The 72,089-nt window shown below is 38.0% G+C and overlaps 2 protein-coding genes and 1 pseudogene across 2 annotated transcripts; all 3 read left to right on the top strand.

Moving 5' to 3' along the window:
- The first annotated feature begins 21,309 nt into the window (after positions 1-21,309).
- LOC103065600 (vomeronasal type-2 receptor 26-like) lies at positions 21,310-35,156 on the top strand (annotated as a pseudogene).
- An 8,236-nt stretch (positions 35,157-43,392) lies between these two features.
- LOC103060822 (vomeronasal type-2 receptor 26-like) lies at positions 43,393-52,291 on the top strand. Its single transcript, XM_088143991.1, has 6 exons — positions 43,393-43,610; positions 46,346-46,637; positions 47,145-47,999; positions 48,592-48,825; positions 49,280-49,406; positions 51,393-52,291. Exons 1-6 carry the CDS (start codon positions 43,393-43,395, stop codon positions 52,289-52,291), a joined length of 2,625 nt encoding a protein of 874 aa, XP_088000117.1.
- A 4,425-nt stretch (positions 52,292-56,716) lies between these two features.
- Positions 56,717-68,490, top strand: LOC103060574 (vomeronasal type-2 receptor 26-like). The gene is made up of 6 exons (XM_088143990.1): positions 56,717-56,934; positions 60,242-60,533; positions 61,108-61,968; positions 63,051-63,278; positions 64,742-64,868; positions 67,592-68,490. The coding sequence occupies exons 1-6, from the start codon at positions 56,717-56,719 to the stop codon at positions 68,488-68,490; spliced, it is 2,625 nt and encodes an 874-aa protein (XP_088000116.1).
- The last annotated feature ends 3,599 nt before the right edge of the window (positions 68,491-72,089 follow it).

Genomic DNA, 72,089 nt, shown 5'->3' with positions numbered 1-72,089 from the left:
GACCTGGGATAGGCAGAAGTTGTTGTTTGATGATATCAAAGGTATTGTCATGGGATCTAAGCTGTTCCAAGTAAAGCTGCCTTTTGCAATTCACTGATGGTGATTTGGTCAATGCTGATGGTGTTCAGGTGGTGCTCCAGATGTTTTGGGATTGCACCTAAGGCACCTATAACTATTGGTACTATCTTTGTTTTCTTTTGCCATAGTTGTTCTACTTCTATTTGCAGGTCTTTGTATTTTGTGATTTTCTCCAGTTCCTTCTCTTCTATTCTGCTGTCTCCAGGTATTGCAATGTCCACTATCCAGATTTTTTTGTCTTTCTTATCAACAATTGTTAAGTCTGGGGTGTTGTGTGACAGGTGCTTGTGTGTTTGAATTCTAAAGTCCCAGAGCACTTTAGCTTCTTCATTTTCAGCTACTTGTCTGTTTTGTGGTCCCACCAGTTCTCACTTGCAGGCAAATTGTATTTGTTGCAGATATTCCAATGCACCATTGTTGCTACTTTGTCATGTTATTGTTTGTACTCAGTCTGTGCGAACTTCTTGCAGCAGCTGACTAGGTGGTCCACTGTTTCTTCAGCTTCTTTGCAGAGGTGGCATTTGCTGTCTTCTCAATTCTGGCTTTATATGCATTTGTTCTTAAAGCTTGGTCACAAAGCTTGGTCTTACAGCCAAATTTAGCCCCTCTGACTCTTTCTTCAACTTTCCTACTCTTAGCCATTGCCAGGTCTTGTTGTTATCAGCTTTGCCTGCTAGTTTTTTTGTGTATTGGCCATGTAATACTTTGCCTTCCCATGTCTCTTTTCTGTTCTTCATTTCGTCTTTCTTATAGGCCAGTTTGGTTTCTTTGGTATTCAGGAAGCCTTCACAGTGTATTAGCTTCAGTGCATCTTCTTCATTGTCCTTCAGATATTCTTCCAATGCCCTTTTTTCTTCTTCAAGCATCTGGTGTGCTTGTATCATTCCACGCCCAACTATGCTCCTTGGTAAGTAGAGTCTGTCAACATCGCTGCATGGATGAAGGGTGTGATTCATTGTCATTATTTTCCTGGTTTCCTATTCAGGGCTTTTAGTTCAGCTTGAGTCCAGTCCACTGTTCAACTGTATGTCTAATGACTGGAATGGCTGAGATGTTAATCACCTTGATGGTATTTCCTCCACTGAGTTTGGACTTTAAGATCTTCTTCACTCTTCTGAAGTATTCACTACTAACGTTCTTCTTGGCTTCGGTGTCCTTGGTGTTGTCAGCCTGAAGGATGCCCAGGTATTTATAGTGATCTTCTTCATACAGACTCTTGATGTTATTTCCATTGGGCATCTTGAGTTTTCACTATTTTTCCCTGGCTGATGGTCAGGATGGCTCATTTGTCCAGTCCAAACTCCATTGCAATATCTTGGCTGTATATTTGGACAATACTGAGCAGCGATTCCATTTCAGATGTTGTTTTTCCATACAGCTTCAGATTGTCCATGTGAAGGAGGTAGGATAACCTGGCATATGTTTTTGATCTTTGATAGCCATGGCCTGACTTGTTCAGTATTGTTGACAGAGGAATCAATGCAATGACAAACAGTAGTGGTGATAGTGAGTCTCCTTGAAAGATTCCTCTCTTGATATTAACCTCTCCCAGTCTGTCACCATTGACCAGCAACTGTGTCTTCCATTGTGCCTTTGATCTTCGCACAAAGCTTCTGATGTTTCTACTGATTCCTGTTATTTCTCGGCACTTGACTATCCAGTCATGTGACAGGGGGTCAGATGCCTTCTTGTAATCATTCCAAGCTACGTTCAAGTTGGTCTTCCTTCTCTTAAAGTTTTCCAAAATCATCTTGTGAATTAGGAGCTGATCGTTTGTCCTTCTGTTGTTGTTGTTTACTAAAATGGGATATATGAACAATATCATTGCATGGTTTCACAACCTGGCATAGTTTTAACTATCCTTTGGAAGGGAAACAACCAATAATTCATCTGCATGTAGATAAAGTAAATATCAAGATCTTAAATAAGTTCACTGCTTTTGTTACTGCTTCCTTTGTGGGTCGCTAATGTCAACTTCTTGAGCTACATAGAGGGAACTTACTGTTGTGTATATGATAAAATAATCTAATAATCTGTCCTACACACAGTTGCCAGGTTCCTGCATTTGAAGTGCCATCACATTAATAAAATGGATATGGGAGAATAAATACTTCTGTTTCATAAATACTCCCAGAAATCACAAAGTGAAATCTTGATTGGATCTTTCATGAAGGGGGGGGGCAGTTGAGGATTTGACTGGAGGGACTTTGCTCAACTACGTGTTGTGCGCCAGTTATGCTTTTCCTGGATCAGGAAGCCCTCCAGTCAGTCACTCATGCCCTAGTCATCTCCCATATATTGCAATGTGCTCTACATGAGGTTACCCTTGAAGAGTATACAAAATTTACAGCTGGTTCAAAACGCAGCCACATGGGCAATTTTGGGTGCCCTAAAGATAGCACATGTCACACCTTTGCTGTGCGAGCTACGTTGGGTCCCAGTTTGCTTCCGGGTCCAATTCAAGGTGTTAGTTATCACCTTTAAAGCCCTGCATGGCATGGGACTGGGTTACCGGAGGGACCGTCTCACCCCCATTATATCAACCCGTCCCACCCGGTCAAGCAGAGAGGGTATGCTGTGGACCCCATCAATGAAATAATGTCGACTGGTGGGGCCCAGAAAGAGAGCCTTCTCTGCCGTGGCCACTGTCCTATGGAATACCCTTTCCCCAGAGATGAGGCAGGCTGCTACTCTCTTGACCTTCCGGAAAGCAGTCAAGACCTGGCTCTGCCAACTTGTATGGGGCGAGAAAAGGGGCAACCAACCCTGGGGGTGGCTAGCACCTTGAAGATGCTCCTGTATGTTAATACCTTTTTGATCACCAACACCTTGGAAGATATTATGTATGAATGTATTTGGCTTTATTGTATTTTATACTATTTTTATTGTATTTTAATTAATATTTGTTGTTTTTATTGTAAACTGCCCAGAGTCACTTCTGTGTGAGATGAGCGGTGTCCAAATTTGAAATATAAATAAATAAATAAAATTTAACAGGATATTGTTAAATATTTTAACAGCATTAAAAGGTATTTTTTAAAAGAAGTCTCTCCCTCTCTTATATTATTAGCTCGTATATGGCTCAGCTCCAGTGATAAATCAGAGAAAGTCACAGAGTTTCTTCCATAAGATGTTTCCTAATCCAAATCTACAATATATGGGGATGATCCATTTGTTGCTGTTTTTTGGGTGGAAATGGATTGGGGTGCTTTTTTTAGCAGATGATAATGGAGAGAGTTTTGCACAGAATATCCTTCCAATGTTTTATGACAGTGGTATCTGCTCTGATTTCAAAGAACAATTTCCAAAAGCAACTTTTTCCAGTGATATTGCAAATAATGTGGCTGAATGGTTTGGAACATCCAAGGTTCTCATGAGAAGTACAGCCACAGCTGTGATCATACATGGTGAAATTCACACTATGATTTTTCTGCAAATATTGCTTCATATTTCAGAGTATGAACATGAGGCAGTGAAAACACCAAGGAAAGTCTGGATCTTGACAGCTCAAATGGATTTCACATCTCTCCCTTTTCAAAGAAGCTGGGACATAAACTTCATCCATGGTTCTCTATCTTTTGTGGTCCACTCCAAGGAGGTCTCAGGATTCCAGAAGTTCCTTCAGATGGAAAAGCTGATTTCAGAAAAAGAAGATGGGTTTATCAAGGAGGTCTGGCAAGAAGCATTTGAATGTTCTTTCCATAACTCCATTGTGGATGAAGAGATGCAGAAATCCTGCACTGGAGAGGAGAAGTTGGAGACTCTTCCTAGATCAATGTTTGAAATAAACATTTCTGCCCTCAGCTATTGCATCTACAATAGTGTGCATGCAGTGGCTCATGCTTTAGCATCTCTCCGTTCATCCCATTTGAGGGACAGAAGAGTACAGAATAATGGGAGATGGAAGCCTTTGGCATTCTCAGCATGGCAGGTAAATATCTGGGTTTTCTTCTGGCAGGGAAAAAATGGGTAAATCCTATCCTTCTTTGCCTGCTCTGATTCATCATAAAGTGCATGTTCAATACAACTGGCTTAAAAAAAAACAAACTCATTTTATGCTACTTTTCCAAAACATGCACTTTTTTTTTCTTAATAATGCTAGTAGTGTAGTAATAAGAGTAATAATAATACTGGATGTGGGAATTACAGTCCAGATCCTTTGACATCTGGGAATAGGCTTTTTAATAATAATTCAAAAAGATATCAAAAATAAGTGTAAAGATATAAAAATAAGATATTAGATATAAAAATAAAATATTAGATATAAAAAATAAGCATAAAGTAATAGAATGTGAAATTAAAGACAAGAAAGAAGAAAAAGTAGAATGAAAAAGTGAGAAAAGGATAAGAAAAGCAAATAGAAACAAGTAAGGAAAAGTACATAAAGAAACAACTCCTGATCTCCTCTACAGCAGTTACAAGCAAACAAATCTTTGCACCTCCGTCTTTAAAATTACATCATATTTTCCTTCTTCCCATTAGTCAGATTTTTTAAATCAGCAAATCCAGAAATCACCAAATCATTTTTTTCTATTCTCAGCGAAAAGTCCATAAAAGGTTTCCAGTCTTTAATAAAAGTGCTTGTTTCTCTTGTCCCTCATCAAACTGGGACATCTGGGCACTAGATTAGATATGACTAACCTAAATCTTCTTGTTCTCAGTCACTTTCCTCTGAATGTGACTTTTTTTTCCTTTTTAATAACTGTATTTTTTTTAAAAAACGACAACAGTAAAAACTAACAAGATCTAATATTAATAAAAGGAAGAAGAAAAGAGAAATAGAAAAAAAGGATAGTAAAGATCAAGAGTGCAAAAAAAAAGAAGAAACAAAAGAAAAAAAATTGACTTCCGACCCTCCTCACAACAGATATAAGTAACAATATACTCTTGCTCTAAATTTACAACATACATTCCATTATTTTTATTAACCCATATTATTTCTAATCATCACATTTATACAATATAATTTCATTTTTTTCTGTTTCCTGCAAAAAGTCCAAAACTCTGAATATGACTTTGAAATTGAATCCAATCAATAATATTAATGTCATTAAAGAAAATAAACTAGGATTTTATTTGTCCTCTATGAAGCTTCAGTTTCAAGATTCAATTCAAAGATGGATGAACCAAAGCCCATTTTTGAAAATCATTTCAGAAATTGAATTGAACTCAATAAAAAAAAAAAAAGCTGAAACGATTAAGACAGTCTGAATCACAAGATGGGTTTGATAATCTAAAACACAGTTTTGAATTGAACCAGAGAAAATTTACTTGTACAGTATATCCTAACCTACCGTTTTTAAAGATCCTATTTTTGTCTTCCTTGAGCTCCACGGCTACCTGAGAAGTGTCTCATTTAACAACAGTGCTGGAGAAGAGATTTCATTTGACCAAAATGGGGAACTAGAAGCTGGATTTGACATCATCAATTGGATCACCTTCCCAAATCAATCCTTTGTTAGAGTCAAACTTGGAGGAATTCAGCCACAGTTGCCTGCAGCCAAAGCATTCACTATTAATGAAGATGCCATTGTTTGGCCCAGGGAGTTTAACCAGGTACAGCCAAATGACATTCAATAAGTGAAATTATAGTATGCTTTTTCCATCTTAGAATGTTTCAAAACATGAATTTGAGTGTATTTATTGAGCTTATTGATGTCTTATAAATAACCCCAATGAGCTGAATGTGCAGAAGACTTAATATCATACTGTTATGAAACCATTTATACATTTGGGTAAATAATTCTGGGAATAATATCTTCAAGCCTTTTGAAGTTTAGACCCATCTGTGGACATAGTGCTGCATAGTGCTCGGTCACTTTCTGATGACCTCTGGAACCTCCTCCAATCAAAATTCCCTGAAATTCAAAGTTTACTTTATTGTCATTTAAAATTGTAGGGCAAACTATAAAATACTTTCAAAAACTAAGGGAAAACTGAACAGTCCTCCTACTTTCAATAAGGAGGAGGAAAAAGCACATAAAACCATAGAAATATTCCCACACATTTTCAAATACCACCTCGGTAATTTCATCCTCACTGAGCCCAAATAATGTTTTGTGCAGTCTTCCATCAAGCAATTCCCAAACCTGATCCATCACCCACCAAGTATGCCCTGGAAACTTTTTTTTTTTTTTTAATATAGGAACAGCAATCTAGTGATTCTTGTGCAGTGAAATAAAACATTCTTCAGTATGCATACTCCTAATATGTTACAATATTATCTGTTTTCAACTGTTGACAGTCACAACCCCTCTCTCTGTGTAATGACAATTGTCATCCAGGATACAGTAAAAGTAAAATCGAAGGGAAGCCCTTTTGCTGCTATGATTGTGTTGCATGCCCAGATGGGAAGATTTCAAAAGGAATTGGTAAGTGACATTCTACATGGCAGCTCTTTTTAATAATAATAATTTAATAATCATATAATTATTGGATTATAGTTTTAACTGTTCTGAGCCACTCAGAGTCACTTAGCTAGAAGTCACTTAGCTTAGACAGAACTAGAAGGAAGTAAATAATACAATTAAAGAATACTCAGATCTGACTTACTAATACAGAAGCAAAATATTTTAACATTAGAAATATTGAAGGATATTTTTGAACAATGGACCCAGAAGTTAATTTTAAGTTTCTGCCTGTATAGATAGACTATGTTTAAAAGAAGTTATGAAAGAGGAGCAAGTTTTAGCTGACAAGATTGAGACTGATCTGAAAGTGGATTTAAAAATGACAGGCTACCAGAATGATATGTAAAATATATTATACTGGACATACAAAAGAAATTGCCTGATGTCTTAATAATTAAAAGGGATATACAAATAACAAACCAAGAGTGACCTGAATAATATTGAATTTTGTGAGAAGGGACAAAGAAAAAATGAAAAGAAATCAAGTTCTAGGACATTATTTGAGGGGACTAAAGAACAAGATTGTTAGAAGTAAAAGAAAAGAATATAAAGTTGGTTTAACAGAAGAGACTATATGTAGCTCAGGGTTGAACTGTGGAGTCCTTGGGGTTCTCTGAGCTTGGTTGTTTTCTTGCAAATGTTTTATTACCCAGCTAGGTAACATCTTCAGTGCTAGAATGGAGTGGAGTTTGCTCTCTGTTTATATACAGTGTCTTGCCCTGCCTGTGTTGGTGGGTTTTTTTTCCCCCCCGTTAGTTCCTTGATTAGGGTATTGTTTACTGCTTGATTGTATTTCTGGTGATAATCTTGGTGTTAATCTCTGCTTATCTGGGTGATGATTGCTGGTAAGATGATGTTCTGGTTTTTCATTTCCTTTTTATTGTCTCTTTTGAATAATGTGTAGATGTTGTTTATCTCTATGTGCTTGTTGATGTCTGCCTTGTCTAAGTACCAAGCTTCCAGGAATTCCCTCGCATTTTTGGATTTAGCTTGGTCTAAGATGCTGACAGTTTCCCAGTTGAAACTATGGTTAAGTCTGTCCATGTGTTTTGAGATCAAGGAGTTTTCATCATGTCTTCTGACTGCTAGTTGGTGTTCATGGATGCGCTATGGAAGCCTTCTGCCTATGTGTCCTACATAGTGATTGTTACAGTCCTTACACTATATGTTGTAGATGACTCCTGTTTTTTCTTCTTGGGCTACTGGGTCTTTTGGTTTGCTTAAGATGTTTTGGAGGGCTTTAGTTGGTTTGTGTGCTACAGAGATGCCATGTGTTTGTAATAGTCTGTTGGTAGTTTCTGAGACATTTCTGATGTATTGCAGTGTTATCCTTTTCATGGCTTGCGTTGGTTGTGTTGTAATAGGTTGAGTGGTCAGGCCCTTTTTGATAAAGTTGCATGGATATCCATTTTATTTGAAGATGTTATATAGGTGGTCTGTTTCCTTTTTCAGCTGTTCTGGGTTCAGAAATGTGTCACAGTATGCCACAGTATATAAACAGAGAGCAAACCCCATTCCATTCTAGCACTGAAGATATTGCCTAGCTGGGTAACGAAATGTAAGTGACCCAAAGATATTGAGACGAGGGAGGGAGGGAGGGCGGGCAGGAGGAAACTGACCTGAATGATATACTGTATCTTTGAGATAATGATACTGACCTTTGTAACATTAATGGTTATTACAAACCATTACAATGGTTGTTACAAACAAAACAAACCATGTACTGAAAACTTACTTTACTTTCAGATTCAGATTACTGTTTTCAATGTTCAGAAGATGAACATCCAAGTAAGGGCAAGGATGATTGTGTTCTAAAAAGCAGAAGCTTCTTGTCTTTCGAAGAACCATTGGGCATCGGTCTGACTGTTTCTTCTTTAATTTCTTCTTTCATCACTCTTGTAGTATTTGGGATTTTCCTTAAGCACAGGGACACACCCATTGTCAAAGCCAACAACCGTGATCTTACCTATACTCTTCTTATCATTATTGCACTTTCCTTCCTTTGTGCTTTGATTTTCATTGGTCATCCCAAAAGATTGACATGTCTTCTTCGGCAAACAACCTTTGGCATCATCTTTACCATGGCAATTTCATGTATATTAGCGAAAACCATTATTGTGGTTCTTGCTTTCATGGCCACCAAGCCAGGATCCAGAATGAGGAAGTGGGTGGGGAAAAGACTGACCATTTCCATTGTTCTTTTCTGTTCTCTTGGTCAAGTGATCATTTGTTTTGTATGGCTAGCAACTTCTCCATCATTTCCAGATGTTGACAATCACTCTGTGGCTGGAGAAATTATATTAGAATGCAATGAAGGGTCCACAACCATGTTCTACAGTGTGCTGGGCTTTATGGGGTTCTTGGCTGTTGTGAGCTTCACTGTGGCTTTCCTAGCCAGGAAGTTGCCTGATAGTTTTAATGAAGCCAAATTCATCACCTTCAGCATGCTGGTTTTTTGCAGTGTTTGGCTCTCCTTTGTTCCAACTTACTTGAGTACCAAGGGGAAATACATGGTGGCTGTGGAAATTTTCTCCATCTTGGCCTCAAGCTTTGGATTACTGGGATGCATCTTTCTTCCAAAAGTATATATTATTTTGTTGAAACCTGAGATGAACTGCAGAAAGCACCTAATACGAAGAAAACAATAATGAATTTAATATCATGTTAGTTCAGTACAAGTTACCCATGTGTATAGCTTTCTACAAGACATTGTAACAGCTGGACTACTTTAAGTGGTTTTAGTGGGACATGTTAATGGTGACTTTAGCTCTCTGACAGCCCAGTGTTCTGTTATTAAAATAAAAAAGAAGAATCATTGCTGTCTGTTACTGCTTTGTTGGAGAAGTATGCCATTTTGACAAAGGGCCTTTGGACCAACATTGTCTTTGCTAAAGCTATGTATGATCCTGCACTATAGATGAGCCTCTGTTAAGCTGCTCATTATATATTTATACATATAAAGAAATAAGGGTGAAAGGGATGTAACTGTAATTGGCCAAATTTTAGCTCCTTATAGAGAATTAGGGCTTTTTAAATATTTGTTTTCCTGGATCAAACATAGGAAATGCTACAGCATGAACTGACAGGGAAAGCAACATTTCACAAGAATTCAAAGTGAAGGGAAGAATATTCTCACTGAAGAACAGTGGTGGTTAAAAACAAGAAATATAAAATATAATGCTATGGTGCTCAAAGTATAAAGCTACTTTTCAAAATTGCATGAAATAATAAAATTATTTATCTATTTTCATTCATTCTGTGTTTGGGTCGCATCTTAAGTTCAAAAGTAATGTCATATACACCCAGTATGACAAGTCTTCAAATGTACAAAAGAGGGAAAGAAAGAGGGATCATCAAACTTTTTTTTTTTTTTCCCGTTTAGCATTTCACAGAAGTGAAGTGTTTCCAATTCATCAGTTTGCTATGTTAGCTTGGGCTGGCCTGGTAACTTCTCAAGTGGCCCAATAGCCCTGAACATTCAGTAGGCTGTTCTGCTGGATTACCTGAGCCAACCACGTGCAACAAAATTTGGAGCTATACTTCATCTTTTGGTTCATTCCCAATTTTTAAAAAGTGGTTTTGGGAAAAGAACACTTTATGCACATTTTTCCTCTAGCAACCAAATCCAAAGACTCAGGATAGCAAGTGTTCTGTGCACCAAATCAAAAGATCAGCATGATTTGACCATGTTCTAAGCCAGTCTAATACAACTAAATGGTATCCAAGAATGATGATGCCAGAATGATGAATTGTGTTTCGTGACATCATGGTGCAAGTTTCCCTCTTTTGTACTTGTGTTGTGAGACTGAACATTAATATGTAAGGGGTGGAGTCTGCATTGTGACATGAAGGTGTCATTTCTTCTTTATCATAGCAAAATTATTATTATTTAATTTATATGGCTGCCCGTCTTAGCAAATACAATCTAGAACAATAGCAAATACAATCTAGAACAATAACAAACCAGCACAAATACAACTGCATAATAAACATCTGATACAAAACACAAAATATAAAAGCTGAGGCTCCTTACAAATAATCCTCAGTCAACAACATTCACCAATATCTAGCTCCACTAATGACCTGGCCATAATGCCTGTGGGAAAAGCCAAGTTTTTATAGCTTTCTGAAAGTCCAGCATGGTCAGGGCAGTCTGGATTTTTGGGGAGAGGCTGCTCAATAGGGCAGGTGTTGCAACTGAGAAGGCAATTTGATGTGTACTAGTGAAGTCATCTAAGCCTGGAACCAGAAGGTCGAAATGGATGGGGAAAAGCTTGAGCATGTCTATCTCCTTTTCTGTTCTCTTGTTCAAGGGACCATTTGTGTTGCATGATTCACAACCTCTCCACCATTTCCAGTTGCTGACTGTCACAGGCTGGCAAAATTGTATTAGAATGCAGTGAAGGGTCAACAACCCTGTTTTACAGTGCTCTCGGCTTTATGGGGTTCTCGGTTGTTGTGAGGTTGACTGTGGCTTTCCTAGCCAGGAAGTTACCTGACATTTTTAAGGAAGCCAAGTTCATCCCTTTCAGCATGTTGGTCCTTTGCACTGTGTCTATATCATTCCAACTTAATTGGAGAAATATATGGAAATTTTATCCATCTAGACCTAAACATTTGGACTACTGGATAGCTTGCTTTTCCTCAACATGAAAATTACAACTCAGCTTGTTTAAGTGGACAGCAGAGGACTACAATAGGTCCACTGTTGTATCAATTTCAGTTTTATTTCTGAGACAATCTTTCAAAAGAGATGTTTTTCCTTAGGAAATAAGCAAGACTCATTGATTTCATGGTTTTCTGATGGATGGGATAGACTGGCTATCTAAGCTGGCATTTGTGTAGGCCTCTTTAGCTTCCATCTTGGGTCAGGGATTGAGGATACCTTGAAGGAGCCTCTTCTCCATGAGAAATGATTTGGTCTTTTAAGGCAAGGCCTGAACTATTTTTAATAGATTCAATGCAAAGCCGTTCAATCATCGCATCATCTATAAGGAACAAATATGAATAAAATACAGTGAGCCAACTCTCTTTATCTGCATCTAAAATTTTTTAATCATTTTCCATTATCCATTTTCTATGGACATTTTCCACTTTCTCTGAACTTTCTCCTAGAATTTCCACAAATGCAAAATGTACTTCAGATTCATGATGTCTGAGTGGTACTAAGCAAATGTATTGGAATTACTTTCTATACCCCTTCTCAGTTTTTTACATGGGAGAGATTTCAACAAACAATTCTAGAGGAATTAAGACCGACTGGTTTTCTATGCATATGTACCTGCACTTGACATTTTCTATTGATTTTACTTTTTCAATGTGGCTTCAAAAAAAACAGCAGCACCTTAGCCCATGGAGTCTGCTTATAAATTGACTAATCTGGAGGGCAAATATGGCCCAGTTGTGAAATGTTGTAACCCCATCCAAGACAACTCTTTGGGATTTCATTTAACACCCTTCCTATTATTTTTTGTCTTGCGTCCAGTATCTACAGTATCTTCAAATAGCCTTTGCATTATTCTACATGTTAGATTTATTTTCCCCAAAGCCTAAAGGACCTCACTGAAGTTTCCAATCATTGCCCCAGAAGAAAAATTCTTGAGGGGAAAAAAAAAACTGATGTGAAGACTACCTCAACAAAATGTTGGGCAGCTATCTTTTAAAGATGAACTAGCATTAGAATAGTGAGGAGTAGTTAGGACTGTATGGTTTACAATATAAATTGAGCTGAAATGTATAAGATGACATATAATAAGCAGATACACTGTGACACAAAATAGATCTCTCTTTGTAGGGTATTGATTCAGAACTACCAGCATATCTTGGCCTTCCTGTCTGCCATAAAGGAGATAAATGAAAACTCTGCCCTTAACCAACATCACCCTGGGCTTCTGCATCTACAAGAGTTATTTTCTTGGAAGATGGATGTATCTTGCCTCTCTTCAACTTCTCTCCACACCCAAGAGATGCTAATTACACGTATAATGTCCAGAAAAACCCAATAGCTGCCATTGGTAGACCAAACTCTGATGTCTTGGTGTTCATGGAAAGCATTCTGAGCACTTACAAAATGCTCCAGCTATGGCCTGTGAGATTTAGCAAATTGCTTATATATGCTATAATGCTTGGATAAATTTTATGAAAATTTTATGGAAGCCTTGTTCTGCAGATATTTTTTAAAGAGGAATTCCTTTGCCACTGAAAACTGTACTCTATTTTAATTATGATGAATTTTAAATTCTGGACATAGAAGTCAGTATACAATAAATTTTAAAACTCTGATACATATATAAAAGCTAAGTTTTTCTTTATTGGGAACAACTCTGTTTTGTCCAATGCCAACTGTATACTCTTTAAGTACTTTTGAAGTTTTCAGGACTACTCCATATTATTGGCATTTTAATATCCGTATATGGGCTATTTAAAGAGAGGAAAACTCAGATCAAGCAATGAATCTGGATATTTATAGGCCGACAAGCAGTTCCATGATGGGTACTACAACTTCAGTGTAGAAATGATTCTTCCATAATTTCAGATACACACACATATATCACTTTCCCTAAATTTTCAAACTTGCTACTTAAACAGTTATGCATGTTGTATGTCTGTGAGCTGAAGTCATCTGATCTGGAAATGCAAGAGGGAGGGAGGGAGGGAGGAAGACTGTTTACTCTGTGTAATATGTACTTTGCATTTGGATTTATTCCAGTCTGTTTATGATTCCCCAAACTTGACAAATGCAACAATATAATTTATTTGTACTTGTTTTCTTCAGTAAAATTATAGTGCTCTATAATTCTCCATAGATAATTATGTCATCTGTAATTATTAACCAAACACAGACTTATTGATCTCATTTTCCCCCAACTCACCCCCCCCCCCCCAATCACAGCCATGCAGTGAGTACTGCAGTGGTTACTTAAAAAAAGAAAAACAAAATGGTTAAATCCTATTTATATCACCCACAGTCTTAAGAATTGGAAGAAGAGGAAGATTTTCATGGATCTGATTGCTGCTTTGGAGTTAGGTTCAAGTCTTAGCTTCAAGAAGTTGACTGAATGACTTCTAAAATCAAGATGTGCTGGTTGGAGAAGATGTTCTGAGTAACAATGAAAGAACTAATTGATTTGTGCCTCAGAACAAGACCTTCATACAAGGCTATCCTACTTTTGGCAACTGTATTAGCAGCGCTACCCCTTATGGTGGGCAGTGCTGCTGCCAATAGTAATTGTATTTTGGATAGACTTTTCCAGCTTCCTTTACAGAATTATCAGTCTGGGGACCTTGTCATTGCAGGAATTATTTCTCAGAGCTTCATCATTGCTAATCCTGTAACCTTCACAACACATCCCACTCTTGAAGTGTTTGAAGATTACCTGTAAGGAAGTGTTTGTTTTATTATGATCATTACTGATATCAGCCTTTTGTACACATCTTCTCATGCAGCAGGATCTAGAGGGTGTTAGGTTCAGAGAAGTGGACAATGCCATCATCAGGTTTTCTCAAGGAAGCTTCCCCCCACCCCCTTGCTATCTGGCTGATACGATTCCCTGCAAAAGTTTGCTAAAAATACTACTAAGGTTAGGGGATTGCAGTGAACAAAAATTGACTTGAGGCTTCATTTCTGCAGAAGTGGTAGAGATGCGTAATCAAAACTTCTGTGCTTACTCTAGTTCTAATTCATAATACCTTCCTTTACTGGAACCAGACTGTTGTGTAACGTTGTTGCACGATATTCACAGTATGATACAGTGGTGCACTAACACCTTGGCTCATAGAGTTACTATTCATAGCCATTCCACTCTTGAGTTGTGCCTTGTTTGGGAAGAGGTCCAAATATTGTTTTGAATTGGCAGACTGTTTCCTGACTGATGCTGGCTGAACCTCCAACCTTCAAATTTATACTGAAAACCTTCTCCTAGTGACAGCATCTCCTTCCAGAATGTTCTAGGAAGACACTAGCAGATGTACTATTCTCATATTCTGTACCACTGTCATAATCTTTTTTTTAATTTCACTATAAGACACACAGGCTTATTTAAAAGCTGGGAAGTATGCACTGAATTTAGCATTTATTTTTCTCTAGTAGCAGGATAGTGAGTTAGAGAAAAATAATTATCATTGCAGGATATTTGTTCAAATCTACCAACACATCCTAGCCTTGGAATTTGCTATAAAGGAGATCAACGAAAATGCTCAGATCTTACCAAATATTACCCTGGGTTTTCATATCATAGATAGCAACTTCATTCCAAGGGGGACCTCTCTGGCTTCAATGGCCATTCTCTTCAGTAAGGACAGACTGATTCCTAATTTCAAGTGTGATGGGGAAATGAATCCAGTGGCAGTTATTGGTGGACCAATTCCTGATGTCTCTATTTTGATGGCCAGAATTCTGAGCACTTTCAAGATTCCTCAGGTAAGGGGGGGGTGACATGATGTATGAGCATTCAGTTACTATGCACATTATTCTTACCTGTTCAGTGACACAATAAATTCTTTCAAAGAAATTGAGAGAAATTTTCACCAATAATAAGCTCCGGGTAAATACACCTAGTGTGATCTTGAGTAAGGATTGGCGGGGGGGTAGCAGAAGGGTTATCTCAATCAGCCATTGGGCAGGGAGGAAGAAGCTTGCAGACCTCCCATTTGAAGTGTATGTGTGTGTGTGTGGGGGGGTAATCTTGGTACATTTATTAAAATCCAGCAGAAGTCAGAAATAATCACCTGCAATTAAAAATAAAACAAAAATATTGACTTTACCAGGTAAAATTTATCAGACACAGTGACTGAACCTTACAAGAAACCTTAATATTTGAGGATATTTATAGAGGCCTTGGTTTTGTGATCTATCAGGTGCTTGACCAAAACAGTTTATTTCAACAGGAAAATCAGATTAGGACAAGACTTTAGTAGCTTTTGGTAGTTTGTACTGGGTCACATCCTTTTGATTGGTGGCATGGTCTAGCAAGTAATTAGAGACAGACTATCATGGAGAAAATCTTTATACGTGGTCTATAATAGGCGAAAATGACTTGATGGCACATAATCAATGTATTTGAGGGTATGTAAAGAGTCCACTTTTCCACTTGAAATCATCAGTGAGCCATTCCACTTTTCATGACAGAACTCTGATCACATGACAATTTTGTCACGCTTTTTAAATGTTATGAGGAAAATTTTTATTTATACATACATACAAATAAATTGTTGGGTACTTGACTCCCAACAGCTCTCAGAGTCTGGCTTCCAATCATGATTAGAAAATGTTATATGTGATATTAAGTTATGTGTTTTATTGGAAATCTAGAGGGAGGAAAGATGGTATGGCCATGGTGTCGCAATGATAAGAAGGACTGGTCAGAAATTGAAATTGGGCATTAAACTCTCTTTAAATGAATCTCTCTGTGTCTCTGTCTCTACCGAGAGAGAAGAAAATTTGTTCTTTTACTTTAACCATCTCTCCTCATCTTTTTATTATATTTTTTATATGATTCTAAATCTCTCCAGCTTGCATATGGCTCGTCTCCAGTGCTAAACGACCAAACTGAAGAAGCTTTCTTCCACCAAATGTTTCCAAATGGGAATTACCAGTATAAAGGGATTGTGCAATTGCTATTGCATTTTGGGTGGACATGGATTGGCGTGATATTTCTAAATTACAAAAATGGAGAAAGATTATTATGGAACGTGCTCCCTATGTTTTCCCAGAATGGGATTTGCTTTGAGTTCATACTAGAATTGCCTGCAGTAGATTTCACAAGTGGCTTTGAAAGAATTATAGAACGATTTTTTGAAATATACAAAGTTGTTATCAACAGTACAGTAAATGTTGTCTTCTTTCATGGAGAGATTCAGAGCATTCTGATGTTGAGATTGTTCCCATGGGTTGCAGATTTTGCTAGGTTGCCAGAACAGGAAAAAGGGATAGTCTGGATCATGGTAGCCCAGGTGGAGTTCACTTTTCTCCACTTCCAAAGAGATATGCAGATCAATATCCTTCACGGGGCTTTCTCTCTTGCAATTCACTCCAAGGTGGTGATGGGCTTCCAGAGATTTCTTCAGATGAGACAACCTATCTCAGAAATAGCAGATGGGTTTATCAGAGGATTCTGGAAGGAGGTATTTCTTTGCTCCTTCCCTGACTCCTTCTCACATGGGACAGCTGAGAAGAACTGCACTGGGGAAGAGAAACTGGAGTCTCTTCCTGGTTCTGTGTTTGAAATGAGCATGACAGGCCATAGCTACAGTGTCTACAATGCTGTCTATGCTGTGGCACATGCATTGCATGAAATGCAGTCCTTGGAACGGAATGGTCCAAATCAGAAGCTTCAGAATGACCAACTGTGGCAGGTAATGTCCTAATATCACTATACATAATAGGTCATTGTATCTGCGTGGTCAACCTTAGTTCTCTTCATAGTAGAATGGAAAGGAAAATAACTTTCTGTTCCCAGGTAGTGGTCTTTAGATGCAATGAACTCAAATTCCAGTTTGAGAGAATTCAGACCTCATCAGGAGTTTAAATCCCAGTAAAAAGTTGGAACATACAATATATAAGACATAACCAGTGAAGGCTATCTATGCCTTCATACTGGTTGGTTACATAGTACATCCTAGTGATCAGTAGTGATAACCAGTGTAGTAGTGGGTTTCTGGTGTCACTTGATGAGCAGGTGCCCATTGGAACACAAGATTTTTTTTTTTTAAATGAGCAAAAAAAACTGTTAAAGCATTTAATATGAGCTCTGCCCCTGAAGTACTGTGTATAACATAATGATGCAAGTACAAAAGGGCCTGAGATTGTATCACTGTTCATCAATTGAATCTCCTTGCCCTCCTTTACAGACACTCATGTCCTAAATCTCCATGGATACTTTTCTATCTCTGCCCTATCTTTTCATTCATATTTGAAGTGCAACCATTGGCCCAGTTTAGGGTCAGATTCCATGTGAGCAATTCTGAACACTTCATGGCCAACATGTATGTTTCTTTCTGCAACTACCAAGATGGGGAACAGAAAAATTAGGGAATAATTGAACTATGTAGATGATAATATTTGGAGTGGATTAATATGTAGACAGGCCTGGTATGACAAACAGAAATAAGGAATAGGTGATATAGTTTTAGAGAAAACGAACTATATTTTGATATACCATCTAAGTGTTGGGATGGGGTGAGGGGTCAAAAAAGATCATCCAAGGGACATAAAATGGTCCCATGGTTAGGATACTGTGACTATCTACTCCCCCTGCGGGAATAAGTTACTTGAACCAAATAAGATAAATTCATACTTTACATCAGTTTTACAGAACAATTAATAAACTCATTCATTTATCCAGCTGTTGAACAACAAATATTCTTTACAATTGACTATTCTGTCTGAGTGTAATGCTTAATTATTAATACTAGCATGCATAACATTTTTAAAACATGCATGAAAGTACCTTGTAAATTATCAACCCTGTATTAGTCATCAGTACCAATAACCAGCCTGTTTATTATTAATTATTAATTATATTATTATTATTATTATTATTATTATTTCAATTTAGCTCCATCGTTATCTAAGAAGCCTCTCATTCAACAATAGTGCTGGAGATGAAATTTCTTTTGATTCAAATGGAGAATTAGTAGCTGGATTTGATGTTATCAATTGGGTCACATTCCCAAATCTGTCATTTGTCAGAATAAAAGTAGGAAAGGTGGATCCCTTTGCTCCTGAAAGCAATTTTTTCACAACTTTTGTTGATAACTTCATGTGGCCCAGCTCCTTTAATCAGGTGAGGATGTAGTTTACTCTTGAGGCTCCTCTGAATTGTTCTGACCAACCAACATGATGAATACTGTGGGAAGTATTTTCTGAAACTTAAGATATCTTCTTCCTTCATTCACACACAGGCCCAACCTCTTTCTCTGTGTAACAATAAATGCAGCCCTGGTTATAGAAAAGCCACAAAGGAAGGGAAGCCATTTTGCTGCTACGATTGCCTTCGATGTCCACTCGGGAAGGTGTCTCAGCAGCAGGGTAAGAGGTGTCATGGAACCAGCTTTCTCTCTTTGTTGCTTGTGCTTTGCTTATTGTTTTAGCTATAATTCCTCAGGTGTAATTTAGAGGACCTAAACAGATGTTTGTTTTATGATGTTTACTTTAAATTACTCAGCTACTGTAGTAAGGAAGAAATGAAAGATACACTTTCCAATATTTTGCTTTCTACTTATTTATTTGTTGTGTGCCTTTGAATTGGTCTTGACTCCTGGTGGGTGGTTTGCCATTGCCTCCTTCCTAGGGCTGTGAGAGAGTGACTGGCTCAAAGTCACCCTGCTGGCTTCATGCCTAATGTGGGACTAGAGCTTACAGTCTCCCGGCTTCTAGCCTGGTGCCTTAACCACTACACCAAACTGGCTCTAATTAGTTCTAATAAAAATAAAGTCTCTTTAGAAGTCCAGTTTAACTCTTGGTGACATCATGGGCACATAGAGTTTTTGTGGCAGTGATATGAAAGGGACTTACTACTGGCATCATCCAGGAAGCAAGGTAGTTTGATAGCAGACAGACAGATATATTCTTTTTTCCCCAGACTCAGATGACTGCTCCCAATGTCCAGAAGGTTCCTATGCAAACCACAACCAGGATTCCTGCATCCCTAAAGACATACACTTCTTGTCATATGAAGAACCCCTGGGGGTTGTTTTGGCCATGCTTGCTCTCTCCTTTTCTTTCATCACAACTTGGGTCCTTTGGATCTTTATTAAGTACCAAGACACTCCAATTGTCAAGGCCAACAATCGAAACCTCACCTACTTGCTCCTCATTTCCCTGCTGCTTTCCTTCCTTTGTGTTTCTCTATTCATTGGCCATCCCAACAAGGTGATGTGTCTCTTTCAACAACCTGCTTTTGCTATCATCTTCTCTGTGGCAGTTTCTTGTGTGTTGGCCAAAACCATCATTGTAGTGCTAGCTTTCATGGCCAGCAAACCTGGATTAAGGATGAAAAAATGGATGGGAAAAGGTTTGGCAAACTCCATTGTTCTTTTTGGTTCCTTAATCCAAGCCATCATTTGCACTGTTTGGCTGATAACCTCTCCTCCATTTCTCCATTTTGATGTATACTCCCTGCCTGAAGAAATCATTTTAGAATGCAATGAAGGTTCTACTGTAATTTTCTATTGTGTCCTGGGATTCATGGGAATGTTAGCCATGATCAATTTTACAGTGGCTTTTCTTTCTAGGAAATTACCTAACTGTTTCAATGAAGCCAAATTTATTACTTTCAGCATGTTAGTTTTTTGCAGTGTTTGGTTGTCCTTTGTTCCAAGTTACCTGAGCACCAAAGGAAAATACATGGTGGCTGTGGAGATCTTCTCCATGTTGGCCTCTAGTTTTGGATTATTAGGCTTCATCTTTTTCCCCAAATGCTATATTATTGTGGTGAGGCCAGAACTGAATGACAAGAAGCAACTCTTAAAGAGGAAGCATTAAAAAAAGTCAAGCTTGATGACCCTTCTGAAGGAAATATATGTGGTTAAATCACATTCCAAGAAAGGTGCAATAAAATGAAATTGTTCTTAGGGCTCTTAATAAGCACCTCGAGTAATAAAACTGACCTCAAAGAACAGATTAAGGTTATTCCCCCCTTCCACCCTGTTTCTCTCCATCTTAAATCCCAACTGGAGAGATAGTGAGGCTTTTTTTTTTTTTTTTAATCAGCAACAGGCTGTGTTATTTACTTGATTAGGAAATTTATAATTTATTCTGAGTTATTCTTTTCTTTTTTTATGGTTTACCATTAATATTCCTGATCCAGAAACTGCTGATTAGACTCCAGGCCTGTTCACAAAATACTTTTGTCTACACCATTGTTAATTAGATTTGTTCCTCCTCATTTAAATGGTATCCCTGGTTTAGCTCAAAATTTGTGCAAACTTAACAATATAGTCACCTAAGGAGTGAAAAACACTGATTAAAGGAACCCTGAGACTTACCTTGATCACAGCTAGTAGGATTCCCAAATAGGAAGAGATGTCTCAGGATCCTGTTACTGAATTAGATTTACATTACAGTCTCAAGTACATTGCTGGGTCTTACAGAAGTTGAATCCAATTTCTCCAGTATGTTGCCTTAGCCTTTGGAAGAACAGCCTTCCTGGATCCATAAAGCAGCTGTGTTGTTTTGCATTTCAGAGTCTGGAACAAGCAGCCAGTTTCACGTGAGCAGCTAGATCCAAAATCAGACAAAGGAAGCAATATAGCAATGCTGAGACTTAGAAATAGCTTGATCTTCCAGCTCTAACCATAACTTCAGAAATCTGAGGAACATAGTGAACAGTCCCAGCCAAAGCACACTGGCCAAGCAGATATTGATAGGGACCATATCTTCCTTCCCTTCCAACTGTTGGAAAATCCATCAAATACTAATTTCCAAAGATTGGTGCACAAACTGAAATGGAAAGGTGATTGTTCCCTCTCTACTTTCTTCAATCCAGAAACATCCTCTCTATTTCTCCATTCCCAAGTGAAGCAATACTTGTGAAAAAGTTATTTAAATTTCCCCCACTTTTTCTGGTACTCTCTGAACTCCATGCCTAAATTGTCAGGTTCAGCCTGGCAGGGCACACACCATTCAAGCTAGCTGCCATTCCACCTAGCTAATTTCAAATGCGCCTAATCAGTTTCCTTGCCTCAGGTGCAGGCAATCAAAAGAGGAAGCGCAAAACTGCAAGTAAACTGCTGACAGGTGGTGGCAATCAACCCACAGCAGGAATCAATTACTTTGCAACAAATGGGACTTCCCCCAATTGCTGCAGCCAAGCAGCCAACAATGAAGACAAAGAACTCTGCAGCTGAATCCGCGCTCAACCGCCCATCAAGGGTAATCGTAAGTCAGCCTCACGGGACCTGGCATGCAAGGAAAGCAGCAGAAAACAAAAGACCCTGGCTGAACCTGCCATTGACCCAGGGCAGGGAGAGCCAAGGGCAATGGGGGGAGCCAGGGATGTGCAAAGGCGGGCAGGGGCAGTCAAGGGTGGTCAGCAGGCGGGACTTGCAAAGCGCAGGAACCGGGGAGACTATAAAATGCTATGTAACCTGTGCCAAGCCAACCCTGGCTTTGTTTGTAACCACATGCATTACACCTGAGTAAATTGCTTTTGTACGAGCCTGCGTCTCATGGAGTCTTTATTCAGCATCGAATGCAGCGACTCTTACATAAATCACATCATCCTTCATTGTGGTAATTAAGCAGCACAGAACTTCATGCCTCTATTTTTCTTTGAGTTCAGTACTCTACTGTCTGAACTCCAAGTGCTTCTCCCATTAGCAAACTCCTTGTCTTTCTCCCATTGAATTAAATGTGTTACCCTCTGAACCTTCTGCTTTCTTCCCATTGCAACAAATATACTACTGCCTGGATTCCTCGCCTTTCTGTCATTGAATTCAACAACGTACTACATTTTCATAGTTTTTTTTTAACTGCTTCTTTTATTGCTTATGTTAGTTTTAAATATAATTTGCCATTAATTAGTAACTATTATTTGATTGGCTTTAGAGCTTTAGGCTCAACTATTACTTAATAAATTGCTAGATTGATTTTAATGTTAGTTTCTTTTTTGGATATTAATCCCAACAGAACTGATGTTGTAGCAGACCCCAATTCCTAGTACCATTAACATCATTTTCACAGCTCAGTTCAAACATCTGTGCAGTGTATTTGAACAGCTTGCATTTTGCAGTTGTAACATTCGAAAATGCTCAATAAAATTGGGAAAACTATGATACTTGGTGTATTTTACTGATTTTCATCTTCCTTCCTTCCTTCCTTCCTTCCTTCCTACAGTAAATCAATTCTTCTTCAGAGTGGCATAGTATTTAAGTTAGCCGAACAATGGCATGGAGAATTACTGTATACTAACAACCACACTTCCTTTTTTAGATAGGAATGACTGCTTTCTGTGTTCTGAAGGTTAATTCCCAAACAACAGCCAGGATTTAGGCATTCCAAAAAAAGAGAATTTCTTGTCTTATGAAGAATCTTTGGAAATCAGCTTAGCCATTGTTGTTATTTCATTTTTTCCCTGGTCTATGATGGTAATAAAATTTGATTTGAGTTGGTTTCAGATTAGCAATAGTGATTCTTGTTTTCATGGCCACCAAACCCAATTGCAAAATGAGGAAATCTATGGGGAAATTATCTGCTAAATCTATTTCTGTTTCCTGCTCATTTGTTTAAAAATTTTAATGGCTGATCAACTCTCCTCCATTCCTTGGTCTGGATATGCCCTTAGTGCTAAAGAATTTATACTAGGATGTAATGAAAATTCTACAGCCATGTTCTAGTATATCCTGGGCTTTAAAGATGTCCTGGCCACTGTCAGCTCCTCTGAAGCTTTTTTTTTTTTTTCCTTAGGCAGTTATCCAATAGCTTTAATGAAACCAATCCACATGATGGATTTTTGCAGCACTATCTGTTTGTTTCAAGTACATTCTGAATACCAAGGGGAAATACATGTTAGCAGTGGAGATCTTCTCCACCTTGGCTTCCAGCCCTAGTTTAGAGGCTTATATCTTTTTTTCCGAAGTGTTATGCTAGGTTGCAGAGGCCTGAGCTGAGGAACAAGAGGCAAAGAAACCAAGCTAACTGTGTGTGTGACTAAATAAAAATGTACTGAGTTGTATTGCATAAAATAAAAAAAATATAAATCAGATTTACTATTTTCCAGATTATGGTAAATTACATCTCCATTCTCTTGGAGAAGATCTATATATGTGGTCACTAGGACTTGAAAATGACTTGATGCAGGTAATCAATCAATCAAACAAACAAACATCTCCATTCATTCCCATTTCAACACTCCTGTGTCGTAGGCCGTGCTAAAAGAGAATGAATGGCCCAGTTCACCCAGTGAATTCCCATGACTGGTGGTGGACAATCTGGGTCTCCCAGCCTTATTCCAACACTTTAACAATTGCATCATAGTGGTTCCCATCAGTATGAACCAGTGGATAAATTCACATTGGAATCTTTTAGAAATAAAATGTTTTCAGTTCAGAAAATACCTATGAAGCAATCTATTTGCCCAGTATATTTCCAGAGGTCCTTTTATGACAAAGATGAGGCTCATCAACATACACACATGCATGCACACACACACACACACACACACTCATGCATCAGCTATATACATTTTATTATATACATATACAGTCATGTGAAAAAGAAAGTACACCCTCTTTGAGTTCTATGGTTTTACGTATCAGGACATAATAAAAAATCATCTGGTCCTTAGCAGTTCTCAAAAGTAGGCAAATACAACCGCAGATGAACAACAACACATGACATATTACACCATGTCATCATTTATTTTACAAAAAGAAAGCCAAAATGGAGAAGCCATGTGTGAAAAACTAAGTACACCCTTACTGCTTCCATAGGTATGAAAAGGCTAAGTAGCAGCCAAGTGCTGCTAATCAAATGCCCTTGATCAATTGAGCATCAGCAAGTGTGACTACCTCTATAAAAGCTGAAGTTTTAGGAGTTTGCTGGTCTCGAGCATTGAGGTGTTTGTTAACACAATGCCGAAGAGTCAAGACATCACCAATGATCTTAGAGAAGCAATTGTTGCTGCCAATCAATCTGGGAAGGGTTATAAGGCCATTTCCAAACCATTTAAAGTCCATCATTCTACAGTGAGGAAGATGATTCACAAGTGGAAAACATTCAAGACAGTTGCCAATCTTCCCAGGAGTGGGTGTCCCAGCAACTTCACTCCAAAATCAGATCATGCAACACTCAGAGAAATTGCAAAAAATCCAAGACTTACATCTCAGACTCTATAGGCCTCAGTTAGCATGTTAAATGTTAAAGTTCATGACAGTACAATTAGAAAAAGACTGAACAAACCATAGAACTCAAAGAGGGTTACTTTCTTTTTCACATGACTGTACATATACAGTAATACCTCGGTTCACAAGCACTTCTGTTCATGAACAATTCGGTTCGCAAACAGCAGCGTTTGCAAAATTTTGCTTCCATTCGTGAACTCCGCATTGGGTGACGAACATGACCCACTGCCATCTTCCCTGCTCTGACACGTGGTCGTGGCTTCCTTTAGGCGAGATCGCGGTCACAGACAGACACTTGCTGTGAAGCTTTTTGGTGTCGTCTCAAGCAAGGTTAGTGTTCTCTCTCTTCATACTGTACTGTACTTTGTTTCATATTTTTGTGGTGTAAAAAAAAAATACATATGGTTCAGAACGGATTAACCTTATTTACACTGAACCTTATGGGAAAATTTGATTTGGTTCGCGACCAGAATCGTGGAACAAATTAAGTTTGTGAACCGAGATACCACTGTACATATATACATATATACATACATACATGCATACATACATATATTCACATCCTCCTCTTCCTTAAGCTTCAGAATTATAGCAAAAATACTGTTTTTCAGAATATTCTCCAGTATAATTTCATTACTTTCCTAGAATGAAAGAAAACCTACGATTCAAGAAACATGTTTGTTTTTCAGTGATGCAGACAATTCTTTGAATCACTGACTCCTCTGTTATTATTAAATTAGCTATAATTATTATGCTTTCTGTTTCTCATCTTTGGGGAGTTCAAGTGACTGTGTGCAAAAATACAAAGCAAGGCTGGGGAAAAAATTATAAATAGTCCTTATTCTTTTCATGGCATGTGCTTTAGGCCAACAGGGCTCTGATAACCTCATCTCCGATTCTTATTCTGTAGATTTTTCCCCCTGTAATTGGCTAAGTAAGAAACTATTTCAATGAGGTTTTGCCACCCAAGGATATTTGGACAAGAATGTCAGAAAAGATAATGTCTTCTCTCCATGGAAAACATGAAATATGGAAATATTTCTAATTTTTGGATTCATGTTACTCCCTCAGGTAGTTGGTAAGAGGCGTACTGTGCAGTGTTCCATCAGAGACCCTATTCCTATACTTCACAAGTATTACGAACCAGGGGATCTTATAATTGGGGGCATTATGTCCCAGATTTATGTATTTTCAGATGCCATGAACTTTGACGAACATCCATCTCAGAACATTCCAAGTGGTCTTATGTAAGTAGCTAGACTTCAAAACAAAACCAAATATATCAATGAATACATTATTGTCTTCACCTTGCTGTTGCTCCCATTGTTTCCATTGTTACTTGATAGCCAACATTCCTCTCATGAGGTGGTTCTCTTTTAGCTTTTTAGAAAGCCTAGAATATTTCTTTCCATCCACTGTAGTTAATAAGGGAGACTAACATGAATATTCTCTAGTGTCTGTGCTCAGAAGCTAAACAATCAGGCTTGGTTAGTAGTTGAATGAGAGACCTCCAGCAAAGGCAAGGCCTATGAATCAGGCTGGGAAATAAACAATAGGAATAATAATGATAATAATATTAAGAAGGAGGAGTCAGTTAGTCAAAGGTAATTCTGCTTTGACTCTCAACTTGCCTTGGAAATGGTCATCGTTTGGTGATAGGACATTTCCTTTGCACACCCAGTATTTTAGATTTAATCTTTGACATCTTCAGCCTGAAAATTGAGCATGCTACTGCCAGTCACTGTGGATCAGATTTATCTTGATGGAAAATGGTCCAACTCAATATAAGACAGCTTTTTATCCTTCACACTGTCGGTTTGCCTGTTTCTATTGTATATGAACAAACAGAAGTTTTGTTAGATTACTCCAAGATGAATACCTCTTCAGTATAATGATATATAAGATTGCTTAACAGATTAGCCTACATTTATATCTTTCCCAATCCTCACTACATCTCTTGGGATACAGGAGGTGTAGATGATAGTCACCAGATAGATTGTACACTTAAAGCTTATTTCATGGTATAGCATGGACCAACTGTCGATAATAAAACTTTCCATTAAAAAATAATAATAAATCAACTTCTTAGACTCAGTCAATGGTAACTGTGTAAGGGAACCTCTTTCAATTTGGTGAATATCAAGATCTGCTAAGATTATAATGGCCCTCAAGCCATAACTCAATACATTGGAGCACAGCAAGTTGAAAAAGTCTCCAATTAATGTATGTACTGTATAGTTCCAGCTTTTATGGCCTCCTCTTTCGCTACCTGGCATTAATGGATAAATCTCTCATTAGGCGAGAAGCCCCATCATCTTTCTAAAGGAGATTACATCAGGCCCTTGGGATAGTTGAGAATCTTTGTGTCTAAGGGTTAGTTATAGGGTTATAGGGTTAAGTTATACTATCAGAGCTGTTTGAAGATTTTTTTTTTTCAATCCTACACCCCATGTAGTATGCTTAGTTGAGAAGGCTTGGCTTAGGGGTGAGTAGACTTAGAAGACATGGACCATTTCTATATACATTCTTAAATGCATCGGTCGCACTTATGGATGATCTCTGGAGGGAGGGGATGGTGGAAGTGCGACCATCCTTGCTCTCCTTGATCTCTCAGTGGCTTTTGATACCGTCGACCACAGTATCCTGTTGGGATGACTCAGGGAATTGGGGGTGGACGGCACAGTATTGTGCTGGTTCACCTCCTTTCTTCAAGGCCGAAGTGATGCCATGACTGCCCTCTTGTGGTGCCTGGAGGCTGTGAGGGTCTGGATGGGGAACAACAGGCTTCAGCTGAACCCTGGAAAGATGGAGTGGCTGTGGGTTAATGGCTCCTCTGTATCCGGGACTTTGTCATCTTTGGTGCTGGATGGGGTAGCACTGCCCCAGACAGACCCAGTGCATAATCTGGGGGTCCTCCTAGACTTACAGCTCCTGCTCAAAGAGCAGTGGCAGCTGTGGCCAGGAGGGCCTTTGCACAACTTTGGGTTGTGCATCAGTTACGCCCTTTCCTGGATTGGGATGCCCTTCGAACAGTCACTCATGCCCTTGTTATCTCCCAGATAGACTACTGCAATGTGCTCTACATGGGGCTACCCTTGAAGAGTATCCGGAAGCTACAGCTGGTCCAGAATGCAGTTGTGCGGGCTATTTTTGGAGCCCCAAGAGGGGCCCATATAACACTGTTGCTCCGCGAGCTGCATTGGTACCAGTTTGCTTCCGGGTCCAATTCAAGATGTTGGTTATCACCTTTAAAGCCTTACATGGCATGGGACCAGGTTATCTAAGGGACCGCCTCTCCCCCATGACTTCAACCCATCCCACCCGATCACACAGAGAGGGGATGCTTCGGACCCCCTTAGTAGAAGAACTCCGATTAGTGGGGTCCAGAAGATGGGCCTTCTCTGCAGTAGCCCCCTCTCTTTGGAACTTTCTGCCCCTGGAGGTGCGACTGGCCCCCTCACTCCTGGCTTTCCGAAGGGCTTTGAAGACCTGGTTCTGCCACTTGGCCTGGGGTGGGGAGGGAATACTTCAAGCATGGGGATGGCTAGCCCCATAGAGGCCTGTTGTCTTCAGCCCCATATTCTTCATCTTCTTGGACTCTCCTTTTCCTCTTTTTTAGTAATGTTTTTTAAATTTTGATGTGTTATGTATTTATGGTTTTAATGTTTTGTGTGAGTCATCCAGAGTCCCCCATTGGGAGGAGATGGGCAGGGGAGAAATTTAATAAATAATTTTTTTAAAAAAAAACTTTAGAAAGGAAGTATAGTCAATGTCCTAATGTGAAGGCATGATTATATTGTATTATGCCATTCTCATTGCAGGATACTGATTCAGATTTACCAACACATCCTGGCTTTGGCATTTGCTGTAAAAGAGATCAATCAAAGTCTCCAGCTTCTACCCAATATCACCTTGGGCTTCCATATTTATAATAGCCATTTCAGAGCTCGCTGGACCTACCTTGCCTCATTGGAACTTCTTTTTGGGAAAGGCAAATTCATCCCTAACTACAAGTGTGATGCCAGGAATGTTTTGCTAGCAGTGATTGGAGGTGCTCATTCACATGTTTGTCTTCACATGGCAACCATCCTGTCTGTCTATAAGATGCCACAAGTAAGATCAGATTGAAAAATCATGGGTTGGAAAAGCTTGGGTACCCAAAATGATGTAGTGGTTAGGGTGCTTGATTAGGATGGAGGAGACAGAGGTTCAAGTTCATTTTCAACCATGGTATCTAACTGGGTAATCCTGTTCTATTTACTCTGTCTCAGCCCTGCTTGGTTCACAGGTATATTGTGATGGGATTAAAAATTGAAGGCAGCAATATGATGTCTGCTCCCTTGAGCTCTTGGAGAAAACAGAGAGAATAAATCAAAGGAACAAGGAGATGAAATCTTGATAATCCATTTGAAGTTATGAATGGAAATTGCAGTTTGAAGATTTTTTCCCCTGGAGGAGGGGAGGGGAGGGGAAGGTATACATGATAATGACAAATTCTGAATATGCCTGATATTGAAAATTGTTTCTTCCTCCTGAAATCCCATCTGTCTCCATTCAGTGCACTTTTCTTCTATGTAAAACAAAAAAGAAAGTAGAAGAGAGGGAAATGTTACAGAGAGGCTTGTATTTGCTACCCATTTTATAAAACAATGCAGCTATACTTTACTTTGATTTGGAATGTGTGTGTGTATGTGTGTGCTTAATTGATGGTTCATAATTTCAGTCTCCATTCCATGATAAAAATTAGGATATCTCAAATGATTCTGAGATGCATTCCAACAGCACTGCATGGGAAAAGCCTCTCCTATGTTTTCCTGAGCATGAATGTGCTTTTGACATACCATTCTGTTTATAGTTATACCTTAGCCCATGGTGAAGGTGGGTGAAGACTTAGAATCACTTATAATCCTAGCACATTAACTTAAATAAATAAATAAATCTCTAGACCCTCATGATTTGTAAATGCAGTCATTGAAAGCATAGTTTGAAATTATGATTCAAGGTCCAATTTATGCTACATCAGAATTCAAGTAGTGTATAATTTGCAAGCAGATAAAAACACCCATATTATATTTTAGGCTTATGTCTTTTCCTCTTGTCTTTCTGATATCTTCAGCTCATATATGGCTCTGCTCCAGTGATGAATGAAAAAACTCAAGCTGTCTTCTCCCATCAGATGTTTCCAAACGGGGCCCATCAATATAATGGGATTCTCCAGCTACTGTTGTATTTCAACTGGATATGGATTGGGGTGATTTATCAGAATGAGGATATTACAGAGGAGTTTGTAGAGAAGGTACTCCCTCATTTTTCCCAAAAAGGGATCTGTTTTGATTTCATTGAACGACTCCCCAAACAAATGTTTTCTGATTATATTCCTGAGAACATTGAAGAAGGCACAAAGAAAATGAGGGTTGTTATGGAAAGTACTGCCCATGTGGTAGTTATTCATGGCGAAATTCATGCTCTGATGTTTTTCAGAGTCATGAAAGCATACACAGACTGGGATAATATTACAATGAAAACGAAAGCTAAAGTTTGGATTATGACAGCCCAGATAGAATTCATATCACTTCCATTTCAGAGAAGTTGGGATATCGGTTTCCTCCACGGTGCTCTGTCATTTGCCCTTCACTCAAAGGATTTGCTTGGATTCCAGGAATGTCTTCAGATGAGAAACCCTCTGTCAGAAAAAAAAGGATGGCTTCTTGGCAGATGTTTGGCAACTTGCTTTTAATTGCTCATTTTCAGACAGTGCAGTAGATGAGGTAGTTGAAAAACCATGCACTGGGGAAGAGAAGCTGGAATCTCTTCCTATGACTCTTTTTGGACTGAGCATGACTGGCCACAGCTATAGCATCTACAATGCAATCTATGCCATAGCACATGCTTTTCATGCCATGCGTTCATCCAGGAACAAACAAAATACACTGGTAAAACCAAAGAGTTTGGACCTTATCAATCAGCATCCATGGAAGGTAATGTTCTGAAATTCTGAGTGGCAAAAGGAACACTCTGTGGTGCAATTAAGTATTTTGGGCTATGTAAATAGCTCTCTTTGTTATGGAAGATTGTTATATTTAAATGACCGTGCCTCAAGTTGGTCTCTGTTGAAAACCTTGTTTATTTAGTATTATTATAATTTGGGAGAAAAAAGCAATATTGATACAGCTGTTGGAAACTATACATTGCTATCGAATATTAATACAGCTGTTGAAAACTTGGTAGAGCCTTCAGACAAAAGATCCTTCTCTGCAGAGATCCCACCACTGCACAAACAGGAATCAAATTCCCTTTCTGCAGAAGCTGATTTGCATCTGCTTAAGTTTTCAGCCCTGCACTGAGACATTTGTAGTAGCTCAGGCATTTTTATTGGAGTCAGCAATCAATAAATTAGACTATAACATTCATTTGGATGAATAGAATTATTATTGTTGTTTTTGGTCACACAGCCAGATGTTTAGACTGGATTTGGCATTTTTATCATCTATTGAGTCCTTCCCAAGAGCCTGGGATAGGCAGTTGTTGTTTGATAGTGTTAAAAGTATCATCACAGGATGTAAGCTGTTCCAAGTAAAGCTATCTTTTGCAATTGACTGATGGTGATTTTGTCAATGCTAATGATGTTCAAATGGTAGTCCAGATGTTTTGGGATTTCACCTAAGGCACCTATTACCATTGGTACTATCTTTACTATCTTTTGCCACAGTCATTCTATCTGCAGGTCTTTGTATTTTGCAATTTTCTCCACTTTTTCTCTTCTATTCTGCTGTCTCCAAGTATTGCAATGTCCACTATCCAGATTTTTTTGTCTTTCTAATCAACAGTTGTTAAGTCTGGGGTGTTGTGTGGCAGGTGCTTGTCAGTTTGAATTCTAAAGTTCCAGAGCACTTTAGCTTCTTCATTTTCTATTACTTTGTCTGTTTTGTGGTTCCCACCAGTTCTTGCTTGCAGGCAAATGGTATTTCTTGCAGATTTTCCAATGCACAATTGTTGCTACTTTGTCATGCCACTCTTTATAGTCAGTCTGTGCGATCTTCTTGCAGCAACTAAGTATTTCTTCAGCTTCTTTGCAGAGGCAGCATTTGCTGTCTGTTGCTGTCTTCTCAGTTCTGGCTTTCTACGCAATTGTTCTTATGGCTTGGTCTTGTGCATCTATCTATCTATCTATCTATCTATCTATCTATCTATCTATCTATCTATCTATCTATCTATCTATCTATCTATCTATTGGTCATCTCCACCTGGAAAAGATTATTTCTATGTCATATTCAGTTGGGTCACACTTTTCTCTTTTCTCCCAATTTAGCTCCACCATTATCTGAGAAGCACCTCATTCAATAACAGTGCTGAGGAAGAGATTTCTTTGGATCACAATGGGGAATTAGTAGCTGGTTTCAATATTTTAAATTGGATAATATTCCCCAATCAATCTTTTATTAGAGTCAGCATTGGTAAGATAGACACAAAGGAGTCTTCAGGTGAAATCCTCACTATCCAGGAAGATGCCATTGTGTGGCCTGGGATATTTAACCAGGTAGGGTTGAGATTTGTTTGAAACTATATCAAGGTGTGGCCCACAATGGTCAAAACATAGTTTCAATATTTCTAGAACTGCACATATCAAATGGGATATAGGAGAGCATTTACTCTTTAATTAAGCTGAATGCCCAGTGAACTTCATTGTTAGAAATACTGAATATTCTTTGTTTGGGAACTAAAAACTTGGTTCAAACAATGTTTTGAAGGGGCTGGAAGCTAAATATGATCCTCCTGAAGATAAAGCCAGTTTGGTGTAATGGTTAAGGCATCAGATTAGAAACAAGGAAACTGTGAGTTCTAGTCCTACCTTAGGCATGAAGCCAGGTGGGTGACCTTGGTCCTAGGACCTAGGACCCCTCTGCCCTAGGAAGAAAGAGGCAAGGGCAGACCACTTCTGAAAAGCCTTGCCAACAAAACTGCAGGGACTTGTCCAGGATTCAGGACACACTGGAAGGAAGAAAAAGGAGAAGGAGGATCACGTTCATATAGTTCCTAGAAATGTAAAATGAAATGTGGAAAAAAGATCCTGTTCCTTTATAGTCTGTGTTTGTTTAGCTTTATGCTTTTTATCAATTAGTAAAGCATGATCCAAGCATGATTTCAGTATAAAATTATAATCTGAGAAATGATAGCATGGAGTTATTTTGAATCCTACATTTTCAGAATTCATGGGGAAGCTTGACAGGCAACTAAAAAGAAATAAATAAATAAATAACAAATAAACATGGTAATGGAAAAACAAACTGGAAGCAAGAAAAGCTGATAAAACTTTAACAACTAGGAAATAAAATATAATACTTATATTTTTCATAACCATTACTAGGTAGTGAAGATGCAAATGCATAAGACTTTTCATGTAGGTACACGGGATCAACAAAAATTTGTATGGATAATGCTACCTTACATCAAATGCTGCCTTGCCAGAATTGAATCACCCCATCCAGTGAGATCATCTCAGGAAGGTCTTCTAAGACTCCTCATAAGAGGGGCCATAGAGGAGATGACAGCCCTTCCTTATGGTGGTCCCCTCTTTTGGGCAATTCCTACCCTAAGGTTTGTAAAGGCCCCTCCATTACACCATTTAGAATATCAGAGAACCTAGTTTTACTTCAGTGAGCCTTCAAAGCAATCAAATGTAATTGGACTCACTCTTAATGGAGTATTGATATTGTTGTTGTTATTATTATTGACGGTAACTCACCCAGAGTTGTTGTATTTGGGTTGGCAGCAAAACCTGTAAAAATAAAAACAAACTTAGCATGGAGTATTATCTCAGAACAATAATACTAACAAAATAAATAAATACCTTCTCATTCTATCATCCCATCTCACTAAGCCATAAACATGGATTGACTAGTAAGATGCAAGCTCAAACTAACTCTAGTCTTCCGTTTTTGTTTAGGCACGGCCCCTTTCTCTCTGTAATGATCGTTGCCGTTTAGGGTATACCAAGTCCAAGAAGGAAGGGGAACAATTCTGCTGCTATAATTGCATTCAGTGTTCAGATGGGAGGATTTCAGACCAGGAGGGTAAGAAATAGCTGTATATACAGGTAAACTTGTGACCAAATTTGGCAGCATAGAAAACTTCTGTTCATCCAAAGAGAACCTTGCATGCCCACAGAGCTTGCTCTGAATTCCTAAGGTCCCTTCCCTTCCCTTCCCTTCCCTTCCCTTCCCTTCCCTTCCCTTCCCTTCCCTTCCCTTCCCTTCCCTTCCCTTCCCTTCCCTTCCCTTCCCTCCTCCCTCCCTCCCTCCCTCCCTCCCTCCCTCCCTCCCTCCCTCCCTTCCTTCCTTCCTTCCTTTTTTCTTGCTTTCTTTCATAGCTGCCCATTAATTTGTTCATTCTTAGCTGTTACCTATTTCAGAAAAGTTAATTGTTTCCCAGTGCATTGTTTTGCTATATTTTAATTTTTTATTTGTTCCTTTTAAAAAAAGAGTTATGCTTATGTTTATTTTGTACCATTTTTATTTTTTATGAGGAATTTGGTGAACAAAAAATCAACTGATAAAGAGGTCATTAATAGATATACTGTATAAGTAGCATAAGCAATTTTGGTTTTATACTTTTTTCTTCATTTTCCCTATCTCTATGAGAGGGTGGATAGATTTAGGAGGCCACTGAAAAGTATTTCAGTGTAAGAAGAGATCATTAGGATAGTTATAACTCCTAGTTATTATTTCTGGTAAGAAATAGCACCTTCCAGATCTTTTCTTCTTCTTCAAATCTTTCTTTTACAGTATTTAAGGAAAGTGATTTCCTTAAAATATGATAACTATGAAGGATTCAATGGGTCTTCAACATGATATCAGATCTGATTATTCAGCTTTGGATTTTAACAAACACAGTGAAAAGATATGAATGAATCATTCTTCTTTTTCAGATACAGATGACTGTTTTGAATGCCCTAAAGAACAATACCCAAAGAGATACAAGGATGGATGCCTTCCAAAAGAGATAACATTTCTGTCTTATACAGAACCATTGGGGATCATTCTAGCTACTTTTGCTCTCTGCTTTTCTTTCATCACAGCTTTGGTGCTTGGAATTTTCATGAAACACAAAGAAACACCCATCGTCAAAGCCAACAACCGAAATCTCAGCTATATTCTCCTGATCTCCCTCCTATTCTCTTTCCTTTGTCCTTTCCTGTTTCTTGGCAAGCCTGAAAGGTGGACATGCCTCCTTCGACAAACTGCCTTTGGCATGATTTTCACCATGGCAGTTTCTTGTATATTGGCCAAAACTATCACAGTGTTTCTTGCTTTCATGGCTACCAAGCCTGGATCTAGAATGAGGAAATGGGTGGGGAAGCGATTCTCTAACTCCATTATCTATTCTTGCTCCTTTATTCAAGCCCTGATTTGTATTGTGTGGCTGGCCACCTCTCCCCCATTCCCTGATATCAATTTGCATTCAGTGACTGAAAAAATTATACTACAATGTAATGAAGGTTCTGTTATCATGTTCTATTGCATCCTGGGCTTTATGGGTTTCCTAGCCACTTTCAGCTTTGTTGTGGCTTTTTTAGCTAGGAAATTACCTGACAGTTTTAATGAAGCCAAGTTCATCACATTCAGCATGCTGGTTTTTTGCAGTGTTTGGCTGACCTTCCTTCCAACCTATCTGAGCTCCAAGGGAAAATATATGGTAGCTGTGGAGATCTTCTCCATCTTAGCTTCCAGTACTGGGTTCCTGGTCTTTATCTTTTCTCCAAAATGTTACATTATTTTGCTGAGGCCTGAGCTGAACAGCAAGGGGCACCTGGTAAAAATAAAGAAGTAATAAATCTGTAATTCTGACTCAACTAGCTACTTCTTTTTCTTTTTTTCATGACCATATACCACTGTATTTAACTATACTGGATATACTGGATATTTATAAATTATTGCTTTATTTTCCTTTTTATTTTTATTTTTTTATAAAAGTGCTTTAACTTTTATAAAAGTGAAAAAAATATTTTAAAAAATTATCATAACAAAAAAATAACAAAAAAATATCATAACAGTAAACAGTTACAATTCTATATGCTTATCTAATATCATAACAAAAATATAACAAAAAAATCATACCAGTAAATAGTTACAATTCTATATGCTTATCTAATGCAAATATTATACAAGTACATATATATTTCTAATAGAGTTATATGATTATCATTTTTTTTTCTTTTAAACCAGTGTATTTTGTATAAATGAGTCCCATATTTCATTATACTTGTCCATATGAAGTCTACATCTATAGGAAATCTACTCGTAAGTAGCAAGTGCAATTAGGTCTTCAATCCATTGAATAAATGGGGCCATATATTTGTCTTTCCAATGCTGCAATAGCAGTCTTTTGACCATAGTAAGGGCACGGAAAATCCATTTATGTTGTCCAGTTGTCAAGTTCCATGTGCTAGGTGTGTAATTCAAGAGAATATTATCCTCTAAAAATTTTAGCTTTTGTCACACATTTATACTGTATAGTCCACTATTTTCTCCCAAAATTTAATAAGTATAGGACATTGTATAAACGTGTGTTTTAAAGAGGCATTGTCCTTATTACATCTCCAACAAAATGTCGTTTTTGACAATCCTTTTCTATACAGATGAGGTGGCGTCCAATAAATTCTAAATATTATTTTTTGTTGTATAAGTCGTAGTTTGAGATCCATTGATACTCTTGCCATAGAAGTTAAGACACTCACCCATTGTCTAGGCAGTATAGAAGCATTTAATTCTTTATTCCACTCATCCCTTAACATCTGCAGAAGACCGAATCCTCCCTCATTAATTGATAATTGCATTTTCTGTAAAGGTATTCTTGGAATTGAAGAACCCCATAGAAATTTTCTAAACAAAGAATTTACTTTCTAAAAATATTTTCCAGATATAAAAGCTGGAATTCCTGTCATAATATAAATGAATCTGGGAATAATGTTCATTTTGAGAGCATTCGTCTTTCCCCAAAGGGTGAGGTTTAATGACTCCCATCTATTGATATTTGAAGAAACCTCTCTATATATTTCATTTATATTACGTGTTGCTAACAGAGTTATACCCTTTGGTATACACATACCTAAATATTTAATTGATTTGGTATGAATACAGAATTGATATTCCTTAAATGAAAGGGAAACCAAGTTTTCACCTATTGGCATCAATTCCGATTTGGACCAGTCAATAGAGTATCCTGCTACTTAGACAGATAGATAGAAAGGCATCTGTCATTTGCATCAACACTGGAATAGTAGTGTGAGGTTTAGAAATGAACAAAAGAATGTCATCTGCAAATAAAACCAATATATATTCAACTGAGTTGTGTACTACTCCATAGATCTAAATGATTGTTTTCTTTTATATGGACTAGTGAGGTAATAGGAAATGTCTTTCAGTTGGCCTGTTAGCCTATAGGAAAGCTATAAAAACATTTTCGCCCAGATATTGGGCCAAAGTGATTTTTAGGAAGTGGCTGTATGCTGTTATTATATTGATTTTGGCTTCTTCCTGTTGATATTGTTCATTTTAATTGTGATTTTGCTTTTACTGATGTAGGCCATGCAGAGTCACACTTACATGAGTTGAATATATACATATTTCAGTTTTGGTCCCTGAGTACAGCCACCCTTACATCTCAAAGAAGGAAACAATGGCACTCAGGTTAGAACTCAGAAATGTAACGTTGTTTTGGTGGAAAAGGCAGACAATACTGAGAACATTATATCTCTTTTTTTTTTTTTAATATTTTTTTATTTTTACAACAAACACAAAACATACATGGACAAACAAAACCATAAAAAGGCATAAAAAAAAGAGCATCTTCCATTTTATAACGTGTGTCAACCAGTTACCAACTCGTTGGTGCCCCTTTCATAATCTTAAATTCTCATATCATCTATTCAAAATATACTTGTATACTTATCAATTAACAATTATTAATCATTCATAGCTAATCTATAAAATCATTTATTACAAGAAATTTTAACTTTCAATAGGATTAGTAATACATTTTCATCTATCGATTATATGTGTATATATATAATAATTAATATCAAATTTCTATTATAAAATTTCCTAATCCATTACATTACTATATTTTCTCATCCAATCATTAATAAAAACAAGTTACTTATCTTCTTACTCTAATTTCAAATCTCAGTTTAACTCATCTCTGCACATTTCATAATTTTCAATAACTTCCTCCTGCATAAGTAATTTTTAATTTTTCCAATTCTTAAAAGTTACAGTTCTAACCAGTATCAGTTACAATATCAGTTACAGTTCTAACCGGGTTACAGTTCTAACCAGATTCTTCACTACATATTTCAACAAAAAAATCTCTAGTTTAAAATCTATATGTTACTATATTCAACCATATGTAAATCTCTAATCTCTTAAAACATTTAGAATCAAATACAATTTTTAACTATATATCTCAGATTTATACTTTATTCCAGCGCTTGCATAATTTTGAGTTCACCCTTTTCATTCAATATCCCAAAATATCTAGCTGTTTATTCCTTTTTCTATATTATTGGATAAGAGAAAGCAATAATAAATGTCCTTTCAAACATTCTGCTTTTGAAGCTTCTGTCAGTTCCATCATTGTTGTATTCCCCTCGTTTTTTCTTTAAACATCTGAAGTAGTTTCTTTCAATATTGTTTTACTTCTTCTTTTTGTGCATTCTCTTAGTACGATTTTCCATTATAATCTTGTATAATCTTTTTCTCACCCTCAGTGCCAAGAACAGGTCTGTCCCTCTTCATTTATCAGTTGATTAACCCTTTTAATTCTCAGTTTATAAGCCTCACAATAATTCTGTTTAATGTTTCTGATTTCTTGTACTATTTCTTCCTTTTCCATTGATCCCGTTTTATGTTTAATTAAGTCCATTTTAGCTTTAGTATCTTTTTTTCTTTTTTTTTTTTTTGCGGGAATTTCTGCAGCTCTTCTTCCAGTTTTTTATAGTCATCCTCAATAGTTTAAAGATCTTTTTATGCATTGTGTTTCTCGTATAGTTTATTGTCTTGATAAACCTTCATTGAGTCAAAGGATTCTTTATCTTTGTTCTTGCCAAAAAAAAATAAAAAATAAAAAAAAAAGAGGAGAAAAAAAAAAAAAAGAAGAAGAGGGAAAAGACTAAGTCTCTTTAAAAAAAATCCAACTGAGGGGGGAATGGAGAGCAAAGCAGAGCTTCTAGCAGAAAGAAGAGCTACTGCCACTAATCAGGGCTCTTGTGACTAGCTCAAACTTTCCATCTTGATATTTTCAAAATCGCTTTCAACTCCACTTTCTTATTTATAGTTACGGATGGCACCTGTATAAACATGCACATCCCACTATCTTTTTAGAAAGCACAGGGTCCTTGAGCATGCGTCACAATAGAAGAAAAAAAGCACTATGTTGAGCCTCTAGATGGTAGTGTAACTTTCTTTCATTTACTTTCTCTTAACTCCACTTTCCCCATTTCAAAATCAAAAAGTATAAATTTCTTACAGCAATAAAGAAATCTTAGTAAAAAAAAAAGGCTTAAGATAAAGAGTTATTGAGTATTAAAAAGAAAAAGCCAATCCAGTTAAAAATATATATTTTTTTAAGAAAAAAACATCTTGCCAATTCCACTAAAAAGGGAAAGTTGAAAAGAAAAAAAAAATTCCCCCCTTTTTTTATAAGGCTCGATCTCGCCGCTTAATCCACTTTTCTTCACTTTTAAAAATCTCTTTAAGTTACTTAAGGTGTTCTCTAAGAATAGTTAAATAGTAAAAGTCCATCTCACCCAGTTGACACCCTTCTCTTCCTTCTTCCTTTGGAGCTGCCCCGGCTTTCGCAGCCATTTTGGCTGGCTCTCCTCCGCCGGCTTCAAGAGCTTCTCCCTAGATCAATCTGGGACTTGCGGCGTCCCTGAGATCCGCGGGACGTGCCCTTTGTGATCGCCATCTCTACGGGACGGCTTAGGTCCATCGGGACCGTCCGGGGGAGGAGATATCGGCTGCCATCCTGGGAGCCCAGGATCGCCCGCCGTATCGCCGCGACGCCAGCTCCGCCCTCCGTCAGAACATTATATCTCTTGAGGTGTCTTTCAAACGTATTGGGACCATGGATAGTTTAAAAAGTTCAGGGACACCTGGCAATGGAATGGCCATATGGTCAATGAACCAATCCTTTCTGGTCCTCAGATGAGGGCCATAGCTCCAGGACTAATTCCTATTACTGTGGAAAATGAAGACGTTTTTCAGACAAAGCCTTCAGCCCCAGTGGTGGGTGCCATGGCCATAGAAAATGCTGCTTCTGGTCCAATGCCTTGTGGCAGAAGGCTATCACAGACTTATGAGGGTTTTGGTCAGCCAACTGGTTCTCTCTGCTCCTCAGGCAACAGCCATGACTCTGGGATGGAGTCCCATTGGTGAGGTGGATGATGAGGCCTATTTAAAGGCTATGCATGGGGTTTTGAAGAAATTTAGGATTGACCATGGTCAAATTCTTGCCATCCATTTTAATGGGAGATAATCTTAAGGTCCAGTATAGATGCTTTTGTTTTTGTTTTTGTTTTTTCCTTTTTTCCCCCTTTTTTCCTTTTTTTCCTTTTTTTCCTTTCTTTTCCTTTTTTCCTTTTTTCCTTTTTTTCCTTTTTCCTTTTTCCTTTTTTTCTTTTTTTTTCTTTTTTCTCCTTTTTTTCCCCTTTTTTTCCTTTTTTTTTCCTTTTTTCCTTTTTTTTTCTTTTTTGGAAGCTCAGGAGTTCTATAACAAAAGAAGTGGGAGTCTTAGCAACATTTGGGGGCATTGGTTTAACCAACCTAAATAAAATCTTGCTTCTGGGATAATCTGAAATTGGCTTGTTAAATGATAAGATTGATCAAGGGGGGAAAGTTTTGTTTTGTTTTTTTAAAGAATGTTTTTCAAGACAGCACTCACTCTGGTTTCCAAAGCAGAACATAAAATGTGCAGAGGAAATGTTCAAAGGGTTTAGAACAGGACAGAAAGACAGGATGAGGAAAAGGTAGCCATTTCCCTCAAAGGAAACCTTAATATAAATTGTGGGAAAAGATCCTATAAGTCTTAACTTTGGATAACAAAATTGTTTTGGGGATGAAAAAGGGGGGGGGGGACTCCTAGTTTTTTATGAAAAGTGCCTTTAGGTGGATGCAGTTATTTGCTTGGGAGGTGTTCTTGTAGGATGGAGAAGTTTTGCCTTTTAGTCGGAAGTATGTTGCCCTTGAGAGAATGGGGTGACTGGGCAGCAGAAATATTTAACAGTTACTCTTCTCTTTCTCTAGAGCAATCACTCTCACCAATAAAGAAATTCCCAAGATATATGACATAGGAAGAATTATCCAGAAGCATTTGAGTTTATTAAACCCATTTTTCGTATTACTTTTCTTTCCTTAGTATCTGCGAATTTATATGATCAGATAGAATTAGGGGTGGCAAAATTTAGTTTTACAATGTTACCATAAATAATGTGATTCAAAATTGTATTAACACCTTAGGATAAGATAGATTTCCCTGTGCAGCAGTACTTTGTTATACATTTTCCTTCCTTCTTTCCTTCTTTCCTTCTTTCTTTCTTTCCTTTTAATCCACAACTCAACTGTTATGTTATCTAAAGTTTTTCAATGTTGCACAATTATTATTTTGACTGCTAAAATTAAATAGATAATCAGGTCTTTATTTTTAAGCTTATGATTTGGCCCTGTAAATAAATGCAATAAACCTATCTCTGGAGAGCATTCAATTCTTTGTTTAGTGATAATATTTATCTCTCCAAAAAATTTTTGCCAAAAGGATATAACTTTATCATATAACTACAAGTGAAAAAATGACCCACCCCTTTTTTTTTTTTTTTTTTTTTGACCACCTCGCCAGAGTTTGGAAGAATAACTTTGATATATATGTGCCAATCTAACAGGAGGTCAGTCCTTGCATTGAAGCTGAATCCACCCAGTTTCCATAATGGATCTCTGCATTCAATGTCCAAATGATAATTACCCCCAACCCCACCCAGGATTCATGCATTTCAAAGAGTAAAACTTTCTTGTCCCATGGAGAACCCTTGGGAATCACTTTGGCCAATTTTCCTCTTTGCTCTACTTTTTTCTCCGCTTTCAGCCTGCATATCTTTGTTAAATACCATGACACTGTTATAAAATGATTGATTGAATCCACTCCAAATAGAGTTTAAAAATTAGTTCTTTTATTCTTGTGTTATTTGGACATAAAGCAAAGCAAGTGTTTAATCAGTGTTTAACCAAAGTTGATACATACAATTTCTCTAGTTTCCTGTAGTATTTATTACAATAAAATATATGCCCAACAAGGCTAGCAATAAATGTAAGTGCCCAACTAGGCTACCAACAGTGTATCAATAAACAACTGCCCAACTAGGCTACCCAAGTTGCTGTAAGTATTATTGCCCAACTAGGCTACACATTCACACAGAATACTTACATACACTCTCAACACAGTTGATCAGGCTGTGCTAGAGTGGGCTGGGAATCAGACTCAGGGCATCCCCTGCTCCAACAAGAGTCGTCTTGCACTTCCAAATGGGCATGGTTTCCATCCTTTCTTTTATACCCAACTTGTTTACTTAGAATTCATCCAAGTTATCATCCAGGTACGTTACATGCTAGGAACGTTTCGTGTCTGTTCAGTTAGGTAAGGCAACTTGTAGAATGGTACCTCTCGTCCCGTTATCTCAGAAATTCATGATGTTTCAGCTTATTCCTTACACCCACCAGCGTTCCAGCCCTATCAGTGTTGAGAACTCATTCGTACCAGGTCTGGCATACATTCCAACATTCTTACAGTACATACCAGCAACGTGAGTTTCCTAGTAAAGTTCATGAATAGGATAAACATGGCTGTTCTATGGCTATATGATTATATAGATGTATATATATATATATATATGGCTTAAATTCATTACAACACTCCCATTGTCAAAGCCAACAACTTGACCTATACTCTCCTCGTTTCATTCCTCTTCTCCTTAAAGACTAGAAAACTGAAAAAAAAGAAAAGAAACTCTCTTGCAGGGAACAAACCAGCATATCACTAGCAAGACTGCAGTTTTTATATCAAAGGCCATTTCAAAGAGGATAGACTATATAGAACACATTGGAACTGATTGCAGTGGTGATGATTTATTATGAATATTTCCTATGATTAACTCTATATTGGCTTCACAGATTTTTGATCTGGTCAGGTGACTAATCAACTTTGTTGTTGTTATAAGCAAATGCTGACATGTTTTTGCTTCTTTGGTATGGTTGTCAAGACTTCTGTATGGGTCCAGAGGAGATTCAAGTTATGTGAGCAAAAATATGTTGATAATTAAATCTGGGTTGAAACTTTACCGCAAGTCGAAGCACTACCCTTGTATATATTATCTGCATGGAAGAAGACTTTTCTCTCTGTTCTTCTACCCCTTGAGTTTCTTTTACATTTATCTGGGAGCCTCTGTCATTCTAGATAAATGAGCAAATTCTTTGAAGCTGAAGCTCTCAGATACATGAAACATATGGAGAGAGAGGAAAATGCTATAGATATTGATGTGTGTGTCTGTGTGAGAAAGAGAGAGACAGAGAGAGGGAGAGAGAGAAAACAGCTTTAGTTTAGAACATCTGGAAAGGATTATGGCACCACCACATACAAATAACCAAAGTTGAGTTCAAATCTAGGAAACATATTCACATTTTCAAACCCTCAACAAACTGTATCTCTGAATCATAATCATCCCCCGCCCCCATGCAATTATGAGATTGACTGTATTCCCTTCTCCAGTTCTTTGGGGAGTTGTAAGGCCTATTGGAAAAATAACAAGCCAGTATTAAAGCATGTTTACCAGCCATTCAAAGTTACAGTAGGAGATCTAGAATTCTTCATCAGCTGGATTGCAGATCATTTGCACAGAACAGTCATGGGTTCTGTTCTCACAGTCAGCAACCCCTCAGGGTGAACAGTGCTAGACAAAGACCTTGCTGGGTCAAATCACTGCAGTGTGATTCAGTTTCTAGCCAGAAGAGTTCCATCGAATATGATAGCATTGGTGGTGGTGGTATTAGTGCTACTTCCACTGGCAGTGTGCAAGATTCCTAGCTTTAGATGTAATGTCAGTGAGCCTCTACCTATTCATCATAAGTATTACAAGTCTGGAGATTTCATAATGGCTGGCATCATTTCTCACACTTACCGTTTTTCAAATCCTACTTCCTATGAAGAACGTCCTTCTTCTGCACTCTTTGGTGATTTTGTGTAAGGCACTTAGTTTTCTTAATCCTGGCACATGTGTTTCCCAAGTATGTTTTATGCTGTGTCTCTATTGGTGTGTGTTGGGGGGAATTTTCTTGATGCAGGTTTGTTTTAGTCATTTATGAGAACATAATGGATACTGTTCCTCTTTTCTTCTTTAAGAATGGTGGCAGACTCTGATCATGATGAATTCTACCTTCAGATCCATATTTCTGCTGGTTCCAATCTTTATACACTAATTGTTTAAAAATGTGAGGCTCAGGGTTTTTCAACATAACAGTCATTTTTCTGTGATGTCCCTCCAAATTTTGCAAGTTTCCATCCTGGGACATTTGGAAGGGAAGCAGATTTGAAATTCTTTATACTGAGATGGATCTGCAAATTATTACCTTATTTCCTGCCACCCATACTTCTGAGTGATAGATACCTTTGAATTTTAAAAGAATATTTTGAAGGAGTAGAAACCAGTATGTGTGCACATTCTAACAGAATTTACTTCCCAATGTTGTAAACTGAATGAAGAGCTTTTTTGTGAGGCTGTCTCCTCACTGCTGTCCCCCTAATCTTTGTGTGTTCCATGCAAATGGTCTAAACATCTTATCCTGCAGAGGTTGCAGGATGGAGAGGATAAAAGGAGAGGCAGTTTAAACTTGCCTTTTATATACAATATTCTCAGTCTTAATCTGAGCATGAAACTGAGCAAACTCAGGGAGGCAGTGAAGGACAGGAAGGCCTGGCACAATATGGTTCATGGGGTCACGAAGATTCGGACACGACTTAACGACTAAACAACAACAACAGTCTTAATCTGGATGTTCCCCTTTTTATTTGAGGGCAAGAAAGGGAATGAATTAGCTAGGCAGTATGAACTGAATGGAGTTGTTGCTAAATTTTTCCCCTATAACTGAAGCAATAAGAGAATAAGAGTCTCCCTGAAGAATCCTAAGGTATTATATAACCTTCTGCATGATCAACCACCAATTATGGTTTTGAATATCAATTGGCCATAGTTTACAGCAACATTTGGACTACACTCAGCATATGATAGACACAAATAATTCCTGTATTTTGATTCATTTCTTAGCCACTGTCCGATAAATGAATCTTATTGAAAATCAAGTGTTAGGATGTTGACTCTGTCTATTTTCAGTACTTAGCAAATCACTCTGAAATCTAGAATAAATGCAGACCAATGCAAGAAGAACATGAGTGACATCGATTTACTTGCTCAACAAATGAGAATTTGTGACCATTTGTAACATTGTGGACCCCCCTAAAGCACAGCAAACCTGAGGAGTTACAATAAGTTTGCTGTGCTTTATATAGAACTAAGCATACCTGAAAAAAGTCTACATTTGTGTCCCCTTAAACTGATAAAACGGTAGAAGTTGAAAGCCCAACCTTGTCTCTTAATGAGAATTGAACTGCTTTGTATTGGTATAAACTAGGACACCTTGGTCTACCCAACAATGCACCACTTCTCAGTCCCCATTTGAAACGTTTACTAAGGACCAGGGTATTCTGGGGGTAAGTCACACAGCAAAAATATGCTTCAGGGAGAAGCTTTTATGGGATCTGATGGGCTTTGCTTTCTGCTTGCTTCAATGTATGGGCTAATTAATGTCCATACAGAGAAAAAAAATCATGAGACAAAGAGCAAAAAGGTTTTTTTCTCATTTTTAGTGAAAATAACAGAATCATAGCTACAGCAATAAATACAACAAGGCAACATACACAATATCATATTTAGTACGCTTTGATACCACATACCAGTTTCTTAATTCCAAGGTTTCAAACTGATCTGGTACTAATCTATGCAGAGTCTTACCCATTTTAGAGAACAGCTGGAGGGGGGAATTGAGTAAGGTGTCATGTCATCTGGGGTGGGCTCCCTGCTTCTCCCTGTTTGGTGTTATGTCATGTTTGAAGCCATATTGTGTGTGTTTGATGGGAGTTTTCTGTAAGGCTTGGATTCCAAGGTAACTCTAAACAACAATAACTGTAGGGCCCTTGCCACAGTATATTGTAGGAGATCTGCCCACTGCAGGTTTCAGAGTTTCTGACTTGCAACTCCTGGCTTTTGCTTCAGCTCTTATCAAAGGAATATTTCCTACTGTGTTCTATGTCTAAGTTAGGGCTTAGTTAGTTATCACTAAAGGTAATAGTTTCTTATCAGCAAACTCCACAGCAATAATGTAGCTGACGATTTCTCTTGTTGAATGTGAACTTCTGACATACCAGTCTGCCAAATTCTAGCTTCTAAAATCATACAGATATCTCTTCCAAATTTTGACACTGTTATGGAGGCAGACAAAACTATTTTCTGAAAGTGAAGCAGTAAAAGAGGTCCTGGTGGACACTTCAGGAGAGCTTATGGTCTACAAGTTCACAATTCCTAGATGAGTACATGTGTGCTCATGCCCAAACTCCTTGTTTCCAAAAAACTAAAACACCCCCCCCCCCAAAAAAAAGAAATCTAAAAAGAGAAGATGCACAAAAGACCTTCAAAAAGGAAAGAACACAAAAACCATTCTGAGAAAAAGCACCAGGGGATATCCAGAAAAATATTTAACAGGTTTTCCATCTTAAAACTCCTGAAGAATTCTACCATTCTGGAGGGGGAGGATTCTTCAGAGAAATCATGGGATTATTTAAGGCCAAGGGCCAAGCAATCTAAATTCAAACAACTACTTTGCTGAAAGATCAAAATTGTAAAATGTCCATTCCTCTCATCATAGGGTCCTGAAACAGCACTACCAACACATCCTGGCTTTAGAATTTGCTTTAAAGGAGATAAATATCAATGCCAAACTCTTACCTAACATCACCCTGGGCTTCCATATCTACAATAATGATTTCAGGGCAAGGACAATTTATCTTGCTTCCATGGAACTTCTTTCCACAAAAGACAAACTTCTCCCAAATTACAGATGTGATGCCCAAAATAATCCAGTAGCAGTTATTGGGGGACCCAACTGTGATGTCAAATTCAATATGGCGACCATTCTCTGCATGTACAAGATCCCACAGGTAGGCAGTATGAAAAACAATAGATATTTAAGAGGTGCAAACCTCTTCTATCAATTCTGAGGTATTTTTGTGGCCTAGGGATGGGAAGAATTGAACAAAACAGAGAAAAATTCAAGGATTTAAATTAAAAAGAAACACTTGGTTCAGGGACAAAATACCTGAAATTCTTTTGGAACTGTCTATTATTTTCTTTATGGAACTAAATGTTATCATGCAAACTAGGAGCAGCTCTGCATGATGGTTAGCCCCATTCAGGCAAACCAATGCAGGCAATGAAGCTCCTTTATTTTATCACCTTCCACACAAAAATGCAAAAGAAAAACGTGGCAGGGATTTTTGCCATTTGAAACAGGAATCACGTGAAAATTGAACTGTGAACAAGATAACAAGAAATAAAACCGGAGGAAGAAAATAAGGTTTGGAATAGATGGTGAACCAACAATACATACAGACAAACTTCTTACTCTATTTTGGAAATATCTTTTCTGGTGTTCCCTTTTGATTTAGCTCACATATGGTTCTGATCTAATGATGGAGGAAAAAACCCAAGGAGTTTTTTTCCAGCAGATGTTCCCAAATGTGGCGCTCCAGTATGTGGGTATTCTCAAGTTATTGCTCTATTTCAACTGGAGATGGGTTGGAGTGGTTTATCTGAATGATGTTAATGGAGAGAGATTCATACAGGAAGTGCTTCCCATGTTCTCCAAGAGTGGCATTTGCTTTGACATCATCCAAAGATTCCCACTCCTAACTTTTTCTGCATTTATTGATCAAATGGTGAAGGAGGGACTTGAAACATTCCTGGGTATCATGAAAAGCAGTGCAAATGTATTCATAGTCCATGGTGAAATTCAGACCTCCTTTGTCCTGAGAATGGTGCTTTATTTGTCAGACTTTGAGAATATACCAATGGTGACAAAGGTCTGGATTATGACAGCTCAAATGGATTTCACATCACTCCCCTTTCAAGATGATTGGAACTTAGACTTCATACATGGTGCTCTATCACTGGCAGTGCACAGAAAGGAATTGTTTGGCTTCCAGAACTTTGTTCAGGCCAAAAATCCTAAAGAAGGAAGAGAAGATGGCTTCATCAAAGGTTTTTGGAAACAAGCTTTTAACTGTGTATTTGCTATTTCTCTGGTAGATGAAGAGGAGAGCAAAACCTGCACTGGGGAAGAAAAACTAGACTCTCTTCCTGTACCTGTTTTTGAAACAAGCCTGACCGCTCACAGCTACAGCATCTATAATGCTATCCATGCTGTGGCCCATGCTCTACATGATATGCATTCAAGCAAACCCATGCACAGATCAAGAACAATGGAAGGGAGATGGAAACTTCTGCATCCGCCTCTGTGGCAGGTAAATGTTCTATCAATCTGAGATATATAAAACTCTTCCCCGTGACTGTATGTACTGTCCTGAGCAAAGTAGAAGTCTAGGTCACTGATTGTCTTAAAATCTAAACTGGGATTTCATAAGTTCATTTTATATGGAGTTCATAGTACATCTAATTAAGAATGAATGTTGGAGATGCGATTCTTTTCTTGTTGTTGATGCCCATACATTATTTTCTTCTTGTGACACATTTATTTAAGCACTCAGATAAAACACTATAAAATAACACTACTCCAGCATCCAACTGTTTCATTATTTCTTCTTGTGACATTACTTTATCTAACATGAATACCGTGGGCTAAAAGTAATGTTGTCCGTGGTAATTACGTTAAATAAAGTAATGTGACAAGAAGAAGACAGCTCCAGGAGAAAGCAATAACAACAGCAACACACACATTCTCTAATATCAATAGATAGCATATTGGCATTTCTATTACGCCAGATAAAACTTTTAGGGGATAGAAAGATTCATTGTAAATTTTCACTTTGGAAGACTGCTATCTTAGATCTTCTTTTCATATCCTGTTCCTGTTTTTTTCCTCATTCCTGATTTCAGTTGCACCACTTTCTGAGAAGCGTTTCATTTAACAACTCTGCTGGTGAAAAAGTTTCTTTTGATGAAAGTGGTTCATTAATAGCAGGATTTGATATTATAAATTGGGTCACATTCTCAAACCAGTCCTTTCGGAGAGTAAGAGTTGGCAAAATAGAACCCGTGGCTTTTCCAAAGGAAAAGGAAGACTTCACCATTCATGCAGAAGACATTCAGTGGCCCAAGCGATTCAATCAGGTAAGATACACATTCAGTGTACAATGCTGCAAGTGATTTTAAGGAATTTGAAATGTAGAAAGGTTCTCGCCCAGAGCGTGCAGTCCACATTGTGGACTGATTCTGGTTTCTGAAATAGCCAGAAATATTCACAGATGTCTTAGAGGCAACTTATTCTGAACTATTCCCATTCTGAAGCATGAATTGGGGAAAAACTGAATTCTGTCCTTCTCTTCCTTAACTTCTGCAGAAATTAGAAACTTTATGGTCTTTGTTAATATTATTTGTGTATGTTTGGTGAGTTCTTGAAGCATCCATGCCATTCAAGACCCCAGCTGAAGAATATGCACACCAGGTGCTTCCTCAAAAATAAGTATGTTATCCCATTCTACTCACGAGTGAACTATACAATATCAGTTCAAAAAGATGTACTTTTCAGTGTGATATATCCGGTTCTTCTTTCATTCTTCAACAGACAAAGCCTCTTTCTCTATGTAACAATATGTGCCAAATGGGGACTAGTAAGGCAAAGAAAGAAGGGAAGCCATTTTGTTGCTATGATTGCTTTCCATGTCCAGAAGGGAAAATTGCAGAGCAGAAGGGTAAGAAATCCTGGATAAAGATTCCTAAGATGACAATATATCAAATAATCAGACAATGGTACAGTATGCTTCTGACACGGCTATATACCCAATCCTCTTCTGTTTTATGAAGTCCATTAAAGCTGACTTATTCTGAAGGCCTTGGGTGTGGATGTGCTATTAAGAGAGAGAGAGGGAGGGAAAGAGAGAAAGAGAGAGAGAGAGACTGATTGATTTCAGGTCAGTTAAATCAGTGGAACAAATAAGTTTTCCTTTCCTCTTCCCTTGATGGACCACTGTCATTGCTCTTAGCCTCCTTTCTCAGTTTGTGTGCACACATGTCTGTATAATACAGCAAATGTTCTTGCTCAGAAATCAGTCAGCACAAACACATCCCAAGTTTCAGCAGGCATATCACTTCAACATAATGCAGCAGTGATATTAGTCTTTTAGAAGTGTACTCTCCACTGAATTGTTAAAACGAGGGACATAAAATATTTTACTATGTTGCTTCTGGAGATAAATTTGGAAGTCTGCCCTCAATATTGTTCATGAAGATGATGCAAAAGTGTTTGTGGTGATGAAGTGTAACAAAAGAATCTTCTTCAATCCAGGACTTACTGCATGGACCATGTGAGGAAGAAAATAAAGTGTTAGGTTACTTTGTCCTTCCAGGAAGCAGAGGGAAAGAAAAAAGATTAGAGAAGCTAAAAAACATCCCTCAACTACTTTGGACATTAAAAATACAGCGTGAGGTTTACCCATACCTCTATCTGGTTTGGTGTATAATTTTATGAAATTTTCAAAATCCTTAAGAAGAATTATTGGATACAAAAAGGGGGGGGGGCTTCACAAACAAGGCAATAAAATGAGCAAAAATTATAAAAAGCATAACATAATTAAATGGGTATTCCAAGTAGATATATCTATATAATTACACTACACTGCTGGTACATCCCACTTGCTAGAGGAAATGAAATATCTGCTTATCTGAGTGTTATCAAATATGAATAATATTAATAACAATAACAACCAACTAATAGATTAGATATTGATTTTTTTGTCTGCTTCATTGAGGTGCCAAAATAACTTGACTAATTAGCTGTGGGTAGTAGGAATTCAGCATATTGCAAGTGGGCTTATTACCATAAGATACTAATATTTCAATCTTCAATAAAGAGGGTGCCAACTGTATGACAAGAATAATGTAACTTCCAACCTATTCTGCATCTTCTATTTTATATAACAACTTTTAAAAGTGGGAGAAAAAACATTTTAAATAAAATTCAAAATTTCAAGAAAACTGAGTATTTCCCTTCAATAATAATTTCATTACTTTCAGTAAGGGAAGCAGTTCATTCATTCATATATGCTTATATATTACAATTTGTGGCTTTCTGAAATACTATTCTGTCTGTTTTCTCAAAAACACAAATATTTCTTCCAAAAGCTTTCATATTTAATGTACCGAGAGGCATAATTTAGGATTTTATAGCACCAGATAATGCAGCCAGTTTGATGTAGTGGGTAAAGGCACTGGATGAAAATTCTAGTCCTCCTTTAGCAAAAGAAAAAGAACAAGCCAGCTGTGTGATGTGACTTAGGCATTCTCTCTCAGTTCTAGACTGGAAACACCCACCCACCCACACACACACACACACAACCACACTGTATGAAGTTACTGGCAGAACACCTCTGAAAATCACAACAGATTAAACTGATTCACTGTCAGAAGTTCTAGAACATCTACAAAATCTACTTTGTATTTTTCAGGTATGGATGTTGGGCAGATGCATTCAATGAGGAAGTTAAAACATCCACATACATTAATCCTTTATGACACTGTGTTTTTCTTAAATCATATTCTTCCTGGATATTATTTCTAGTGTGAAAAACATTATTTGCAACTTTTAGATAATGAAAACCATAATTTGGAATGTTATAACATTTAATTAGATGATAGAATGTTATAGAATATCCATAGAATAACCACATTGTGTATTTCAGATATGGATGTCTGCATTCAATGTCCAGATGTTCATTATCCGAACCCCACCCAGGTTTTATGCATTCCAAAGAGTAAAACCTACTTGTCCTATGGAGAACCCTTGGGAATCACTTTGGCCAGTTTTGCTCTTTCCTCGACTTTCCTCTCTGCTTTCATTCTAGGCATCTTTGTTAAATACCATGACACTCCCATTGTCAAAGCCAACAACCGGAACCTGACCTATACTCTCCTCATTTCACTCCTCTTCTCCTTCCTCTGTGCTCTCCTCTTCATTGGCCACCCAGAGAAGCTGACCTGCCTCATTCGACAAACTGCTTTTGGCATCATCTTCTCAGCGGCAGTTTCTTGCATCTTGGCCAAAACCATCATAGTGGTCCTCGCATTTACTGCTATCAAACCAGGGTCCAGGATGAAGAAGTGGGTGGGCAGACAATTGGCCAAATCCATTGTTCTTTCCTCCTCACTAATTCAAATCACCATTTGCACTGTGTGGCTGGTAATCTTTCCCCCATTTCCAGATGTTGACATGAATTCAATGACAGCAGAAATTATTGTGGAATGTAATGAAGGTTCAACATTCATGTTCTACTGTGTTTTGGGATTTATGGGTTTCCTGGCCATTGTCAGCTTTGTTGTGGCTTTTCTGGCCAGGAGTTTGCCTGACACATTTAATGAAGCTAAGTTTATTACCTTCAGCATGTTGCTGTTTTGCAGCGTTTGGATGTCATTTGTTCCAACTTACCTGAGTACCAAGGGAAAGTACATGGTAGCTGTGGAGATCTTCTGCATTTTGGCCTCCAGTTTAGGGATACTGGGCTGCATCTTTTTCCCCAAATGCTATATCATTTTGCTGAAGCCAAATCTTAACACGAGGGAGCAGCTAACAAGAAAAAAATAATATCTGAACAATGAACCTGAAATACTATAAATTTATTCAAAGGAACACTACAGGAAAGAAGCTGGTATGTGAAGGTTTCAAACTGATGTGCAAGTTTCTCTGGTTTTAACCCTTATAAGTGTGTTGTTGCATCTGTTGATGCCTCTGTGTAAAAGCTGACTCTTTGTGTTCCTTCTCTGCAGCATTTTTTGTAATTTTCCAAACATGGACAACAATGTAGCCTAAAGACCAACTCTTCTAGGAAGCATTACTGACTTTAAATATTTAGGAAATAGACCCGTGTCAGTGCAAGCAAAATGGGGATAGAAAGTCAGCTATTTTATGTACTTAATGAGGAAAATTCAACTTCTCAAGTTCTGATTCCAGAACTTTTAAAGAAATTCTGACATTCTTTATTAAAGAATGTGTCTGTGTGTATCAGATGAGAGTATAATCTCTCTTTGGTGGAACTTCATTTAATTTTGTGAGTTTCAAATTTAGATCTTTATTTAAATTTACAAATAAAATTGTGTCCTTTTGATAAAACTCACCTTCTTTGGCATCTTTTATTGATGCAAATGTTTGATTATTCCTTCTGCTTCTGAAAAGCTGCTCATCATTTCAAATGACAAAGAAAGAATTCCTTTGTTCCATGTTCCTTTGCTGATTTAACAGAAATAATTAGGTTGGCTTGGATTACAAACTGTAATGTTACCTGACTTCCTCACAGGGCAAATATTGTATTTCAGGAACATTTATAATTTTGCAGAATTGCCATAAGATAATTTATCCTGAATTATTTCCATTATAACCACATTGGTCTGTTCTTTCCCATACAATTAAAACACAAACATAATAAAATAATAAAATTAAAACATAAAAACATAAAAAATTGTTTCTTGCCATTTGAAACAGAAATAAATGAAAACTGAATTGTGAAGAATAAAACAAGAAATAAAAATAGAAGAAAGTATTTAGATTTTGATTAGATAATCCATCAGCAACATGTAAGGACAAACACCCATACTTGTCTTATTTTAGAAATATCTTTTCCGGTGTTCCCTTTTTATTTAGTTTACATATGGCTCTGCTCTAATGATGGCGAACCAAACCCAAGGAGTGTTGTTTTTGTTTTCAGCAGATGTTCCCAAGTATGGCCCTCCAATATGAGGATATTCTGAGGTTATTGCTGTATTTCAAATGGTGATGGGTTGGAGAGTACCCCCATCCCGCTCCCACCAGAGATCATGCAAGAGTGTGACCAGTGCTGTTTCCATCCCATATCTGGGTCTGAAACCCAACTGAAAAGGGTCCAGATAATCCATTTCATCCAGGATCCTCTGGAGCTGCAGTGCCACCCCTTTCTCAACCACCTTCCCTAAAAAGGGGAGGTGGGAGACTGGATGAAAATTGTCCAGGATGCTGGAATCCAGCAATGGTTTCTTGAGGAGGGGGTATACCAGTGCATCTTTAAAGGCAGCCAGAAACGCTCCCTCTCTCAAGGATGAATTCACCATTGCCTGGACCCACCCACAAGTCACCTCCTGAGCTGCCTTAATCCAGCAGGAGGGGCATGGATCTAATTGACAAGTGATGGCATTTACAGACCGGAGGACCCTGTCCACTCCCTCAGGCCCAACAGGATCAAACTGTTCCCAGATAACAGGTTAAGCAGAATTCCAGACATTTCTACAGGCCATGCCTCACACTTGGTATCCAACTGGGAATGGATCTGAGCAATTTTATCCTCCAGACACCCAGAAAACTCCTCAGTGCAGCCCTGCAGGTGGGCCACTGGGCCCGGCTTTCCCAAAACAGATTGGGCGATCTTAAACAGGACTGCCAGGTGGCATTTTGCAGATGCAATAAGAGCAGAGAAATATTGGTGTTTTGCCGCTCTTACCACCACAAGGTAGGCCTTAATAGCAGTTTTAGCTTGTGTTTCATTGGGTTTGATCCTTGTTTTCCTCCAGTGGTGCTCTAGACATCTCTTAATCCTTTTCAGGACCTTCAACTCCTCCATAAACCATGGGAAGTATCAGGCTCGATGGGTCAAGAGAGGTTGCGTGGGTGCAAGTGATTGGTTGGGAGTGCTGTTGATGTATGGTTGGATAGAGGGACCCCTGACCAGGGAAACTGAAGGGCTGGGATTGGGGGGGAATGGAAGCTCTGGGTGGGTGCAAGCTTGTCTGAGGCCCTGGCCACTTTCCTATTCCAGGTGGTGGCCAGGGCCTCCACTGGACCATGCAGCAGATCCTTGGGTATAACCCCCACCTCCCTCCCCATTGGGTCCATCAGTCACCAGGGGCAGACCAATCAAATGGGTCTCACCTCCCTGAGGAGGGGTGTGGCATAGGAGAATCTCAAGGCCACCAGGGCATGATCTGACCATGACAAGGGGGACAGATTTAACTCCCCCTTCAGATCACATTGCCACTGCTCTGACAAGAAAACCAAGTCCAGTGTGAGGCCACTGTCCTAAGTTGCATCACAAATAATCTGGGACAGGCCCATGGCCACAATGGTGGCCATGAACTCACGAGCCACCTCCAAGGCACATCCCAGGGATAGCAGATTGAAGTCCCCCAGAACCATGGCTGGGGAACTCCACTGCCAACTGCGAGATGGCCTCCAGCAGCTCAGGCAGGGAGGTTGCTATGCAGCAGGGAGGCTGGCACAGTAGCACCAGTCCCAACTGTTCTTGAAAGCCCAACTTCAGGAACAGAGTCTCGCAACCGGCCACTTGTGGAACAGCGCCCTGAAGGCCAACAGAGATTCCCGGATGACAACTGTTACCACTCCTCCCCTGTCCTGAGGTATTGGCTGGGGCCATACTGTAAACCCAGATGGGCACATTTCTGAAAGGAGTACCCCCACTTCTGGGCCCAGCCAGGCCTCAGTAATACATGCCAGGTCTACCCACTCCTGAGTGATCAAATCACATATAAGGGGTGCCTTGTTGTTAATTGACCTGGCATTGAGAAGGAGCAGCCAAAAGCCAGAGCCTCCATGGGTCTGCTGTCCAGGGACTGGGACTGAGTGCAGAGGGCCAGAACACACCACAGATAACAAACACTGGGGGCACATTTCCTGGGAGTGGCCTGCCCTCTGACTCCTATCATAATATCTCCTCCCCATCACCACCTGAATAGTATAGCCTGCTCTAACTTCCCCAGAGCTTCCATTCCCCCCCAATCCCAGCCCTTCAGTTTCCCTGGTCAGGGGTCTCTCTGTCCAACCATACATCAACAGCACTCCCAACCAATCACTTCCAACCAATCAGGGGTGGTGGTGGGCTCCATGGCACCTCAGCTCCTGCTCTCAGTGCCATTGGAACCCTAACTATCATCCCCTTCATCCACTGTGCCCCCTTCACTGGCTTCTCTTACTAGTGGGCAGGGGGCACCCAACCGTAATATGAAGGTGTCACTTTTCTGCTAGAATTACTGTAGCTGTCTAGCTTGACTTTGCTCTAAAGGATGACCTCTGACCTCTCCTTTGTGGTTGGGTTCATTAAACCTTTTTGTATAACTCTTTGGATTTCTGTTTGGTGCTTTGCGCTGGTTTAGAAATCAATACTTGATTGGGTTGGATATTTTCAGTCACTAAGCTGAAAAAAAAAATAAATGAATTGTTTAATTTACCTTAGCTGTGCCAAGGCAGAGTTCTATGGAGAAAGAACCTATGAAAAATGTGTTTTGTTTTGTTTTTAGATTTCAAAAGTTAAATCTGAATTTAGCACAGAGTTTCATACCATTGTTACAAATATACACCTTCCAAACTGACTGGAGTGATTAATTTGCTGTCTTGCTAAGAAGGACTAAAGAATATTTACCCTGAGATTTGAAAATGATGTTTTGTTTTCTACATCCAGAAAGTCTAAACTTTGGGCAGGTGACCACTATCCCCTGTAATTTTCCAACTCAATGGGACTGCTTATTTTATTTTTCTTGGAAATCCATGGATATTGTTTATAACTAAAAAGCAAAGTCTGGTGTCCTGAGTTAAGTAACTGAATATGTTAAAAAAAATTGAATTAAGTTTCTACTGAAGTCAGTGGGAGAAATCAGCCATAACTTTTTTTCCATTTACTTGAGCAGAAGTTAAGTTCAAAAATAAAAGCTGGAATTAACCAAGTGTTTTCAACCTGTCTTTCTGCACAAGTTACTCTCTCATGTGTAATTATCAAAATAACCTTTATTATCTCTGCTTCTTGCCTGGGTGATATCCATGGCAGTAGCAGCATAATTCTGTATCAAGGCTAAAAAGTGCTATTAATATCCATTGAAACCTTCAGTCAAGGCTTCTTCATGATTATTGTACACTAGAAACAAAAATATTTGAAATGAATGAATCGCCATTCAAGTCAGAACCCGGGTCTCACATCTTCTTGAATTTTGTTATATGCCTTAATGAAAGGTTTTGGAAAGCAGATGGTAATGCAGAATGTTGGTGTTCATGATGCTGGTATTAGTGATGTTGCCTTCTATGGTATGCAAGTGTCCTATGGGTCAGTGGGCTACTCAGATACTTCTTCCAGCCCTTCACAAATATTATCGTGCTGGAGACTTCAACATTGCTGGCATTACTTCTCAGAATTACGTCCTTTCACGTTCAATAACATTTGACAAAGTTCCCTCTCCTGAACTCTTTGATGACATCATGTAAGGAGTTATTGGTTTACTTATTTAAAAAGAAAACAATATAAAACACACTTTTGAATAATATTCTTCAATAAGTTATTTTTATATTGCATTCATTTTGGTGGATTTATTCATTGAAATGTCTACTACGATCTCATTCCCCTTTTTTGCATATTTTACAGGATTCCTTTTAAGCTTTATGAAACATATCAAGATGGGTATTATATGATTTACTTTCCTTTTTAAGAAACATTTTATTACTAAATCCTTTTTCCAGATTATTTTTGTTCCCCAAAATTATGTCTCCTCTATCGTAAAATAATTGGACATCTCATAGACTTCCCATTACACTCATGAACTGAACAGAAAAGAGCTCAATGTTAGAAGTGGTCTTTGTAATGTAATTCCATAATAATAAATGGGGGGGGGGATTATAATATTATCCCTCCCTCCCCCCCCCGCTTATTCTTTTATACGCTCTTTTTTATTTTTGTAAAATTAACACAAATTAGGGTAGCAACAATGGAATTAATCTTTTAACAGCATAATTGTTGTTGTTGTTGTTTAGTCGTTAAGTCGTGTCCGACTCTTCGTGACCCGATGAACCATATTGCGCCAGGCCTTCCTGTCCTTCACTGCCTCCCTGAGTTTGCTCAGTTTCATGCTCATTGCTTCAGTGATGCTATCTAACCATCTCATCCTCTGCCGTCCTCTTCTCCTTTTGCCTTCAATCTTTCCCAGCATCAGGGTCTTCTCCAAAGAGATCTCTCTTTGCATTTAGCCTTTTAACATTGTCCATGGGGTTTTCTTGGCAAGGATACTGGAGTGGGTTGCCATTTCCTTCTCCAGTGGACCACATTTTGTCAGAACTCTCTGTCATGACCTGTCCATCTTGGGTGGCCCTGCACGGTATAGCTCATGGCTTCACTGAGTTACGCAAGCCCCTTCGCCACGACAAGGCAGTGATCCATGAAGGGGAACAGCATAATAAGAGGGTTTATTCCCCTTTCATTTTTCAGGCTTTGGGGGATTGGGGGGACTTTGAATATAGAAGTTTATATATTAATTATTCAACCTTCATATTTTCTTATCATGCATTACTACAGTAATAGATGTTGGCTCCTTGTCCTCCTTATTTCGAAGCCAACCAAGGTATTTTGTTGGATGAATTTGACTCAAGATAGTGACCATCCCTGGAAAGACTTGACACACCTAGAACGGGCAGAAAGTAATTGAGGGATAAGCTGGTAGGTCACAGCAGAATCCACAAGAGATGACAAGCAGTTTTGATTTTTGTAACAAACTCCTTTTTCCATATAGATAAAATGGAGAAAACTTGGAATATCCAAGAGTGACTTTTTGAATGATTCTGGGTAGCACTCAAAGACATTTCTGGATTCTGACATTTTAATAGAAGAAGTGTGGTTCTGGTTGAACCTGTGGAGTTCTTGGTACTTTCTGAGCTTGGTTGTTTGCTTACAGATGTTTCATTACCCAACTAGGTAACATCATCATCTTACATTTTAATTCTGGACGTATAATTTTGTTCTAGAGCATCAGCTAGTAATCTTTTGAATGATAGTAGTTGAAGATACATTCATATATCCCCTATCCACATCATTTTCATTGAAGTCATTCTTTCACACTGCTATTGAGAAGACCCAACCTTGTTACTCCAGCAACTAACACACATCTATTTATTTACTGTGAAAGACGATTTACAAGCACAAAGCTGTAAAGCACTGTTAAACTTTAATAGGAGCCCATCCACTCCAGGGCATCAGGATGAGTAATCTGTGATGTGTTAAAAGCAGCTACACAGAAGTTTGCTACTTGAAGAATTATGTAAATAATTCTTATCTAAAAAGGCTAAAAAGTCCAAACTATCTGCCTATTCTAGGAGCACAGGGCTAATATATTTGAAATGCAAGTCCATATAGAAAGGACATTATAAGAAACATGATTTATACTTTCAATTTCCTGGGTTCATATGAGCAGCTTCTCCTATACAGGGGAGTTTGAGAGTGTTAGTATTTAAATATCATTGAGGGAAGAAAATTGTATCTAGCTGTAAAAACTCTCTTTATAGCTTTGGAATGGTGGAAGTATTTCATTAGTTTGTTCCCTGGTGATGTTTTGAACCCAAGACTTGCTCTTTTGTGATATTCTCTTCCCTTCAATTTGATTGAACTCCTAGCAGGAGAATCAAATTAGCCTGGTCATATTGTAGAAAGATAAAAACTCATAGCAAGTTTTTAAAATCAGTTTTGGCTTTCCACTTCAATAATGTTTCTCTGCTGGAACTAAAGGAGCTCAGCCTGCAGGCCAGGGGTGGGTGGGTGGGTGGTGGATCTTAAGGCAATAACTGACTGGTTTTAAGCCCTCAGTTCTGTAGAGGTATCCTGGCCTCTAGTCTAAGTTCAGCACTGGATATGTATCTTGAGGTGGAAAGAAGCACTGACAAAGCTTCATTTCAAATATAGCATAAAAATAGTCTTGCAGAATTTTCAAGAATAATTCATGATGACTGAAGCTGTGTGCACAAAAAAAGTCTCTTTCTGCAAATACAAAAAAAAAAAAGTAAATGTGATAGTCGTTAAATTGCTAGGAAAGACTGTTGGTTGGCATTGGGAAAAACTATTTTTTGAAATGCATCCTGTGATCTTTTTTTTCATTGATTCCACTTGCATACTGCACAATGAGAATGGGTTGAGATATTACCATTCTAACTTACCAGCTGTCTAACTTAGAAAAAAGTCTCCTTGAAATCTTAGTGAATTAGTAAGAAAACAAGTGTATACATCAAAATTTGTGAATTATTTGGCTTTATTGGACATGAATAAAGTTAACAAAGTTTAAAATATGTGTGGAATGATGAACCTGAATATTGTACATACACACCAAGCAGAACCTTCTGAAAATGTAGTGTTGCTAGTTTCATATTCAGAAGTTTTAAAAAAGCATATAGATCATCCTATTATTCCTTCCTGTCTTCCTGCCTTCCTTCCTGCCTTCCATTTCAGTCAGTACTATCACCACATCCTAGCTCCAGCATTTGCTCCAAAAGAAATCAATGAAAAGTCACATTTTAACAGATCATCATCCTGAGCTTCCTCAGTGGAACATCATTAATTTTTAAGATTAAATTCACATTTTTAAAAGTAACACATTAGGGATGTGTAGGTTTCCCAAGTTTCATTCCATGAAAGTGGTGATGTAATCTAGTTAGATGCAGCATCATTTCTTTGATATATATTTAATTAAAATATAGGAAGTATCATGTTCTAAATCATATGGATTGTCATACAACTGATATATTTCTTTGCAGGGTGTTGACACAGCATTACCAACATATCCTGGCACTGGTATTTGCTGTAAAAGAAATCAATGAAAACCCACACATTTTGCCAAATATCACTCTGGGCTTCCAGATCTATAACAGCCATTTCAGTGCAAGCTGGACTTATCTTGACTCAATGGAACTTCTCTCCACCTGGAAGAGGTTCCTTCCAAACTACAAGTGTGATAGCAGGAACAATGCAGTTGCAGTCATTGGAGGACCTAACTCAAATGTCTGCCTCCATATGGGCCCCATCCTAGGAATCTACAAGATTCCACAGGTAAGGAATATCTAGACCTCTGATGCTTCCATTATTGATGTAATTAAAATAAGAAGAAAACTTGTGATCTCTTTAGAGTTAAGACTAACATGTTTATTTTCAACCTTCATATTTGAATGTCAGAATTCCTCTGTTTATAGAGACTAAAAATATTTAGCCACATTTTTTTTCCTGTGTTCAAAAATTTGCAGCAGGTCCTTCATTTCTTTGTAGAAGTTGTGCCCAAAAGGAATTTCAAACAAACAATCCTGTTTGAAAGGCCCATACCAGGGTCTCCTTACCCTGAAGCTGAGATTAATAGATGTTTATCCTTGACTCTTCATAATTTGATTTAGAAGACTCTTAGTTTCTAGAGGCTAAAAAGACCTAGTGATGCTTTCTGTGATCAAAAACCTGCACTAACAGAAGTATATTTGGGAAACTGTTGCTTCCTGTTGCTTCCCTCTGTTGCTTCCCCATTGTTATCTAATAGGAAGCATAGGATTTTGGCAACTATAATGATACAGCTGTATTTTTCCATAAATATCTGGACACAATTTTTGTTTAAAAAACCTTCTTTTTCTTTTTAAAAAAGCTTACATATGGATCTGCTCCAGCACTGGATTACGAAAGCCAAGATGCCTTTGTCCAACAAATGTTCCCAAGAGTCACTCATCAATATAATGGGATTCTTCACTTACTTCTGCATTTCTGGTGGACATGGATCGGGGTGCTTTATCTCGATGATGACAACGGGGAGAGGTTTGTGCAGAATGTCCTTCCCTTTTTCTCTGAGAGAGGCATTTGTTTTGATTTCATACAAAGACTCCCCAAACAAGGATTTGCTGGGGAAATGCAGAAACTTATAGAAGAAGGAGTTGAAACGTACCAGACCATTATGAGAAATACTTCCAATGTTTTGCTCATACATGGAGAAATACAGACTATGCCAGTTTTGAGATTCATGATAGCAGGCTCAGTATATATGGATGTATCTTCAAAGCCAGGCGATAAAGTCTGGATTATGATGGCCCAAATGGATTTCACTTCCTTTGCTTTTCAAGGTACTTGGAGCATTGACTTTCTTCATGGTGCTATATCCTTGGCAGTCCACTCAAAGAAAGTGTCAGGATTTGAGGAGTTTCTTCAGACCAGAAACCCTATCTCAGCAAAAGAAGATGGCTTTATCCAGATCTTCTGGGAAAGTGTATTTGAATGTTTTTTCTCAACCCCCACCTCAGAAGACTTGTCTGAGAAAATCTGCACTGGGGTGGAACAACTGGAGTTGCTCCCTGGCTCTCTTTTTGAAATGAGGATGACTGCTCACAGCTATAGTATGTACAATGCAGTCTATGCTATAGCACATGCCCTGCACTTCATACGTTCCTTGAAATTCAAGCAAAGAGCCATGGTAAAAGAGCAGAGAGAGCAGCTTCTTAATCAATACTCTTGGCAGGTATATCACAAAGGGAAAATAGCTTACCACATTTTTGTGTGCAAAGGAAGGTCTCCAATAACTCTGAAAGCAAAAGGTGACTACTCTTTGTATGACAGATGTCAACATTGGCTCTGCTTACCATTAGCTGATAAGCAGGCCCATGTCTTGAACCTCAAAGGACAACTGGGGAAGCAGTGTTTTAGGCTTCCTTTCCCTACAGAAAGGGAATGTGGTGGTCAGTGTGTTTTCTTCTACCAATGTGGGAGAAATCTATTTGCAGTGAATACAGCTTTTGTCTGAGTAGATTATCATAAATACAGTATTTGCCTGTGATATTGAAAAGGAGATTTTTGTTTAATGTCGTCCATATATCTCAAAATGATGATAGAAAGTACAGCATTTTGGAAATTGCTAACAGATCACAAAGTTTTATGGAATAATAGGGATCTGCAATGAGAATTAACTTAATGGATAATTTATGTCCTATACTATCAGACAGGATTTAGAACAATATATCTCCCTCTGTCTACTCTGGATGAGCAACTCCATCCTGCTCCAAATTTTGCATCAGTTTGACAATTCCCATTTCTGTCCCTGATATTTAGCCACTTATTCAAAAAACTGAGACTGAAATAACCAATGGTGGTTTGACCATAAGGGTCACTTTGAACTGAAGAAAGACTCTCACAGATGTTCCTAAAATTAATCTAGAATTGTGGAAGGAGGACCCTAAAAGCATCAACGTTGGGGTTATAAATAAATATTTGTTTCAGGTCTAATAATTTCACACTGCTGCAATTTGGTTCTCTATGTATTTTTTCCAATGTAAGAAAACATTACTTTTGTCAGCTCTTTATCTCTAGCCCAGTGTTTCTCAGCCTCAGCAACTTTAAGATGTATAGACTTCAACTTCCAGAATTCTCCAGCTAGCATCTTAACGTTGCTGAGGTTGAGAAACACTGCTCTAGCCTAAGAGGATATATTAGCCATTCTGTGTTGCTTTTTCAAAGATATAATAGTAAAATTCTCAGTAGTACAATATTATCTGCCTGTTGATCCCTGTGTGCTGTTTTAAATCTTTTCCCCCAATTTGATCTTAGCTTCATCACTTTCTACAAAAAGTATCATTCAACAACAGTGCTGGAGAGAAAATTTCCTTTGACCAAAGTGGAGAAAGAATAGCTGGATTTGATATTATCAACTGGATAACATTTCCAAATCAGTCTTACTTTAAAGCAAAAGTTGGAAAGATTGACCCATATGCTTCTCCAAAGAGTACGTTCATCATTAATGTCAATAGCATTGTATGGCCCAACAGGTTTACTCATGTAAGGATCCATGTCTTTCCTGTGGTATTTCCAGATGTAATGGTATGTGGGAATGACCTTGGGAGATGGGGAAGAGCCACAGCCAGGGAAATGGTCAGATAAGAGCCTGCAGAAGGAATGGGGGCATGGCAAACATCTCAGAAAGGACCCTCCCTAGTTTCTTAGAATTTAAAGGCAAAGGAGGAGAGATGTTCTTTCAGACTTGCAAAATTCTGTTAATGTAACCTGAGGTTAGACAAGTGGAATTAGTTCATACGGGCATGCTTCCTGCCTGGACTATCTCACAAGGCTGACACAGATGTTGCAGCAAAATTTCAAAAGTGACCTATTCAGGGCCAGACTTAACATCGGGCAAAGGAAGTCATTGCCACTGGAGGTAGCTGATGGGTTACAGAGCAGCAATGGTAGTCTCCCAAACAGTCTTGCCTCTCCACCGTAATGGCCTGGGAAGCAATGCTATGCTGCACAAGGTGCCCTAACATGTGTCATATCAGACAGTGTCCTACTGTCTTCGGTGAATGAAAAGGGAAAGGATGCTCTCTTAGCTTTCGCTTTGGGCAGGAGAAAGTCCTTAACAGTTTCGATTCAGATGGTTCTGACTCTTTCTCAGGTCTGTTAAGTGAGATTTATCCAAATGAAGGTTTAAGACAATCTTGAGAGAAGTGCCAGTTTATAGAGGAGTTAAGCAACTGCCAAACCCACCAAACTATGCATTTTGGGGGGCATGAGAGGTGACTAAAACAATGATCATATACCTGTAACACTGAAAGAAAAATCTACCCCAGTTTTGCAGTAATGGAGTACTGTTATTCATTATCTGTTAACATTTGAATTAACAAAGGGACAAAGAAGAAGGCTTTTGAACAATATCGGGAAAAATGGAATTGTGTTTGTAACAAATTTTACCAGCTCCCCTTCCCTTTTTTCTTTATTTTAAATGTATTATGGTTTTTATGTTTTAAGTTATATTATTTTGTTGACTGTATTCCATGCATGTGTATTTTCTTTCGTTAATTAGTTCAGTCCGATAAAATTCATACCAAATAATAATTTAAAAAATCATACCCAAGGACCATAACAACAGCTATATATAAACACTTCAAGGTAATAAAATATGACACATAGATACTGTATATACATGTAGCCCACTACATATAAGCTATCTATACAGGCAAGCAACAGTAAGAAAAACCATCAAAGTACAGAAGGTTATAGAGACTTGCACTTTTGCTGTTGTGATAGATATATTGAAAAAGCCTTTGAAACAGGGAACTTTTTTTTTCATAGTTATGATAATTAAACATTATCATTTCAGTAACTCTAAAAGCCAGTACATAAAGAGCATACCTTAACAGTTTTGCCATACCAGCATTAGATTTGTTCTTAATTATATATCCAATTTTGTTTCAAGCTCTCTAGACATATTTACTGACAACTTGATACTCTTTTTTATATATATAAAGACACAACCTATTTCAGTGTGTAATGATAACTGCCATCAAGGATTTTATAAGAGAAAGAAGGAAGGGAAGCCATTTTGCTGTTATGATTGCCTTCCATGTCCAGAAGGGAAGATTTCAACTCAGAAGGGTGAGAAAATACATACCTAGAGTTTTCAGATGTTTTGATATTAGACATATGCAATTCCTTTGTCTTTACAATGATGTATGTAATTCATCAGCATCATGTTTAACAGTTCAGTTCATGATTTGGTAGTATGAATTTGAGATCAGGTTTGGGAAGGAGCAGGGAGATGAAGAAGAAGAGCAAGAGATTAAATGTTTAAACATTAAAGATTTCTGTTTACCTTTTGGAACATTTATCTCAGTCTTTTCTGAAGGCCTGAATCTGCAGGGCCACATTTTCCACCCAGAACCGAACCATTTGGACCACCCAGTATATACATTACAGTAGTCCCTCCATCTTGTGAGATGAAGGGGATTGAGGTCTACAATGTTTTCAGTTGTGTATCCTATATTCTGGAATAGCCATCTTCTTGAAGACAGACAATCACCCTCAAAATGGGCCTTCTGCAAATTATTCAGGAGCCAATTCATTGAGGAATGTTGCCATTAGCATGTATATGCTTGCTTTTTTTTTAATTCATTGGATTATTTAATCTATTTTTAATATATACTTCATTGTTTTAGAATTTGGGTTTTTTAAGTTTTATTGATGTAAACTGCCAGTAGCTGGTGTGGATTGTTGTAGCATTGTACAATATTATTATCATTATCATCATTATTACTCCCTTACCTTATTAGTAGTGATGAATTCTGATAAGAAGATAGAATCTGATATAATCTTTGTCCTGTGTATAGAACAACCATTCTTAAAGCAATGGAGCAGATTTTAGGAAGGGAATTAAGAGTAAAATAAGTGAATGTGTCATTAAAGTGCACCCCAAAGGTTTGGAATTTATCTATTTATGAAGACATTTTGATCTGTCATACTGAAGGTTCAATAAAAGGACTGTTTTTGGAAAGACTCTTGTGTACCTGACATCAAAGTCTCACTTGATGAAAGATGCATACTATCAGCCTTTGAACTCTTCTTCATCAATGAAATAGAAAGAATGTACAATATAATTCCATACTGTCAATATTTAATTTGATGTTTAAAAATGGAGTTGTGTTACTCTATGTACCCATAATTATTCTTTATCTCATTTTATTATTTCTATGTTATTGGTTGTTTGATGTTTGTTTGTTTTTCTTTTGTTTTATTTCTTTGTTATATTCAGTTTCCTTCCTGAGCTCATATTTAGACCTTTGTGATATATTTGATTTATCTATCTATCCATCTGTCCATCCACCCATCCATCCACCCACCCACCCACCCACCCACCCACCCATCCATCCATCCATCCATCCATCCATCCATCCATCCATCCATCCATTAATCTATGTTGTCCTTATTTGGACTACAATAATATGCAGAACTAGATGGCAGCAAAGAGATATAGCATAAAAATTGTCTTTGACAGACTTTACTGTTCCTTGGCTAGGTGGTATAATATTGTACCTTGGTCCATACTTGAATGACCAGGTCTAAACCCTGCATGTTTTGGGGCCAAGATGGTCTCAGAAAGCATCCAGTCCAAACGTTTGTAGTATAAAAATATGGTATATAATTTCCTAATATAAAATATTAGGAAAGATAGGGCAATAATTTGCAGGACCTGACTTGTCCTTTTTTTTTTTGTATATAGGTAGAATGATGGAATTAAACCAACCTTTGGAGATATGTAAGGAATTATTAATGGCAATTAAAATAGGAGCTAGCACAGCTACCCAGCAATCAGGGTTAGATTTTAGAAGTTTGTCTTTGCTAGGGGCTTTGCTATTTTCATCTGAGAAATTGATTTTTGAACTTCTGGGTGTGAGACTGGAAGCCATTCTAAGAGGAAGTTCTGTGGTGGAAAAATATAAGAATCGCCACCTGGAGATATATTACAAAGGCCATGGAAATATCCCTGCTGAGACTCAGGAGAGATCAAATGGCCATTATTAGGTGGGTTAGATTTTACTGAGAATCAGAAAATAGGTGCCAGAACAAGCAGTCATCTTTGCTTGTTACAGCCTTTTGAAGTTTAGCTTAGTTCTTCAATGCATAATTTTGTTTCTTCTCCTTTAGAAGCCTCTTGTAACTCCCTTCTAGAGTATGAAATGTTTCCTGTTAAGAAAGTTCATTGTAAGTCTGGACTTTCTTATATGGAAATATTGCCAGTGCTTTCCCTGCAGCACATTCTCTATCAAACCAAGGTTCAGATCACTGATTGAACTGAAGAGGAGAGGAGTTAAACCAACTGAGCTAAATCAATAATTTGTTGGAATATACTGATTATTTCACAGGCATTGCTAGCCATGGTCATAGATTGTTTCCAAGAACCAGTTGCCAGAGCAACAAAGAATTGACCCATACCCACAGCCAGCTTATTGGACCATAATGGGTGGAAGTAACTGTTGGTAGCAAGAGAATCAAGGACTTGTAAAAATTGGCTCCATTCAATTAATAGTGAAGGATCCTGCCAGGGGTAGTTGGTCACTCGCAAGATGGAAAGACATACAGAGTCTGTAGATAAGCCCAGCCTGTAGTGCTTGAGAAGGTATAACATTCATAATAAGTTTATTCACCAATTCTCATGGTTGGTGTAAGATCTGGACTAGTAGATAATTTTTGTACTAAAGTTGACTGAGAAGGTTTGATGTGCTTCTTTAAAATTTTAACCCAATTAATTCCCTTTAGAGTTTTGACATTATAAAATGGTGTTGGAAATGAATTAGATTATTCATATATATTTCCTCTTCCAGACATGGATGACTGTGTTCAGTGCCCAGAAGGACAATTTCCAAATGATGCTAAAGATGGATGTCTTCTGAAAAAAATCACTTATCTGTCTTACAAAGAACCTTTGGGGATTGATTTGACCATTCTTGCACTCTCACTTTTTTTAATTACAGCATTGGTGCTTATGATTTTCATTAAACATCAGAGCACTCCAATTGTCAAAGCCAACAACCGGAATCTCACTTATGTTCTCCTTATTTCTCTCCTGCTCTCATTCCTTTGTGCTTTACTATTCATTGGTCAGCCTGTGAAGGTGACGTGTCTTCTTCGACAAAGTGCTTTTGGCATCATCTTTACAATTGCTGTGTCATGTGTCTTAGCCAAAACGGTCATTGTGGTTCTAGCTTTTAAAGCCACCAAGCCAAATTCCAAAATGAGGAAGTGGGTGGGGAAACCCCTGGCCAACTCCATTATTTTTTCCTGCTCTTTTGTTCAAATAATTATTTGTATGACATGGTTGGCTACTGCTCCTCCATTCCCAGATTTTGACATGCATTGTTTACCTGAACAAATTCTACTTGAATGTAATGAAGGCTCAAATGTCATGTTTTACTGTGTCCTCAGCTTTATGGGTTTCTTGGCTGTTGTGAGCTTCATGGTAGCTTTTCTAGCCAGGACACTGCCTGATACTTTTAATGAAGCCAGGTTTATCACCTTCAGCATGCTAATATTCTGCACTGTTTGGTTGTCTTTTTTCCCGGCCTATTTAAGTACCAAGGGGAAATATATGGTGGCTGTGGAGATCTTCTCCATCTTGTCCTCCAATGCTGGGCTACTGATTTGTATTTTTCTTCCCAAAATCTATATCATTTGGATGAAACCTGAGTTAAATAATAGGGAACAGCTAAGAATAAAGCATTAAAGACTTTTATTATTTATGGCATTCAGCTAACTAATTCAAAAAGCATATAGATTCTAACCAAGGAATGGGATAGATCAATTATTATTAGCTTCAGTGAGTTTTTGACAATAATTTATGTAATCCTCATGCCGCTTCCAGCATCTAGCTGCATACATGAAAGTTTAAAATGAATAAAAAATGAGGTGCCTGCACTAAGTTCATCTCTTTCATTCTCCAGCCTTAGAGTGTTTAAATAGCAGGTATGCATTGGTAGGAGGATATAATTGTCCAGCAGTACAATATCCTGTGCAACTCTGGATTTGAAGTCCCAGATCATGTGAACATCTTCACTCTGAATCAAGTGACTATGGCTACATTGGTCTTATAGACTTCCCAGCTAAATACATGGAGATCAGGGGAGGAAAGAGACAGACATATGTGCTTGCACCTATTCTCTGCAGTTTTAAATATTCACACAAATCAAGACTTATGAAGTCAGTGGGCTTTACTGCAGGTAACTATTGATAAGATTGTACCTCCAGTATGGTTGATGATTGATTGATTGATTGATTGATTGATTGATTCATTCATTCATTCATTCATTCATTCATTCATTCATTCATTCATTCATTCCACTCAATAAGTGACTCTTTTTGCCTTGTTGAAATGTGACACTCAATTAACGATCCTGTATTTATTTATTTAGATTAATAAAACGTTTCAATCCCAGGTGGCTCTAACTGGCATATATTCCAATACAGTAATAACAAAAATTAAAACAGAAAACAAGTGATGATGATGATGACCATCACATTCAGCATCATGCTGAGGAAAGACACTCTCAATAACCATCAATCATCCAGCATTTTATCAGTCCCCAAAGGCTTTCTGAAATAGCCAAGGGTTAGTGACTTTCCTAAATGACAGCAGAGTTCATGCTGAGTAGGATGGAATCCTATTCCAAAAGAGAAGGGTTTTCTGAAACTGTCCCTGGAAGAAGGAGAGAATTACAACAAAACACTGTCCCCATTCTTAAGTCCTGGAGATGGTCCAAAAAGCAGATGACAGATCAATTAGGACTACATAGCCCATGTTCTGGTCTTACCATGGGCTATGCACAAGAACAATCAGTGTGGTCTTCATTTAATACCCTGGTCTGATCCCAGACAGAAATTGGTTCTGATAATCAGCGTCTTCCAGGGCCTTTCATAATTGCAGATCCACAGCTTTCCCCAAAAGAGGAAGTTGAAGACTCTTTTATAATTATCCAAAACAACTGAACTGAACAATGGCTTCTTGAGGAAGGGCACATATTTACTTTCCATTCTCCAAATTCTGTCAAAAATAAATGCAATAATAAATTAAAAGATTTCTTCCAGTGTAATAGCCATAGCCCTTCTGCCACCTTTATATTTTGTTTCATAATTCCATCACATTTTATATATTTACTCCCCATAATATTTATACAGATAATGCCTACAATACATCATAGAACATTAGGAGTTGCCATAGATAACTTGAATGATTAGATCTAATGGGAAATTAGCAGGAGATATTGTGCATCCTGTACATAAACTCTTTGCTTCCAAAGAATTTAAAAGACTACATATAAAATGAGGAGCATTAAAATATAGAGGAACCAAAAACAACCACTGCCAAAGAAACAAAGAATAAGATGCTAAAGGATGAAAAATACATACAAGAGTCAAAACCAGGAAAAAAAAGTAAGCTTGCTCACATTCAAGAGGCTAACATTTTCAAAACATAGGTTAATCTAGATCAGTTCAAGTTCATCTAAACTTTGCTCAGGGAATCAGAACAAATGGTCACACATCTCTAGATTTCTAGCATGTCTTCAATGGCGATGGGTTCATTGACACTTCAACTGTGGAGGCAGGAATGATTTTGTTCCCTTTCATTCTTAACCAATTCATTTCAGTCAAATGAGTATCACCTAATAATATCGTTTGGGGCGGGGGGGAGGAAAGAAGCTGCAATTCAGTCAATTTACACTAAACTTGGGCAGATGTCCATAGCCACCACCTGTTTTCCTTTGGATTTTAGAGGAAAAGATGAAGGGGACAAAGTAAATACTGGAAATTAGTTTTTGGGGTCCAGTAGGGCACTATCAAAAAGACAACCAGAATTTATATATTTCAAAAATAATAAGTTTCCTGTCTTATGAAGATTGGGCTGCCTCTGCTCTGTTGTATTACAGTTTTAGTTCTAAGTCTTTTAAATTTAAGGGTTTTATTTAAACTTTCAGAATTTGAGGATGTAACATATGACACAAAGCTCTGGATTATGAGAGCAGATGCAGATTTCTCGTCTGTTTTTCTTGAAAGAAATGCGGATCTTAATTTTATATGTGGTGTTATATCCTTGCAACACATTCAAAGGAGGTTCTAGGATTCCAGAATTTTGTTCAGAAGTGGAACCCTAATTTAGATAAGGAAGAAACTATGTAACATAAAATAAACCCTTCTTTTGTTCAAAACTCTGTACAACTTTCCACATGACACTCATTCTCCAGATAGATAGATAGATAGATAGATATTCTGTATAGCTAGTGGCTGGATAGCGTAGGGGTTACAGCACCACCCTTTGACGGGGGAAACTGCGGGTCAAATCCCCACTGGTACTTACCTTACCAGTAGGGGTCCTTGGTCAAAGACCCCCTAATGCTTCACCTGCCTATCTCGGATATGAGAGTGACACAAACTAAGAGAGTCATGCTGGCTCAGATGTTACCCTGATTAACAAGGTCTGCACCAGATGTTGGGGAGCCAGGACAATCTGACAATAAGTGGGCTACTGGAACAAACCATACATGGGCAAGACAAGAGAACCTAGAATTGATGGAATACTACTACAACAGTAGACCTAATGACAGGGGAAATATGAAACATAAAGGAAACTATGGATGGACAGACCTACATCCACACTAACTGAGAAGTAGCTAGTTACCCAATGTTTCAACACAGTGAAGAAGAAGCTGCTCTCGCAACTTGAAAAACCATAGAGAGACACACTAAGATTAGATGTTTCTTCTCACTGCTACCTTTGCTGCCCTTCTCTATCCCTCTGTTTTCTCAGGTTGATGATTGCTAACTGTGATAGGCAGATCTCAGCCTCATGTAGCTTAAGGCAGCTAAATCTATTTTCTCAGAGCCTCACTGCTTGCCTTATTAAAGAAGGAAGTTCTTCACTCTTCATTACATACAGTAAAGGCTGTGCTTGTTCTAACACCACCTACTACCAAAGTGCTTCAGCTTCTCATTCTTGGTTAAAAGAGAAACGTGGAATCCTTTATTTGAAATCCTATCCTGAGGAAGGGGAAATCCTGTTCTGTCCCCTTCAAATGCCAGGCATTATGGAAGCCTCTCCCAATTCAAGAGCAGGTGGTAGATGTAGCATTGACACCCTGGAACCCTGACTGAAAGGAAGAGTGGTTGCAGATCCCATGATGTATCTGGGACGCATGCGCTACTGCTTGGGACTGACAATACCACCCCCCTACACTTCAATCACCACAATACCCTACGATTCCATATTGCTACCCAGGAGAAGAAATGTTTCCAGCCAAATAAAGTACAACAGTGATTAAATATCTTGGCTAA

The sequence above is a fragment of the Python bivittatus genome, unplaced genomic scaffold (genome assembly GCF_059951505.1).
Source record: "Python bivittatus isolate LINGU-HERP-01145 unplaced genomic scaffold, Pbiv_v1 ctg000430_np1212, whole genome shotgun sequence".
Taxonomy (NCBI): Eukaryota; Metazoa; Chordata; class Lepidosauria; order Squamata; family Pythonidae; genus Python; species Python bivittatus.
The sequence above is the reverse complement of the archived record's forward strand: the minus strand, read 5'-3'. Positions and strand labels throughout refer to the sequence as shown.

Excerpts from the sequence above, each read along its gene's own strand:
- LOC103060822 (XM_088143991.1), top strand. The coding sequence starts at position 43,393 with ATGATAGCATTGGTGGTGGTGGTATTAGTGCTACTTCCACTGGCAGTG. Across the intron at positions 46,638-47,144 it reads GCATGTACAAGATCCCACAG|CTCACATATGGTTCTGATCT; the intron begins GTAGGCAGTATG and ends CTTTTGATTTAG. Across the intron at positions 49,407-51,392 it reads GAAAATTGCAGAGCAGAAGG|ATATGGATGTCTGCATTCAA; the intron begins GTAAGAAATCCT and ends TGTGTATTTCAG.
- LOC103060574 (XM_088143990.1), top strand. The coding sequence starts at position 56,717 with ATGTTGGTGTTCATGATGCTGGTATTAGTGATGTTGCCTTCTATGGTA. Across the intron at positions 60,534-61,107 it reads GAATCTACAAGATTCCACAG|CTTACATATGGATCTGCTCC; the intron begins GTAAGGAATATC and ends TTTTTAAAAAAG. Across the intron at positions 61,969-63,050 it reads TTAATCAATACTCTTGGCAG|CTTCATCACTTTCTACAAAA; the intron begins GTATATCACAAA and ends ATTTGATCTTAG.